Source organism: Amblyraja radiata, chromosome 7 (assembly GCF_010909765.2).
Source record: "Amblyraja radiata isolate CabotCenter1 chromosome 7, sAmbRad1.1.pri, whole genome shotgun sequence".
Lineage (NCBI taxonomy): Eukaryota > Metazoa > Chordata > Chondrichthyes > Rajiformes > Rajidae > Amblyraja > Amblyraja radiata.
Window position 1 is genome coordinate 10,722,513 of NC_045962.1, and position 72,089 is coordinate 10,794,601.

Here is a 72,089-nt window from a genome sequence, read left to right on the forward strand (position 1 = left end):
GAGTCTTTTAAGCTTCAATCAAGGGGGAGGCAAGATGGAACTGGAAAGAAACAATGAGGAAAAGCAGCTTCTGCCAGGAGTGCCTGTATATGTCGATCAATGCCTTGGCCTGTGGTTTTAGCAGCTTCATCTTTGGATGACTCGTTTTCCCACACATGGGCAATAGTTTTAGGTCAACAGAAGCAACTTTCACATGCGTTTTCTTGGTAGTGTACAGACCTATGTAAAATCGAACCATCTCCTAGCACACTTCGTTCATATTCAGCGTAAAAACCAATTCCCATATGCACACCTGCACATGAAAATGGAAATTAATGTTTCATCCCAAATTTTCCAGATGATTTCGGAGGACGTATTGAAACTGGGTGCAGTCACTGCAAGATGCTGTAGGAAAGGGCCACGGTCTAGAGCCCTCTCAGCAATGAACACTAATTAGTAGGAGTCAATGTTAAAACCATGTGAACTGGTTGCTCGAGGGTCCTCTATAAATAATAACTGTTAACGTTATGTAATTAGAATAGCATGGCTCATGATGAAGTTGTTGACATGAATGTTCTGGATTTAATGAATAAAGTATATACCGAAAGAAAATAAAACTAAAAGCACATTTGCACCATTTACTTTCCGAGGAAATTAATGCACAACTGATCTACACCAATTTCATGCTGAAAGGTAGCTGAGCACAAAAGTCCGTGATTGTTGGCACTATTTCTGGTGTATGTTTGCTGAAATCCCCTGTCAGCTAATAGCATGATCTCCGCTCTTATCCTAAACTCAACTCATGTAAGTTCCCTGGTAGACAAAAATGCTGGAGAAACTCAGCGTCTGAGGCAGCATCTATGGACCGAAGGAAATAGGCAACGTTTCGGATGGTCAGTCTCCTGAAATTAACATTGCTAAAGATAGAACTGATCCGAGGCCTAAAGTTTTAGTATTATTTGCAAAAGAGACATGTTCATTAACAAATTACATCCTTCATTCAAAAAATATTACGCTTGTTTCCTGTTACGTAGTCATTCATTTCCGTTGAAAGAAAACGGCAGTGTTTGCCTTAATTCAAATATATATTTTTAACCTTCTCTATTGCAACCTGCATCCATAGACTCAAACCTGACAAATTTTCTGTAGAACTATATGAGTGAACATGTATCAGAGGCTTCTATTTTTAGTTTAGTTTAGAGATACAGCGTGGAAACAAGCCACCGAGTCTGCGCCAACTAGCAATCTTCGCACATTAACGTTTACTGACACCCACTAGGGACAATTTACAATTATACCAAGCCACATAGCCTACAAACCTGTACATCTTTGGAGTGTGGGAGGAAAGTGGAGATCCTGGAGAAAACCCACACCGGTCACGGGGAGAAAGTACAAACTCTGTACAGACTGCACCCGTAATCAGGATCGGACCCGCGTCTCTGGAGCTGTAAGACAGCAACTCTACCACTGCGCCTCTGTGCTGCCCTATTCCATCACTGATACTTCGTAATGGCTGAAGTACAAATATAGGCACCTTGTGTTCTACATGTGTTTGATTCATGCATTTTTGGGATAGCACGCTTGTTTCATTCATATCAAAGCCTAAGTTACACGCTTGTATTTTTAAATAACGTGCTGAAATTTACGCCTGGCACAGTGGCCATGCATATGTTTAATTTACCTGTTTTTGATATTCGTGTTGCTTTTCAAGAACGTGACCTCACATAAAACGCTATGTGTCTGTACAGTATTAAAAAAAATACATATACATTATCGAGTGAGCAGATTAAATATAGATTGGGCGGCAGAAAATAGAAATAAAAATAAATAAAACTAGTTCAATTCAGATGTACAATTATAGAGGTGGTTGATGAACCAATGTGATTAAGTCCTGGCTACTATTTAAATATAATTTTCTATAAATTCATAATTAAGCTTCCTGACCTTAATTTATTTTTTTTAGTATGTTTTAAAGTATGTTTTTAATGTTTCTTTGTGTGTTTTGTGTGGGGGGTGGTGTGGGGGGGTGAGGGGGAAACCGTTTCGGCCACCTCCTCCATGGAGAGGCGACTTTTTCCAGGTCGCCTCCCCGTGGCCTAACAGCAAGGATCGGCGCGGCCTTTCCCGGAGACGCGCCCGGGGCTTCAGCGGCGGGCGCAGCGTGGACTCTCGGCATGGAGCGGGCGAGCCCTCGCTGGGGCTCGCTGGAGGGGAGCGCTCCGTTTCCCTGGCCCGGGGTAGCCGGCAGCCTGAAGCCGCGCGCGGTCTGCACAGCTCTAGCTGGCGCGGCGTCTACAGTCCGGGATCCCTCGTGGGGGACCAGGGGGAAGAAGAAGCCATCACTGCCGGCCCGCGGCCAACTTCTACCGCGGGCGCGGTGGTGACTTACCATCACCCCTGGAGGGGAGCTTCGACCGCCGGCCCTGCGGTCTGCGGTGCTTCTGGCTGCGACGTGGCGGAAACTTTAAACTTTAAATCTTCGACCGCCAGCCTGCGGCCTACACCAACTTAAAGCCGCGGTCTCCGGTGGGGAAGAGCCGACTCTGGACTTACCTGGACTTGTACCTTGTCCTTTTACCATCTGGAAGCCCGCAGCAACGGCTGCGGAGGATTGAGGTCCCAACCACGGGGGAAAATGGAGGAGGAATGGCCAAATTGTGTGCCTTCCACCACAGTGATGAATGTGGATGTTTATGTTAAATTTTTATTGTGTTTTGTGTGTGTTCTTTATCATTGTACCGCTGCTGACATATTCATTTCACTTGCACTTTATGTGCAATGTGACAAATAAACCGTATGGTATTGTATTGTATTGTATTGTATTGTATTGACCTAGTATTCAATGTCTAACACAGTGAAGAACAAGATTTAGTTCACTGGTAAGTTTGATTACCTGAAATATTTCAAAATGATGTAAAAATGTCAGTATATAGATGTGTCCCATAAAAGAAGATAATTCTAACATTATTTTCAGATTGGGAGATCTTAGAATAGTATGTTACAGTACGTATGTTATATGATCCAGTGTTAACCCTGACATGACTACTGACCGTTCTATCTCATGAAATTGCAAAAATCACTGAGAATCTTTTAAAATGGAAGCGAATTGTCAAAAGAATATTTTTGCCCTGCAGCTTGAAAGGCTGTGGATAATTCAGAAATTGCTTGGAGTTTAGGCGCGACTTTCAGTGTAGGTGTCTTGCTGTCAAGAGTCAAGAGTGTTTTATTGTCTTATGTCTCAGATAGAACAATGACATTCTTACTTACTGCAGAATATATACACATAGTACACTGTAAATAATATAATAAACAAGAAGAAAAGAAGAAAAAGAAAGTTCAGTGTGTGTGTATGCGCAGTATATAAATACATATATATACAGTATGTGTTTATGCACACACACACATATATATATTAGACTTCTGACCGACATCCACTATAAACCCACTGACTCCCATGGCTATCTGGACTACACTTCTTCCCACCCTGCTTCCTGTAAGGACTCCATCCCCTACTCCCAATTCCTCCGTCTACGCCGCATCTGCTCCAAGGATGAGGCGTTCCACACCAGGACATCTGAAATGTCCTCATTATTCAGGGAACGGGGGTTCACCTCCTCCACCATAGATGAGGCTCGCACCAGGGTCTCTTCCATACCCCGCAACACTGCTCTCTCTCCCCATCCCCCCACTCGCAACAAGGGCAGAGTCCCCCTAGTCCTCACCTTTCACCCCACCAGCCGTCACATACAACAAATAATACTCCGTCAGTTTCGCCACCTCCAACGTGACCCCACCACTCGCCACATCTTCACATCTCCCCCCATATCTGCCTTCTGCAAAGACCGCTCCCTCCATAACTCCCTTGTCAATTCTTCCCTTCCCTCTCGTACCACCCCCTCCCCGGGCACTTTCCCTTGCAACCGCAAGAGATGCAACACTTATCCCTTTACCTCCCCCCTCAACTCCATTCAAGGACCCAAGCAGTCGTTCCAGGTGCGACAGAGGTTTACCTGCATCTCCTCCAACCTCATCTATTGCATCCGCTGCTCTAGATGTCAGCAGATCTATATCGGTGAGACCAAGCGGAGGTTGGGCGATCGTTTCGCCGAACACCTCCGCTCGGTCCGCAATAACCAAGCTGACCTCCCGGTGGCTCAGCACTTCAACTCCCCCTCCCACTCCGTCTCCGACCTCTCTGTCCTGGGTCTCCTCCATGGCCACAGCGAGCAGCACCGGAAATTGGAGGAACAGCACCTCATATTCCGCTTGGGGAGTCTGCATCCTGGGGGCATGAACATCGAATTCTCCCAATTTTGTTAGTCCTTGCTGTCTCCTCCCCTTCCTCAGTCCCCCTGCTGTCTTCTCCCATCCCCCAGCCTTCGGGCTCCTCCTCCTTTTTCCTTTCTTGAACCCGCCCCCCCCCCGATCAGTCTGAAGAAGGGTTTCGGCCCGAAACGTTGCCTATTTCCTTCACTCCATAGATGCTGCTGCACCCACTGAGTTTCTCCAGCTTTTTTGTGTACCACGCATATATATATATGTGTAAGAAGTATGTATATCAGTCTGAAGAAGGGTCTCGACCCAAAACGTCGCTCATTTCTTCTCTCCAGAGATGCTGCCTCACCCGCTGAGTTGCACACACACATACACACACACATCTATGTATATATACACACACACACACACACACACACACCCACACACGTGCACACACATGTGCATAAAAACAAACAGACAATAATTGTGTAAAAAGACAAAACAAATGCCCCCAAGTCTGTGTAGTTGAGAGCTTATTTGATGGTTGTAGTGTTTAATAGCTTGACGGTTGTTGAGAAGAAGCTGTTCCTGAACCTGCACGTTACAGGCTTCGTATATCTTCTTCCTGATGGCAGGGGTGAAATTAGTGTGTGGCCATGCCAAGTGGCTCTGAAGCGGTCACAGGTCTTGCATATCCCAATCCACGTGGGGAATTCCCATAGCTTTTAAGGAGCAGGGAGATCGTGCATCCCTATGGGACATTGGATGTACAGAGAGCAGAGCACAAGCTGCAGGGCTGGGAGAAGCTGAGAAACAGAAAGGCAGGCTGAGCAGATTTTGATGTGCGTGAGTGTTTTTGGAGAGGTTGAAGGAGTAACTAATCCAAAGGGCAACAATAGATGAGAAAATTATTGCATCAGAGCAATTATGGAAAGTTAATCTGGAATCAACAGCCAAAAGAAAAGACAGGATTCTTCCAACTCTGGTTCCAGACCTCCCAGTTCAGACCCAACCCTGATTACAGATACCGACAATTTTACTGAATGTATACCTCGTTGTCACCTTCCTCTCAGCTAACAGTGAACCATTCTACATTTTCCTTGACTATCGTCCCCTTTGATCTGTCATTTTCACACTTTACCCATCCATATCTCTATGTCTCCCTCTCCCCTGATTCTCAGTCTGAAGAAGGGTCTCGACCCGAAACGTCACCCATTCCTTCTCTCCAGAGACGCTTCCTGTCCCGCTGAGTTACTCCAGCTTTTTGTGCCTATGGAAGATAATCAGGTTGGTAAGTATTGCGATATCATTTTGTGTGACAGCCCCTTTCATTGTCAGTGTAATGCTTGAATAATTAAAGATTTATTATTAGTGCAACTGATTGTAATTTAAAGAAAAAAGAGCTTGGTCATGAAATTGTAACTGCATTTAATGACATTAACGATGTATAAACAACTGAGTAATTAATTAATCAGAGTAAGTAATTACTAAGTTATTTAAAATCAAGAAAAATCTAGTCGTTTAACTAATGGTCATGGCTAATTAGTTTGAAGAGTAGACTATAGATGGATACTGCGTGAATAAATATGTTTTGTGTGGATGGCACCACAGGAGAGATAATGTAGGAGAATTTCCAGGGGCACTATGTCACAGCCACTCCGTTTTTGAGGAGCAATCTGTTTGTAGGTACAGGTTTTCTTGTGGTAGGGATGTGCGACCTCCTGCTGGAAGATCTGCAGGCCTGCCCCTGCATTTGGTCAGCTCTCTCCACTGAAGTCAAGGGCACGGCAACTCTCAACTTCCGAGTTGCTGGGATCATTGCAGGCAGCCACTGGAGAGCCAGCCCATGTTTCTCAGCACCACCTTAGAGAGGCCAAAAGGGCTCAGATCACAGAGGAATGACTTCACTTTCTTTCAGTTCTTAGTGAGGATAAATTGGCATTTCAGACATCGGGATTTGCCAACATTGTTGGCTTCCCACGAGTGTGGGCAGCTCCAGGAACTATCTTACATGGGCCATGTTGGTCAGCGTGGATGAGTTGGGAGAAAGGGCATGTTTCCATGCCATATTACTCCATGACAGCGGAAATATTGTGTGAATCATCGGTATTTGAAAGGAACACTCAGAACGGCCGATCTTTATTACTCGACATGACCACACGGTTGAGAGTACTAACAAAATACAGAAGCAGAGCTGGTGGATAAGGGTTCCAGGTGCAGCTGAAGCACTGGGATCTTGGACTTCTCTCCATGTTCAATCTCTCAGAAAAAGCTTGAAGACCTGTTTTAAAGGGCGACCAAGGGCTGCCGTGGTTTACTGAAACTTGGCTCACCCCTGACTTGCTTGACCCTGCCAAACAACCTGAGAGTTTCTCCATTTATCAAACGGACTGTATGGAATCTTTTGGCAATGGAAAGGTGGCAGCACCTTCTAGACAATGTTTCCCAGTGCACTGATGTGACTGTGTTAACTCAATTCTACTCCAATGTCCTGGAATACCCATCGATAAAGCCCCATCCCTTTTACTGACCTTAACATCAGCAAGATGAAAGATTTGGTTGTTGACATAACTAAGGAAGCAGGGCGTGGAGGTGAACACAAACCTGTCCTCGTTAGAGGTGTTGCTATAAAGAGGGTTAACAGTTTCTTGGCATCCATTTTTTCAGCAACCTAGCCTGGTCCCAGCACACTGATGCAGTGGTCAAGATGGGGCATCAGTGTATTTACTTTCTTAAGCATCTGAGAAGATTCGTCATGTCCATGAGGATTCTCTCAAACTTCTACAGATTTGCTAAAGGGAGTACTTTGATGGGATGCATCTCAGCCTGGTGTGGTGACTGCTCTGCTCTTGAATTCCCGAACCCGTTGAGAGTGGTGAACATACAGGCTCGTCGCTTCCTTCCATCCAGTCCGTCTTCATGGTGCGGTGGGTGCATCAGGAAAGTGGGGACGTTTGCTAATGGTTGCACGCCATTCTGTTCCATTTGCAACTCTCAGCAACCGCAGCATCCCACTCCCACAACCGCAAAATGAGACGACATTCAGACAGCGGCAGAAACCGTTCAAGTGATACTTACACCCTGAAAGTGCCTGGCAAGGACCCACCTATCCTCTAATGCAATAGCATTAACATCCCAGTACTTCACCAACATTGGACGAACCGAGCAAACAGGGGAAAGGAATCCCTAGATAGGAATCAACTCCACCTTTGAACACATTCATTTTCATAAGAACACGTCGACCATGGATTCAGTCTAATTATTTCATAGTCATCTGCTCTGCTCGTGTGCAAGGAGACACTCATTGTTATTGAAAACCACCACTTGCTGACCCACCTATCCCTGACACAATACCATTAACCACCAGTTATATCCTGTGGGGGTCACTGCAAATGAGATACTCAACTAAATCATACATACCGTGGATACAAGAGGCTGGGGACATTACAGGATGTGACTAAATTCATTCTGAAGAAGGGTCTCGACCCGAAATGTCACCCATTCCTTCCCTCCAGAGATGCTGCCTGTCCCGCTGAGTTACTCCAACATTTTGTGTCCACCTGTGACTTAATTGATGAAAGGTCATCTACAGGGCATGTGAGGAGGGTGTTGGAATGCTCTCTGCATGCCTGGGTGAGTGCTCCTCCAATGGCCACAGCAGCCCTCTCCTGCACTGGTCGGCATGGTGTGGGAAAGGACAGCGGTGGTGTCCTTGCAGAGAACCACGCAACACTCCACACATCACCCTGCGAGGATCTGGAGGTGAACTCCACCATGTCCTTGTCACCTCCTGCATTCAGCCAGGCAGCCCCGACCATCTCAACGTGCGCTCTCCTCAACCTTGCAATGATCATTCCATACACGGCCCACTTCCGAATCCTGTGGCCAGTGGAGATGGAACAGCTTTCCCCACCTCCTTCCAGAAGAATCACTCTGTTCCCCGTGACCTGTGACATGTGAGCATCACGGCTAATTTAGTTGTTTAAGAAGGAACTGCAGATGCTGGAAAATCGAAGGTAGACAAAAATGCTGGAGAAACCTAGCGGGTGCAGCAGCATCTATGGAGTGAAGGAAATAGGCAACGTTTCGGTCCTCTGAAGAAGGGTTTCAGCCCGAAATGTTGCCTATTTCCTTCGCTCCATAGATGCTGCCGCACCCGCTGAGTTTCTCCAGCATTTTTGTGTACCTACGGCTAATTTACTCATTGTTCAAGGTGCCGAACTATGACATGGCAGGACAATGGCGCACTTGTTTGTTCATCGTCATCCTTCTTCTCCTCCTCTCCCTACACTCTTGCTCCTGCTCCTCCCCCTGTTGCGTCTCCTCATGCTCTGCATCCTGCTGTCTGCTGAGGAGGAATCTTCTCATTCCCTGGAAGGATAGAACAGAAGCACGTTGCGTAGATAAGCTTCACTCAATGCACGTTACTGGTGATAGTACATCATATATTGTAATAACAATGCAGTCTGCTGATCAATACAAACAGCAACTACTCATCACAATGAAAAATTGTTAATAGAAACAGAAAATAGGTGCAGGAGGAGGCCATTCGGCCCTTCGAGCCAGCACCGCCATTCATTGTGATCATGGCTGGTCATCCACAATCAGTAGCCCGTGCCTGCCTTCTCCCCATATCCCTTGATTCCGCTAGCCCCGAGAACTCTATCCAACTCTCCTTTAAATTCATCCAGTGAATTGCCCTCTACTGCTTTCTGTGGCAGAGAATTCCAAATTCACAACTCTCTGGGTGAAAAAGTTTTTACTCATCTCAGTTTTAAATGGCCTCCCCTTTATTCATAGACTGTGGCCCCTGGTTCTGGACTCCCCCAACATTGAGAATTTTTTTCCTGTATCTAGCTTGCCCAGTCCTTTTAGCATTGTATATGTTTCTATAAGATATCGTCTCATCCTTCTAAACTACAGTGAATACAAGCCCAATCTATCCAATCTTTTGTCATATGACAGTCTCGCCATCCCGGGGATTGACCATCAGGCTCTGGGGATTTATCAGCCTTCAGTCCCAATACTATTTCTCGCTGAATGCAAATTCCTTTCAGTTCCTCTGTCTCCCTAGATCTTCTGTCCTCCAGTACATCTGCAACATTGTTTTTGTGTCTTCCTTAGTGAAGAGAGAACCAAAGTACCTGTTCAACTCTTCTGCCATTTCCTTGTTCCCCATAATAATTTCACCCGTGTCTGCCTTCAAGGGACCCACATTTGTCTTTACTAATCTTTTTCTCTTAACATACCTAAAGATGCTTTTATTCTCCTTCTTTATATTCTTGGCTAGCTTCCCCTCGTACATCATCTTTTCACCCTGTGTTGCTCTGTTTGTTACCTTCTGTTTCCCAATCCTCTGGCTTGCCGCTACTCTTTGCTATGTTATACACCTTTTCTTTTAGTTTCATTCCATCACTAACTTCCCTTGTAAGTCACGGTTACCATACATGAGATGGCGGATGTGCAGGAGTGGGCACCGTCTGTGTATGGCAGCCTGCCCGCAGTCCGTCTCTTCACCTTTTTTTAATTTTAAGTCCTGTCCAAAATGTTAGTGGAGGTCTTCTATGTGGGGGGTGGGGGTGGCGAAGGGGGAAACTTTATTTCTTAGTCCCCTACCTGGTCGGAGAGGCAGCATCCCTCCGAGCTGCTTCTTCGCCCCGTCCTCGCGGCCTACCATCGAGAATGGAGCGGCGTTTCCTGTCGGGACCGGCCGGGACTACAGCTTCGGCGGCGGTGGCGCAGCGCTGGGATACCAACATGGAGCGGGCGATGCCTTACCGGGTCGCCGTGCGGTAAGCTCCGGAGCGCTGTGGCCGCCGACTCCCGACATCGCGGAGCTGTGGCTGTGGGCGTCCGGCCGCGGGCGGCGCTGGATTTGGAACGCCGCAGAGCCAGGGATCGAGTTCGCCGGGGTCGGAGCTCCAACCGGCGCGTCCTGAGGACTACGAGTGCCCCGGTCTCCAGGGAGGAGGCAGCCGCTCCAGACTTTCCAAGCCGCTGAGGAATGTTTCACCCGACGCCGAAGTTCCATCTTCACGGCAAGAGGGCCCTGAAAACCATCAGACTGGCTGCAAGGCCACAAACGGGCCCCGACCTCGGGTGTTTCACAGAGGAAGAGGACTTAACTTTCTGGTGCCTTTCCCCACAGTGGAAATTTTTGATTCTGCTGTGGGGGGACGTTTGTGTTGAACTCTGTAATGTGTTGTGTCCATTTTCTTTATTTTTTTAACCTTTTTCTATGGTTTGTATGGAAACTTATTATCTATTTTATGTAAAGCACTTTGGTGTCAATGTGAGTTGACTTAAAACGTGCTATATAAATAAAATATACTTACTTACTTACTTACTTACTTACTTACTTACTTACTTACTTACTTACTTACTTACTTACTTACTTACTTACTTACTTACTTACTTACTTACTTACTTACTTACTTACTTACTCACTCACTCTTAGAATCTTTCTTCCTCTCTGGAATGAAATGATCCTGCATCTTCTGAATTATGCCCAGAAATTCCTGCCATTGCTGTTCCACCATCATTCCTGCTAGGATCCTTTTCCAGTCAACCTTGGCCAGCTCCTCTCTCATGCCTTCATAGTCTCCTTTATTCAACTGTAACACTGACACTTCTGATTTAACCTTCTCCCTCTCAAATTGCAGATTAAATCTTATCATATTATGGTCACTACCTCCTAGCGGTTCCTTTACCTTGAGTTCCCTTCATTATGGGGAACATCTGGTTCATTAGACAACATTAAATCCAAAATTGCTTTCTCTCTGGTAGGCTCCAGTACAAGCTCTAAGAATCCATCTCGGAGGCACTCTACAAACTCCCTTTCTTGGGGACCAGAACCAACCTGATTTTTGCAGTCCACCTGCATATTGAAATCTCCCATAACCACAGTGGCATTAACTTTGTTACATGCCAATTTTACTTCGGAGTCACGTGAGTGACTACGTGAAGAACCCGCTCAGTGCGCAGGCGGGCATTACGCCAGCAGTGCAACAGCGGCTTGCAACGGGAGCTAGGCACTCTCGTTACAGCATGAACCGGACCGTCAGGTGAGTACCCTGAGGTCGAGTTTTCTTTTACAGGTGAGCCTTTTTCTGCTTGTGTTTTACAGGCAGAGAAAAAGGCTCTGGAACAAAACTGTCCCCCGTTTTCCCGTTGGATAGGGGGGCAGCAACGGGCGGTAGGAGCGAACCGGTGTTCCGTAATACCCCGACACCGTGCCGAGGCCAGCCCGCTAGTACCTGAAGCAGCGGGCTGGACGCATAGCCACTCGAGAGGCATCCGGCAGGTGTTCCCGATGTCGGACGGGACGTCTCTCCACCCGCACGGGGGGAGAGAGAGCCGCCTGAGCCGCTGGAGCGGCTCACGGAGCAAGTGCCTGCGAGACGCGCTGCTTGAGGGGCGCTCTCGCTACTACAAGGCAAAAGCTCCAGAAGAACCTGTCCCCCACTCGACTCCAGCGGAGGAGCGTTCCATTGCAGGGGGGGCAGCAACAGGCGGTAGGAACAATAACCGGGCGCCCCGCTATCCCCATCACCGCGCCGAGCCCAGTCCCGCTAGTGCCTGAACTGCGGGCTGGATGTCTAGCCATCCGAACAGGCATCCGGCCGGTGGCGTCCGATTCGTCGGACGGGGACATGTCTCCACCTAAATGGAGGAGAGACAGCCGCCTGAGCTGCATCCAACAGCAATTGGAGCAGCTCCAGCGAGATGCGCAGAAAGAGCGCTCTCGCGGAGGGAGGTCAGGCACCCCCTCCACAGTGCCTCATGCACTGCCCTTTGCTCCCTCATTACTGGAGGCTAGCATTGGTGACCAGGGCTGGGCTGGTCTGGAACAGGGGCAGGCGGACGAATTCGGGAGTATGCCAGGGGTGCAGGAACATGAAGAGCTGTTGGGTGTGATGGACCGCTTGTAGCAACCCCACGGGCTGGAGCACCGCTGGAACCAAGAATGGCGGCCAGCATCAACCATTACTGGAAAAGGTGCTCGCTGAGGTGCTGAAACAACACAGCACCAGAAAACGGTGAGGCCCTCAAAGTAAAAAGTGTCAACAGCCAAATCTGGGGGCATGTGGGTCACACATCCAGACCCAAGAACTCAAGCCACAGCGGATCCTAAGGCTCCTGACGTCAGCCATCACAGCCTTTGCTCGTTCCGTGGAGACCACGGAGATGGATACCTGCCAGCAGGATGTGCTGGCATTAATGTGTACCACACAATTTGAGATCAACAATCTCCGGAGGGAAACATAAGACCTGCCCTCAATCCCAAATTTGCTGGCTTGTGTAAAGCCCCAGCTGCGGAGACGGACGCGCTGCCATTTGGGAAAGATTTCAATAACAACTGAAGGAGATGCAGGAAGCATCAAAAACCTTCGGCCTAATGAGGGCAGGCCCCGGGACGAGCAAACCAAGACCTCCGATACCCAAGTGGCAGCACCCCACGGCATCCACCAGTCGACGTCCGCAATATGGGACTGGTGAACGCTTGGGGTCCGCACATTATCCCCAAAGATCTTTCAGATCAGGGCCCGCAGCGGACCCTCTGGAAAATGCGCCTCCCCCCAACATCGCCAGCACGTCAGAACAAAATCTTCAGGAAAATGAAGAAACAGAATCGCCAATAACCATGGAGGTAGGTGGGTCTGGTCCCTACCAGCATATAGAGAATAAGGGTGCTTTATTAACAGGGGGGAGATTACACTTGTTTAAAGAAGCATGGGGTATGGTCACGAGTGACAAGTATATACTCAACAACATTACAGGATATAAAATACAATTCATGTCAGAAAAAACGCCGCCAGTTCAACAATGGCCCCAAAGGGTATTTTTCCCTCCGTCAAAGAGAAACGTGAGGGACAAGCTGAACTGGTGAGACTTATCACAAAGGGGGTCATCAAAAAGACCAAACATGAACCTTTGGAAATTGTATCGAATATATTCACTAAAACCAAAAAAGATGGTGTCTGTCGCATCATCATTGACTTAACATCACTAAACAAATTGTTAAGTATATACATTTCAAAATGGAGACATATGTTACTGCCAAACAACTGAATTCCAAAGGACACTTCATGGCAAGCATTTATCTTAAAGATGCTTACTATCTAGTACCCATATACAAGGATCATCGCAGATACCTAAAATTTATCTGGATGGTACAAAGCATTGCTCTATGGGCGAACTTCAGCCCAAGATTATTCACCAAAATATTGAACCCAGCCATGGCAATACTAAGAAAACAAAAACATATTGTCATGGCATATCTGGAGGATATTCTCATAGTAGGGAAAACGATGGAATTGGCTGTGGCAGCAGTATCAGCTACAAAACAGCTCCTCGTAACTCGGGTTCGTCCTACATCCAGATAAATCTAAGTTGAAGCCATCCACTATCATGGACTACCTGGGCTTCACAATTAACTCAGTCCATATGACTGTTACCTTGCCAAAGGCAAAAATGGTTGAATTAGCACAATCGTGCAACAAATTAATGGTCAACGAGCGACCAACTATTCGACAAGTAGCAAGAGTAATTGGGGAAATGGTAGCAGCATTTCCGGCTACACAATTCGGACCTTTGCACTATCAAAAAATTTTACAGAGAGCAAAGGTACGGGCAATAAAACGACATACAGGTCACTATGATCGTGTCATGAACTTACCCACTGAAGCAATATCAGAGCTACAGTGGTGGGCAGAAAACGTTTGGCATAGTTTCAGCCCTATCTTTATCACTAACCCTACTTTAGTTATTCAAACAGATGCCAGTGCTCAAGGCTGGGGAGCGACTAACTCCATATCCAGCACAAATGGTAGATGGACTAAACTAGAGTCATCATTACTACTTACACTGGGCATTAACTATCTAGAGATGTTGGGCGCCTTTTATGGTTTAAAAGCATATGTATCTAATATGCAGCACTTGCATGTTCGGTTACAAATTGATAAATACTACGGTGATGGCTTATATTAACCATATGGGTGGCATAAAATCATTATCATGCGACAAATTGGTCAACATGATTTGGCAATGGTATGTCGAAAGACATATTTGGCTATCAGCTACTTACCTACCAGGTAAGCTAAACACCCATGCCATGAGAAAATTAAACGCCAGGGTTGCAAGTTTGAACAGACCTTACCTGGAACTGGGATTGTCCAAACAAACCATCACCACCATGTCGGCATCCCTTCGAACATCCACCAAGAGGCAGTACTTAACCAGCATCAAAAAAGGGAGAAGTACTGCCAGGAAACATGGACAACATACGCAACAGCTACAGCCACCAACATACTGGAGTTCCTGGCCATCTACACCACGATGTAGGGATCAGCTACAGTGCCATCAACACAGCGCAGAGTGCTCTTTCTGCTTATCTCAAACCAGCGGCAGGACAACAGGCGATGGGATCCCATCCACTGGTGGTAAAACTGATGAAGGGCATTTACAATATCAAGCCCTAAGCCCAGGTATACCCATATTTGGGATATCAGTGTGGTCCTGACATATCTCAGGGAATGGCCACCAGCCAGATCCCCCGGCCTCGAGCAAGCTACACTAAAGACGCTTAGGTTGATGGCACTTGTATCCGCTCAGAGGGTCCAGTCACTACACCTATTGCGACTGGACAACATGATCACAGCTCCAGACCAGATCTGTCGTTATCCAGCGACTGGTCAAACAGAGCAGACCAGGAACACCTAATCCAGTCGTGGCTTACCCACCAGAACCACGGTTATGTGCCATGACCTACCTACTATCCTACATAGACACAACCAGAATATTCGAGGGAGATGAAAAGCCTTGTGGGTCAGTCACAAAAACCTTATGGTGGGGTACGAGCCAAACCATTGCGAGATGGCTCAAGCAGGTGCTAGAAACTGCTGGGATAAACACTAACATGTACACATTTTATTCCACCAGGGCAGCATCCATGTCGACGGCTAAAGAATGGACATGCCTATACACCACATCCTGGCTACAGCAGGATGGTGGGAAGGGAAAAGACCGTTCAGAAATGTTATAATAAGCCGTTGGCAAAACCTGGTTTATTTGCAGTAAAGATTTACGAACTGCAAATATTTAATTTAAGCCCAGGGGAGCAACTTAATTCTTTGTTGTTATTGTTTTAAAAAATACCATTGTGTTTTTCTACAAATAGACTCATTGGTTCATTACGATAACACTTCCTCCCTCAAGAACTTCGGCAGTGAGTGAAATGAAACTGTTACACGGTTTGAAATCACAGAGCTTTGAAATCTTCACGTAGTCACTCACGTGACTCCGAAGTAAAATAGTAAGATTAAACGAGAACTTACCAGTTTGAAGTTTGATCTGTATTTTATGAGGAGTTACGATGAGGGATTACGTGCCCTCCGCTCCCACCCTCATTATATGGATCAAACTAATAAATTGATGTCTCCTTATCTTTACTATGTTTACTTCAAAATAACTGTGTCTATCTGTGATTCCACACCGCTGCTTGGAAGTATGCCGCGCCTGCGTACTGAGCGGGTTCTTCACGTAATCCCTCATCGTAACTCCTCATAAAATACAGATCAAACTTCAAACTGGTAAGTTCTCGTTTAATCTTACTATTTTAACTCCTGGTGCAAACTTGCACCCTATATCCAGGTTGGGATTGGGATAATGATTGGGATTGAAAGATTTTATATATCCTCTACTTGTGAGGCTTGTGTCCCAGAGGGCCTTCTGCTTAAGAACAAGATTTTCTCCTCAAACTTTTTCATTGTTTCATTTTCCTGCACTTGAAGGCTTGACCACACAGAGTAGTTGACCCATACAACATGGAAACGGTTATTAATATTCCATGATAGACACTGCAAGATGGGTCTCGACCCGATCCGTCACCAATTCCTTCTCTCCAGAGATGCTGCCTGCCCCGCTGAGTTACTCCAGCTTTATGTGTCTATCTTCGGTGTAAACCAGCATCTGCAGTTCCTTCTTACACATTAATATTCCATCTTTCATGTATCAGCATCTCCCTGATATTTTGGGGTATAGTGAGTATTCATAACAGTTGCTCTATTAAACAGAAATTAAACAGGTTTGTAGGATATATTCAAATTATTCTCGAATATGCGTTTACAATATTAATTGTTCTTCTGAAAATGAGAATTCTTCATTTAATAAAATCTTCCCTGAGCATTATTATTCAAACCTTTACGTAAGCATAAATTGTAATGATGTCTTACAGATATATATTGTGTGCCGACCCATTTACATTAGTGCTACATGAAACTCATTTACATTAGCCATTTTCTTTTCCCTGTGCTCCCATCATCTCCCCCCAGTCTCGTCTACCGACTGGGGTCAACGTACAATGGCCACCACCAGCGGGTTTCCCACCAAATCGCATTTTACCCCGATTTGGAAATCTATCACCCTTCCTTCATCTTCACTGGATCTAAGTTTTGAAACTCCCTGCCTAGTAGCTCTGGGAGTATTTTCACCGAAGGAGTGCAGTGGCTTACAACGTTGTTAACCAATATCTCCTATCTTCTCATGAACAATCAGAGATGGGTAATGAATTCAAATCCATCCCGTAGGAGAAGCCTACATCCCAAAACTTGGAATACCAGAAGCAGTCACTTTTGATTCCAAATCCATCATTATAAAACTGTGATGATGAACAAACATGTGCGGCATTGCCCTGACACTCAGTACCATGTCAAAGTTTGGTACCTTGGACTTATAATTTTATATACTTGTAAGCCGCATTATAAAATTTTACTTTCATAAGTATATCAAAGAATGCTAATAAAGTGAAGAAAAAGAACAATCATATACTATTCGGTTGTCTAATTGTGCGAGTTCATGGAAGAGTTTACATTTGTAAGAATGCAAAAAGTTTGAAGGTGAAGTTGAAGTCTCAGTTTTTGCACAAACGCAACCACTGTCCCATGATACTCAAAAGATCACTGGCCTACGTTATACAACTAGTGTTAGAGAGTCTTTTCTACCTTAGTACCTTTATGAGCTACAAAAATGTCTGCAAGACATAATTACAATTTGTACTTAGGGCCATAAGATGAAACAGGTTTGCTTAATAATGCTCAGGGAAGATTTTATGAATTTGTATTTTCAAAAAGACCCATTAATATTGTAAATACAGATTCAAGAATACTCTGGGCCTGGAGTACTTCCACAACAAACCTGACCCGCTGAGTTACTCCAGCATTTTGTATTTTAACCAGCATCTGCAGTTCCTTCGCACACAAATGTGTGATAGATTCTACAAACCTGGTTTATGTCTGTTTAACAGAGCACCTGTTGTGAATATGGAGAGCTCATGGTGTAACAAAGTCTACGTTTCTCCCCTCACTATACACCCAAATATCAGAGAGATTCTGACACATGAAACATGAAATATCAATAACATAGGACTACCATAAGTGAATGCAGCGTTAATGAGCTTCGAATAACTACCTCTTGATTTAATGACTGATCTGGACCTTCCCATCTGGACCTTTGAGCACCATGGACAAGCCTTTTGAATTAGTCAGCTGTAGCATGTGATGAGATTATAACCAGGAATCTCTTGTGAGGAACATGAGGACATTTCTGTTCAAAAAAGGCAGATTCTTTTGTAGCCAAAGCATCTTGAGTAAAACATCCACAGAACATCCTTTTGCAATTACGTGCCCATATTTTTTTGCAACCTAACATTTGACCTCAAGATCCTTGAGGATAGCAGTGAACAGTGAACAGAGACTAAAGGGCCTGTCCCACTTTCCCGAGTTATTCACGAATTCTCCCGAGTTTTCCCCTTGATTCAAACCCGCAGAATGTTCGTAACGAGTCTGTAGGAGGCCGTAGGTGTCCGTAGATATATCGTAGCGCCTCGTTATGTCAGCTGTAGGTACTTGGGGCATCAGTTAAGTCGGGACGTTTTTTCCAGCCTGATAAAAAATGTCCACGAGTAAATAAATAGTCGGGAGCAGAAAAATTGCAACTTACCTGATGCTTCGAGTACCTACGGCTGGCAGAACGAGCCGCTACGATATATCAACAGAATCCTACAGCCTCCTACGGACTCCTTACGAACATTCTGCGAGTTTGAATCAAGGGGAAAACTCGGGAGAATTCGTGAATAAGTCGGGAAAGTGGGACAGGCCCTTAAGTTTGGGTCATAAATAAATGGCAAGCTGAAAAATGATTCCAGAGTGAACAGCCAGTTATAATCTGCACTCGTTGATAAATATTATCCACTGTACTTTTTTTTAAAGATGAATCTTTCAGAGTGTTGGTGAACTGCCATCAGCTCTCTGAGAGTTTTAATTCTTGTGATTTAATTCAACAATGTTGTTGTAAATTCCCCATTGACAGGTTAGGTGTTAGGCCGAGCAGTCGTTCATGGGCTGTGGAGTTGCCACATCCACTAGCAATGCACATAATGTACGCTGCACGTTCAAACATTTCCTCTCACCTTAAACATATGCCCTCTTGTTCTTGAAATCCCTACTATAGGTAACAGATTTTGACGATCTCCCTATCATGCCCTTCACGGTCTTACATACTTCAAGTTTTGTCATCTCAGCCTCCTTTACTCCAGGGAAAACAAGCCCAGCCTTTTCAATCTCTCCTCATCGTTAAAATCCTCCAATCCATGCCAAATCCTGGTGAATCTTCTCTAATCTCTCATCAGCACAATCCTTCCCTATATAATATCATCCCTCTACTTACAATACACAATACAAGTGTTATCATGGTTACAAATGACTTGATTTGTGAAAATCCGATTTATGCAAATTTCCCCATTTTTCCCCAGCATAATAATAATAATAATAATAATAATAATAATAATAATAATAATAATAATAATAATAATAATAATAATAATAATAATAATAATAATAATAATAATAATAATAATAATAATAATAATGACTGGATACAGTATTCATTCCATTAGTTTAATTTTGGGTAACCCTAGGTGATTATTCACTGAAATGAAAGAATAATAATGTGTGTGCGGAACAGAATGATATGACACTGTACAAACAGACTGTTCTGACATACGGAGACATTGATTTCCAGACAATTCTCAGGAATAGATCCCTTACAATCTGATAATGCCTGGGAAAGCAAGTGTCTTTTGACAGGAAGGCACAGTAGCGCAGCTCTCTGCCTCACGGCACCAGAAACCCTGGTTCGATCCTGACCTCGGGTCCTGTCTGTGTGGAGTTTGCATGTTCTCCCTGTGAATGAATGGGTTTCCCCCGGTGCTCCAGTTTCCTCCCACATCCTAAAGACATGTGTGTCTGTAGGTTAATTGGTCTCTGTAAATTAAATTGCCCCAAGTCTGTAGGGAGTGGATGAGTAAGCAGGATGACATAGAACTCTTGTGAACGGGTGGTCAACGGTAGGATGAACCCGGTGGGTCTGTTTCCACGCTGTATCTCGAAACTAAGATTATTTTTACATTCTTCTGATATAAAATTATTTTATCCCACTGAAGACATGATCAGTTTGTCCATTTTTCTTACCAAGAAGGATGCCAGCATCAAAACTTTTTGAATGTAAATGTTAGTATGATACACAGGATCAAGGGTTTTCTAAGAAACTGTGACAGTCAATTAAACAAATTGAGAGTTGCCTTGAGAAGATGTGGTCTACAGACATCACAGGATTCATGTGCAGCAGAGTCATTGCTGGTGGGGAATAAATGTTCACTTGCATGCTACTCAAACCCCAGATATAAAGCTCCATACATAGTTAATGCACTGACACCTGTGCAGTAGCAGTGGTGTCCATCTTCAAATCCACTGAGAACACACCAAGTGCCACAATTCTTTTGCCAGTTGACTGATTTTGATTGTTGAAGCCTTGGTGTATGAATGATCAAGGCAATGCACTTGGGCAGCTTACAACCCAGAGGTATAAATATCGACTTCTCTAACTTCAGGTAACCCTTGCTTTCCCTTTCTCTCCATTCTTCCCCATCCTAGTTCTCCGACCAGTCTGACTGTCTTCCTGATTTAATGTTATCTTTGTATGCTTTGTTGGCACCTTCCCCAGGCTAACAATGATCTACGTGTAAGGAAGAACTGCAGATGCTGGTAAAATCGAAGGTAGACACAAAATGCTGGAGTAATTCAACGGGTGAGGCAGCATCTATGGAGAGAAGGAATGGGCGACGTTTCGGGTCGAGACCCCAGCGGTATGAACATTGACCTCTAACTTCAGACAGCCCTTGCTTTCTCTCTCCTTCCCCTTCCCAGTTCTCCCACTAATCTTACTGTCTCCGACTGCATTCTATCTTTGTCCCTCCCCCTCCCCAGACATCAGTCTGAAGAAGGGACTCGACCCGAAACGTCGCCCATTCCTTCTCTCCATAGATGCTGCCTGTCCCGTTGAGTTACTCCAGCATTTTGTGCCTAAATGATCTATTCCACATTTCCCTTGACCTTTGTCCCATTTAATGTCTCGTTCTCACACCTTACCCTTCCATATCTCTGTGTCTCCCTCTCCAATGACTCTGAAGAAGGGTCTCGACCAGATATGCCATCCATTCCGAGATGCTGCCTGTCCCGTTGAGTTATTTTGTGTCTATCTACATATAATATAAATGGCATTCTCAAAGCAGGGGAACCTAGAGTAGAAATACCAACAAACTTCAATTTATCAAATAACAGAAGTTATTTTAGAAGGGAACAATTCTGAATAAGGTGATGTTTCGTGTCGAGACCCTTTAATCTGAAGAAGGGTCTTGACCCAAAACATTGCCTATCCGTGTTCTCCAGAGATGCTGCTTAGTTACTCCAGCACTTTGTGTTATTTTGTGTGTTAACCAGCATCTGCAGTTCTTTGTTTCATTATAATTATAAATGATCTTGGGAGATCCATTACTGAGGACTGCATTAATACAGGTCCTTCCATTTTGCATCCCTGGCTGCTGTTCTGATGCTGTTCCCACTTTGTCCCAGATTTCACATCTGGTGTTACTGCAGATGCCCCAGTCGCAGGAAGGCCATCTGGCCAGTGTAGACATGCTTCCTATGCCATTGATTGCCTCTGCAGCTCACCTCTCTCCTCCCTTGCCTCCATTCCTCTGGAAGATTTCCAGCATCAAGCCAATTCACGTAATGAACTTAAGATCATTCCTGAGGGAAATAATGTGGTATTGTTGAAAGGCGAAGAAGGCTCAAAGGCCTGTGCTGCTAATGTACTGACGAAAACTATTTGGTTTCCGTATTGGAACATTTTTACCTTTCTCTTGCGAATATTTTCATATTTACATCTGCATGACTATGTTTGAAAGAGTAGAGGTAAAGTAATCCAAGGTAGACAAAAATGCTGGAAAAACTCAGCGGGTGAGACAGCATCTATGGAGCGAAGGAATAGGTGATGTTTCGGGTCGAGACCCTTATTCAGAGCCTATTCGTTTGCTCCATAGATGCTGCCTCACCCACTGAGCATCTCCAGCGTTTTTGTCTACCTTCGATTTTTCCAGCATCTGCAGTTCTTTCTTAAACAGGTAAAGTAATCCAAATCACCCTGGAGTCAGGTATCAGGTAGACCTACAGAAAGTAAAACCGTGAAGGTATTAAATGAGCAATTAATGCCTAACACAGTAACTTCTTAACTGGCAAGTTAGGTTATAATCACACTGTTGTATCAGCTGTCCATCCATACCAGTTTGAGATGTGTAGGAAGGAACAGCAGATGCTAGTTTAAACCGAAAATAGACACAAAAAGCTGGAGTAATTCAGCGTGTCCGACAGCAATATCTGGAGAAAAGGAATAGGTGATGTTTGGGTGTGCGAGACCCTTCTTCAGACTTTCAGTTTGACGATGGATCTTGACCCGAAATATCACCTATTCCTTTTCTCCAGAGATGCTGTCTGACCCGCTGAGTTACTCCAGCTTTTTGTGCCATACTAGTTTGAGGTTCTCGGGTCTGGATTGAAGCTAGCTGTTATCCTTCGTATTTAGTTTTCATATCTGTTCCTGCCTCTCACCCACCAACCTCTGTCTCCTAATTCTGCCCATTACAGACAATAGACAATAGACAATAGACAATAGGTGCAGGAGTAGGTCATTCGGCCCTTCGAGCCAGCACCGCCATCCAATGTGATCATGGCTGATCATCCACAATCAGTACCCCGTTCCTGCCTTCTCCCCATATCCCTTGACTCTGCTATCTTTAAGAGCCCTATCTAGCTCTCTCTAGAAAGTATCCCGAGAACCAGCCTCCACCACCTTCTGAGGCAGAGAATTCCACAGACTCACAACTCTCTGTGAGAAAAAGTGTTTCCTCGTCTCCGTTCTAAATGGCTTACTCCTTATTCTTAAACTGTGGCCCCTGGTTCTGGACTCCCCCAACATCGGGAACATGTTTCCTGCCTCTAACGTGTCCAAATCCTTAATAATCTTATATGTTTCAATAAGATACCCTCTCATCCTTCTAAACACAGAGTATACAAGCTCAGCTGCTCCATTCTCTCAGCATATGACAGTCCCGCCATCCCGGGAATTAACCTTGTAAACCTACGCTGCACAATTCCTCAAATTAGGGGACCAAAACTGTACACAATACTCCAGGTGTGGTCTCACTAGGGTTCTATACAACTGCAGAAGGACCTCTTTGCTCCTATACTCAACTCCTCTTATTATATAGGCCAAAATGGAACAATGAAATTCTTACTTACAACAGCACAATAGATATGTAAATAAAGTACTCTGTAAACACCATTTTATATATACATTTATATATATATTTATATAATTAAAAGTCTCATCTTGACCACTACCTGTCTGCGCAGTATATTGATTTTTGAAAAAACGCTACCCCATATCGCAATAATTTTGGCCATCTTATTCACAGTCCTCCTCCGCTGAGGCAACCCTAAGGATTTTTCCAATCGATGAAAAAAAAAAAAGTTATGAGTGTTTAAAAAATCTTGAGATCAGCTGATTGGTCCTCTTGCCTGTCAATCACCATGATGAAGGTATCGCCCCTTCTGGGGGGGGGGGGGGGGGGGTAGGACTATAAAACCTCGGATGCCTTGATTTGAGTCAGTCACTCTGGAACATCGCGAGGGAGAGGCCACAACTGTGATTCTAAGCTGTGAATCAACTGAACTGTGAGTCTGCAATGTACTGGAAATAAATGGTTTGTTAGCCCTTAATTTCAATGCCATGAGTTGTTTGACCTACCCTGTGCTTGAAACGGAAATGCAAAATAAAAATGGAGATGAAATGAGTTATTTGGCCTGCCTGAAGCCACTAATTTCGGCCCACAAGGCCCCTTTTAGCCGTGAAACCAGTCCCTTTTGCCCAAAATGCCCGTATTAGCCCGGGAGGAGCATTTTGGCCCAAAAGGCCCGTGCCAGCCCAGGAAAAGTCCAGAAAAGGTGCCTTTCACTGAGATTCCACTCAGATTTTTTTAAAGTCCCTTCGGCCCATCAGGCCAGTACTAGCACAGGAGGAGTCCCTTCGTCTCATCAGTAAGTATTCCCCCTGCAAGTATTAAACCTCACCCCAGTATTTTTCTCCCTCCCTTCATTGGCTCCCTGCGAGATCTAGGCCAGGATAGACTTTCCTCCTTCATTGCTGTGATCTGTAGAAAATGATGAACAATGACTAAAATTGATTCTCCATCCTCTTCCCTATTGGGCAGAATTTCTGGCAGTTTCTGAGCTGCCAGTCCGTCAGGCCTGAGTGACTGAGCTACCAGCCCACCAGGCCTAGCTGCCGGCCCACCAGGCCTGAGTGCCCCCCCCCCCCCCCCCCCCCCCACTGGCCAGCAATATTGGAATTGGTGGAGAGGTGGAATATTGCGTTGGGGGACCAGCCCTCCCGTGTGAACATGGGACGCAACGGGTCCCACTTAGTCGTGTGTGTGTGTGTGTGTGCGTGCGTGTGTGCGTGTGTGTGTGTGTGTGTGTGTGTGTGTGTGTGTGTGTGTGTGTGTGTGTGTGTGTGTGTGCGCATATGTGTGTGTGCACATATGTGTGTGCGTGCGCATATGTGTGTGTGTGTGCGCGTGCATACTGTACGTGTGCGCATGGGCATTACTGTGTGCGTGAGTGTTTTTGTATCTACTCTTTGAGTTTTGAATTGCCTTATAACCCCTCTCTAAAAGCAGTGAAAACCTCCAGTATCTCACATCAGCAACATGTGCAGTCTTTGTATCCGGCAGTTATTCTGCACTAGTGCTTAAATGGTGCACTGATGCATTACTGAACATCCCAGTGGAAAAATGCATAATATATGTAAATTTTGCACAAATCATTGAATTCAACCTTAATGGGAGCATTTTTAATCTTCTGCTGCGCATAGAGTAATCTTCCGTTTATCTGATGACATTCTCATCTTCTTCTCTTCTCAGCTACATTTGACCTAACCTGTACATATTGATTACAAACTAACATTAAAATGTCAATAAGCTGCTGGTGAGTCAGCTTTTCACAGTCCTGATTTTTAATTTTTCTATGGATGTACGGAAACTTTATTATTTATTTTATTATTTATTTTATGCAAAGCACTTTGGTTTCAACGCAAGTTGATTTAAATGTGCTATATAAATAAAATGTACTTACTTACTTACTGTGCATATTTTCTATTTTCTCTTATAAAACTAGTCTGCTTATCAAAACAAAGGAAGGTTAATCACTCTTAGCACCAAACTTTATAATTCCAGATATTATGCCCAGTTGGTAAATGAATGATCATCAGAGTAAATAAACTCATGTGATTCAGTAGCATAATGAACCTGAATTCAGTAGCATAATGTTACAAATGTGTGGTATTCATAGGCAGCTGAGTTACTCCAGCATTGTGTGCCTATCTTAGAGATACACAATGCATCACATGTGTGCATCTTTAATGATATTATGCTTTGACTTGACCCCCAGACCAGATAAATGTCTGCTGACTAAAGGATCACACATTGATAAGATTAGTGAAGCAGAGAGATTTGGACTTCAAAATTTTACCCTTGCATAACTTATAAGGTCTAAGCATTAGACCTACTGAAGTAGTACGTTAAGGAAATGTGATGCACTGGTATGCCATTCTTTAGCATCTATCAATGAATTCTTTCTATCACAAAATAGTATTTATATTTTTTTCCAAATGTCAGCACTGCTACTTCATAACAGTCCCCATTTTTCTTCTGTTGAGTCAATAAGAAGATACTTTAAATGTTGAAGAAAAACATCCTGATTTCCTACTTGTGAGTTCTCCAGTTTGATTGATTGAAAGATGCAACTTAGAAACAGGCACTTCGACTCATAGAGTCCACGCCGACCATCAACACTAGTTGACACTAGTTCCATGCTGTCCCATTTTCACATCCCCTCCCTACACACTAGGGGCAGTTTACAGACACCAGTTTACCTACAAATCCACATGTCTCTGGGATGTGGGTGGAAACTGAGGCAACCGGAGAAAACCCACATGGTCACAGGCAGAATGTGCAAACTCCACACAGACAGTACCTGAGGTCAAGTACGAACCCAGGTCTCTGGTGATGTGAGGTAGTTGCTCTACCAGATCCGCCACTGTTTCCTGCCCTGTCGCAAAGACATGCTGGCTGATGATGAGTGGACTGGCTACAATAAATTGCCCTGAGTGTAGGTGGGTGGCAGAGGAGCCAGGGTGGAGATGATAGTCATGTAGGAGGATAATAGGTTAATGGCAAAACATTGTGGAATGGCATAGATGGAATTGCACTGAGAACCTGCATAGAAAATATGATAAATAATGTTATAAATTGTTCGTGAAAAAGTTTATCTCAGAGATTAAAATGTTTCCTATTCATTACTTAAGTTTTTAAAACTGTCTTCGTCAGCCATTGAAAAACATTGAACTACCTCAGCTAACAATGAACCATTCTACATTTCCTTGATCATCGTCTGCTTTGATCTATCAATTTCACACCTTACCCTTCCACATATCTTTAGTCTCCCTGTCCCCTGCAGAGTTTTATGTCCACTGTTGGCAAAACTGATCCTTTTCCTGATTATCGAAGACAATTGCATGTTTAGTGAGATATTTGAGTTTTGTAACAATGGGTGCAATTGTTTGAAGCATTATCACACAACTAAAAGGCCAAATGCATCAGCAATTCTTACAAAGTAAACAAAATAACCGGAAATCATGGCATTTCACTGACCACCAATTCTGGCGAAAGGCAATGTTTCTAGAAAAATAGATGCACGATGACGGGCTCGACTTGCTTTTGGGAAAGCAAACTGCAATGTAATTTCATATCTGTATGAACCATTTGGTTGCAATGATTCATCATGGTGGTTGGATATGAAACCACAAGACTGTTTTAAAATTGAACATCTGACAGGAAGGGGACAACGAAAGGTTTAAATATGCTCAAGAGAAGACATGGTGATCAGCACTACACGTCATCGTATATCACATTTAAATCTTCAACCAAAAACAGTGTTTTCTCATTTCTTTAACTCTTCCTTGTGTGGATCTGACCTTTCTTGCTGGGCATGACCCGCCTTGCCATCTGTTACATGACTCTTATTCATTTGTGAGACTTGATAGAGTCAGAGAGTCATTGAGCTATGAGGACAGAAACAGGCCATTTGGCCCATCTTGTCCATACCAAACCAAGTTGGCATACTGGGCTAGTTCTATTTTCCTTCATTTGGCCCACAGCTCTTTAAACCCTTCCCATCCCTTTATCTGTCCAAATGGCTTTTAAAAGTTGCAATCTTATCTGTTTCTATAGCTTCCTCTGATAGCTCATTCCAGATACAGATCACCCTTTGAGTGAAAATGTTTCCCTTAGGTTCCTCTTAATTCTCTCATCTTAAGACAATGCAGTCTAGTTTTAGAATCCTCTACCCTGGTAAAAAGGCTGCGAGCATTCACTTTCTCCATGGCCTTCATGATCTTATACTCCTTCATAAGGTCATCTCTCATCTTCCAATGATCGAAGAAAAAATTGCTGCCTATCCAACCTTTTCCTAAAAGTCCAGCCTGTGAGACCAAAAATGGCATCCTTCCAATAGCTGGGCAATCAGAAATACACACAGTACTCCAAATGTGGTCACACCAACGACTTGGACAGCTATCTCATGATGTCAACGTACTTTTGTAGCAAATACACTTTGTAATGAAGACAAACATGCCACATACCTTCTTGACCATAATGTCCATCTCAATCGCCTCTTTCCATGCAGCTGAACTCTTAAATCTCTTTGTTCTTCACCCCTCTCCAGGGCTCTAGCATTTATTGTGTACGTCCCGCCATGGTTTGACATACCCATGTGCAACATTCCAAACTTGTCAGAATTAAATTCTGTTTGTCGTTCCTTGGCCCAAGTTCCCAATTGATTTTTAGATCCTGTTGTAGACTTAGACATCCTTCTCCACTGTCCACCATACCACCACTGTTGGTGCCATCTGCAAATTTACTAACATTGCTAACTATATTATCATCCAAATTGTTAATGTATGTATCAGGCAATAGCTGACCCAACACTGAGCCCTTGTGTATATTGGTCATATTTCTCCAATCAGAAAAAATAACCATCCACAACTACCCTTAAATTCCTTCTTCCAAGACAATTTTAAATCCAACTGGCCAGCTCACCTTGGATTCTACATCATAAGGTTATTATAAGTAATATGAGCAGATATAGGCCCTTCAGCCTATCAAGTCTACTCCGCCATTCAATCATGGCTGATCTATCTCTCCCTCCTAACGCCATTCTCTTGCCTTCTCCCCATAACCCCTGACATGTTCTCTAACCTTCCAGACTAGCCTATCTTGGGAGACGTTTCCAAAGCAAATACATAGGTGACATCCACTGCCCTGGCCTCATCGATTGACAATGATCTCTGATCCTGCCTACCCCTTCAAACTCACTTACACACACTCTTGGTTATATTGCACCCCTGGTGTACGAGTAGGCAATTCCTGGTCTGATCACAGAGCTTCTCTGCCCCGCAGCTATCATTTATACTTCTACCGTAACACCAACGAACAACTACCATTGCTTTTCCTGCATTTTGTTGCATTCTCCCATTGAATTTGGTGTGGGCATCTGCCATTGAAGTCAAACATTCTTAGACTCAGATACCAAGCTTCTTATCTTCTTGTGTATGGCGTGCACGGCCTAAAGTTGTAGATCCAGGCCAGGACAGCATCAGTTACTGGGTGGATGGCTTTGATGCCCCCAGGGAAAAGCCTCAGTGAGCAGTCATTCATGATGTGTGGGATGGTCTGGTCTGGATGTCCGCAGTCGCAAGCAGGGCCGTCTGTCATCCCCCACTTATGCAGGTGATGGGCTGTTCTTGCATGGAGGGTGGGGATTCTGTTCAGGGTCGGCCGTTGCTTGCGATGGAGGTCAAAACCCAGTGGTTTCACTGTGGGGTTTGTGATGACCTCTCCGTTGTTGGTGTTGGCATCTTGCCAGGCTCCGCACCACTCAGTCTTGGAGCCAAAGTCCACGATGCCAAGCGTGGACTGAGTTTTATTTCAACAGTGTAGGAGGCCCGTGATAGAAAGACAAGAGTGAAAATGGAACAGCTGAAAACTCTGGGTGTGGAATTGAGGATTCAGGATTCAGGATTCGTAGCCAGGTGCTTGGGTAGGAATGCCCCATCATACAGTTATAGTGAGGCGATCTGCACCCTTGGGCCCCACCAGCCTTTCTTCTCCCATTTTACGTTCTTACAAGCTTCCTCTTTATTTTATAGTTTCATTGTTTCTCTTCACAATTGATCATCTTTTGGTCCCGTCTTGCCACATTGTCAACTCCATTTGTTCTGTTCAATCTCCCTTGTAATCACATCACATCTGCCCGACTACCCTCCGAACAAATCCCACTCTGCCCATCCCCCCCTTACATCCTCTTTCCCCCCCCCCCCCCCCCCCCCCTTCACAGCTGTATTGCCTAAAGATTTCAGATTCAGATGATTCAGATTCAATCTTTATTGTCATTGTGCAGTGTACAGTACAGAGACAACAAAATGCAGTTAGCATCTCACCCAGAAGAGCGAACATAGAATAATGGAACTGTAAAATATATAACCATATAACAATTACAGCACGGAAACAGGCCATCTCGGCCCTACAAGTCCGTGCCGAACAACTTTTTTCCCTTAGTCCCACCTGCCTGCACTCATACCATAACCCTCCATTCCCTTCTCATCCATATGCCTATCCAATTTATTTTTAAATGATACCAACGAACCTGCCGCCACCACTTCCACTGGAAGCTCATTCCACACCGCTACCACTCTCTGAGTAAAGAAGTTCCCCCTCATGTTACCCCTAAACTTCTGTCCCTTAATTCTGAAGTCATGTCCTCTTGTTTGAATCTTCCCTATTCTCAAAGGGAAAAGCTTGATCACATCAACTCTGTATATCCCTCTCATCATTTTAAAGACCTCTATCAAGTCCCTCCTTAACCTTCTGCGCTCCAGAGAATAAAGACCTAACTTATTCAACCTATCTCTGTAATTTAGTTGTTGAAACCCAGGCAACATTCTAGTAAATCTCCTCTGTACTCTCTCTATTTTGTTGACTATCTATGTACATACATAGAAAATAGGTGCAGGAGGAGGCCATTCGGCCCTTCGAGCCAGCACCGCCGTTCATTGTGATACAGTAGCAGTAGTACAATTCTTCTGGGGGAAGGGGTGTCCGGGGTGGGGGGGGGGGGGAGGGGTGACTGGCAATCACCAAGGTGCAGAGTTAAGTTGTGTAACAGCCGCAGGGAAGAAGCTGTTCCTGAACCTGCTGGTCCGGCAACGGAGAGACCTGTAGCGCCTCCCTGATGGGAGGAGGGTAAACAGTCTGTGGCTGGGGTGAGAGCAGTCCTTGACGATGCTGCGCGCCCTTCGCAGACAACGCTTGCTCTGGACAGACTCAATGGAGGGGAGTGAGGAACTGGTGATGCGTTGGGCAGTTTTCACCACTCATTTATCCCCAATAAGTAGCAATGAAACCAAATTTCAGAAACAATGAACAATGGATAGCAGCCACAATATTTAGCCCTACCAACCAAAAGGAATTACTCCGAATTTCCAGTTTAAAAAGTTAAAAAGTCAGCTGATCCTTTTTCACATGCTACAAATGTCGCCCAATCAGCTGAGATTTGTGTAATGTTATGCCTTTGCTTCAGATTTTCAGTGTCTGCGGTATTCTCCGGCTGTTTTTCCATGAGAACGGGCATTTCCCTGAGGGTTGTCCTGAGAGATTGTGCAAATTGCTCATCTCAACAAAAACACTTCCAAACTAAGTCAAGCGAGGGGAGTCAATGATAGATGCCAATAAAATGTAGGGTTGTTGATAATGGCCACAGAGAGAGTTTGCAGGAATGCTTCTGTAACTTGTGACCCACATTAGCAAGTGAATAACATGTTGTAGAATACAGTAGGAGAATTAACAGGAGTTTTATGCCTTGGAATGAAACTTTGTCTACTTGCATCTGATCAAAATTAAACGTCGCTTTCTGCATAGCAAGAGGTTGATAAAAGGATTATAAATGAACAGAAGTGCTTTGTGGTGCATTGGAAATTTCAGTTTTATTAAAGATGTTTTCCCACACGCAGATCCAACTAAAATGTTATTTGTTCGGGGAAAAACAGAATTTAATTCATTATGGAAATATATTCTGACGCACAATGACAATAAATGTACTTATCTGCTGCTAATCTGAGATGGTTGCAAGAGTAATTTAAGGTGGCATTGTGTACTTTTAAGTTGACATGTTAGTAAGCAGAAACTTCCCCCCTCCGCACTTATATTTGTGCATCAGTTAAAAACAACTTGTTCTCGGATATTTTTATGATGCTCTAAAGAAGAAAGGTGTAGTGAGAATAATGAGGAAAAAATGCAGGTGACATATTAGCAGAAGAATTAACGTCTTGTTTCTGTGCTCTGTTGGAAAATGCCTATTTATTTTAGTCTGGCAACTAGCTGGAAGCAGCACATGGAGCGGTTGGTAGCTGGGGCTCAGGGCCAAAGGAGGTGATGAATCACAACCTTTAAGAGACCTTTAGACAGGCACTTGAATAGGCCAGGCATAGAAGTATGTGAAGCTAATGCTGACAAATGCAATTAGTCTGGTGGTCGGCGAAAAGTGGTAAGGTTTGTTTCTGTACTGTGGAACTCGGTGACTGTATGAAAGCCAAAATAAAACCTGAGGACTTCTGCTTATGTTTCATCTAATCATGCCACAGAGCCTCTTGCATTAAGGAGGATTATCAACGTTTCCCCTAACCAAAATTGCCTGTTCCTCCTCTCAGCCATGGGAAAAGACAGATTTGCAGCTGCTCGTCAGTCACCTGTCCTTATGTTGGTTTGAGCTGCAATTATTAGAAAGTTTAGAATGGCTGATCATTACTGGCACATCACACCATCTGACGAGAACTCTGTGGGACCATTCAACCACGTTAACCATTTGGGGAGCGGGACAAGCGCAAAATGAAATGTCTGCCAGCAGTGTGAAACCTTCCAATTATAGACGACAGCTATTGCTCTTTCATAAACTAAATGAAATTAAATCTTCAATCTGTATGTTAGTCGCAAATTTTCCTTCAAAAACATGACATTTCCTTTCTATCCTCCGTTTAAATATTCCCGAGCAGAGAATTTGTCCTTCAATTCATTTGGCTCTACAAAACAAAATTTAACGACTGCTGGCCTGCAGATCAATCTTAGATTTTATTCAAGCACCTAATAATGATTACATCTAAGTTATGTACAGGAAGTTGGGAAAGAACGTTAATAAAATCCTTCTGTGGTGTTTATGAAGTATCAAATGAGGGTCGTTAAAGCAGAATACATAGCAGCCCTTGTAATTATTGACTAGGAATATGTTTTTAAGACTTCAATATGACAGTAATGCAACAAGACACAATGTCTCCTGTCATTTAACTGAACATCAGCAACATCTGTTCTAATTCATACAACTTTCTTTTGGCCTAATTTGCCTGGCAAAGTCCCGTGTACAACTACTTTCATGTCCTTCTACCAAAGCCTTATGACACACGAGGAACCAATCAAATGAGCTTAGGAAAAACCAGTGGGTCTACTGAATAAGAATTGCTTCCATAGGGTATCACCTGCTTACTGGATTGCGGAAATTTATATTAATTTATTGGGATTATTAAAGCTTATGTAGCAACTGAGTGAATGTTATTCAGTGGAAAACTTGTGGTGATTTCATATTTTCATATTAATAATAATAAATTTTATTTATGGGCGCCTTTCAAGAGTCTCAAGGACACCTAAATTAGTGCATTATTATTAAGGGAAAGACCATAAGATAGTTCACTTCTATTTTTGATTTTGAAGTGCAGGTCAGGAATGCTAAATTTGTGACTAGATAAATGCATTGAATTTTTATTGTGAGTGCATGAATTTTGTACAAAATTTACTGTGTGCGAAATCTGAATGAATAAATTGAAATTGACTAGGTTGAATTTGGAGAAAAGAAAAGAAATAATAACTAGAGATCTGAAAGTGTTAATGATTGGTCATCTAGCAATTCATTGAAACCACAGTTGCTCCACCCAAAGGATATTTGTCTCATGACTCGACTTTTAGTGGTGAAAAAGGATGATGGTTTTTGCATGATTCATTTTGTGCATTATTAAATGAATAGACCCAATGAGTTAAGTAACTACAGAAAAGGAGCTGGTCTGATGAGAACTGGGGGGATTTCTATCAAAAGGCTATGATCCGGTAATCATTGTGCTGCAATAACCAACCCACTCCTGCCAGATTATAGTGATTAGTATTATTCAGCATTACCCCTCGTATTCTCAGGGGTATTTAGTCTCAAGAAGTGGTCATTTTGCATTTGTCATTATTAAGTTTGCGCATAAGGTGGGAATGGCTACAAACAAATTAATTCTCAGCTAATCAAATGTAAGGTGGGAATGGCTACAAACAAATTAATTCTCAGCTAATCAAATGTAAGGTGGGAATGGCTACAAACAAATTAATTCTCAGCTAATCAAATGTAATCATTGGGCATGGAAAATGTATTTACAACTGAAGTGCACAACAAGCCTCTGGATCCTTTTGTTAAGGAATGTTAAAAAATAAATACATCAAATGGATACATGTGGGCTACAGAAAGTAAAGATGGGTAGATTGCCTTTGCAGTGGCTCGGTGAGGGAGCTGGCACTTCACAAGACTTATCTAAACACGGATCTGACAGTGAGACCGATTAACAAGCCCCTAATAATGCTTTATCTTCAAAGCAATTAGCCTTGCACCCATACTGCTCATGCACAAAGTACTTGCAAAATCATTCCACCCAAGATGTCTCTTCTGATATTTCTCATCCTCATCATTCTCGCACGGTAATTCAACATTAAGATTTATGGAGAAATTTGTGGTTACAAGCAGAAAATAAACACTCTACATAAACTGTACTCTTTCTACACCACAAGACTTAAAAATAATTGTATTGCAGCAAGCAAAAATCCTCTTTTTAATTACTCCAATTCCAACTGCGCTGGCATTAGTTGGAGAAAAAAATGTCATAATTTGGTTGTTATAGTAATATATAGATGAAACATAAAAGGACACAACCCAACATGCCCATCTATATTTCTGCAATTCCTGCTGTGATCATTAAATACTCACTTATGAAATGTCGTAATGAATCATCAGTAAAATATTTTAGAAAACCATTTTAATTTTAAACATTCAACCATTTTAAACATAATAAACCCTCTGTATAATTATGTCTTTTGCAACGACAATGTTTTACAATAAGGGCTGTTTGTTGCTGGGAGGGTGCTTATAGATCATGTCTATCATATGTTTAACATAATGTGAGCGTTTATCGGCACTGGGCCTGTACTCGCTGGAGTTTAGAAGAATGAGGGGGGACCTCACTGAAATGTACAGAATAGTGAAAGGCTTGGATAGAGTGGATGAGGAAAAGAGGTTTCCCCTAGTGGGAGAGTTGAGGACGAAAGGTAATAGCCTCAGAATTAAAGGACGTACTATTAGGAAAGAGATGAGGAGGAATTTATTTGGTCAGAGGGTGGTGAATCTGTGGAATTCTTTGCCACAGAAGGCTGTGGAGGCAAAGTCAGTGGATATATTTAAGGTGGAGATAGATAGATTCTTGATTAGTATGGGTGTCAGAGGTTATGGGGCGAAGGCAGGAGAATGGGGTTAGCAGGAAGATAGATCAGCCATGATTGAATGGCAGAGTAGACTTGATGGGCCGAATGGCCTAATTCTACCACTATCACATGATCTGATGATCTATCATCCAAGTGACAGTATCGAAGGTGGAGGTTTATTAAGAAATGTACAGTGAGGGATATTGAATGTGCACCTTCACAGCCGTCGATCTATACAGCTGCTTTTGCTACCCCCAATGCTCTCAGCTGGTGGAAAATAATAGGCTTCAACTATTACTCGATCTGTTCAATGGGATTTATTAAACTGAGGGGACTTTGAGCGGTGTTCGTTAACTCATCTTGCTTCAGACACAATATGTGGTCATTGTTACATATTTTGAAACAAACTAAGGTCACCTGTAGCCCAAGGAAACCTCTGAAGATAGACACATAATGCTGGAGTAACTCAGCGGGACAGGCAGCCCTACTGGATAGAAGGAATGGTTGACGTTTCGGGTCGAGACCCTTCTTCCTGCTTAATGTTGACGAATGTGCAACCAACAGCAATGATAGGCGGTCAGTCATTTACTGTGCCTCACCTGCTTAACATTCCAGATTAATGAATGTTGTAGTCATACATATTATTGGGCATAAAATTACTTTCGTCATACTTGCCACATGGGATGTACAAAGTACAAATTCCATTACAGAAATTCATTATTTACGACTTAAATCGATAACAAACATATCCACTATTAAATCAATCTTGCAATTCCCACAGGACGAAACGTTCTGGAAATTGGTGAATGTTAAGAATAAGTAAAGTAGATGAGGTTTTCCATCAGTGGCTTTCTTTGATTAGTCCTGGTCACACACACTACACAAATGCCATTGAGTGTTTAGGGTCCCGCCTGCAGTCTTTGTACTCTTCCTCTTCCCCTTCCCCTTCTTCTTCTTCTTCTTCTTCTTCTTCTTCTTCTTCTTCTTCTTCTTCTTCTTCTTCTTCTTCTTCTTCTCCTCCTTCTCCTCCTCCTCCTCCTCCTCCTCCTCCTCCTCCTCCTCCTCCTCCTCCTCCTCCTCCTCCCCCCCTCCCCCTCTCCCCCTCCTCCCCCTCCTCCCCCTCCTCCCCCTCCTCTCCCTCCTCCCCCTCCTCCCCCTCCTCCCCCTCCTCTCCCTCTCCTCCCTCCTCCCTCCTCCCTCCTCCCTCCTCCTCCCTCCTCCTCCCTCCTCCTCCTCCCTCCTCCTCCCTCCTCCCTCCTCCTCCCTCCTCCTCTTCTTCTTCTTCTCCTCTTCTATCTTCTTCTTCTTCTTCTTCTCTTCTTCTTCTTCTTTCTCTCTTCTTCTTCTTCTTTCTTCTTCTTCTTCTTCTTTCTTCTATCTTTCTTCTCTTCTTCTTCTTCTCTTCTTCTTCTCTTCTTCTTTTCTTCTTTCTTATCATCTTCTTCCTTCCCTTCTCCTTCTCCGTCGCCTGTCTCCTTCGCCGGCTCCTTCGTCGTTCTTCTTCTTCTTCTTCTTCTTCTTCTTCTTCCTCCTTCCCCTCCCCTTGGGATTGAGGGCGATTTACTTTCAAATTGGTTTAGGTTCTGTGCCAGCTCCTGAGGCCAATGTGGGAGCCACAGACACTTCCTCTGATGGGGCAGGAGCTGGATTATAGGGAGGGTGCATAGTTTTCTTGCGGGTGGGTGCACTCATCCCACTGTTTACTGAAGTCCCTGTGTGCACCCGGTGAAAGCCCTCAAAGGCTCTCAATATCATCCCAAATGCTCAACTCCACTCATGGAACAGAGACTTCCAGCAGTGATTGGGCACTAGGACACTTCTTCAAGGAAGCTTTGAGCACATCTTTGAAAGATTTCCTCTGTTCAATTGGTAATCTCCTCCTTTGACAAGATAGAATAGAATGGTTGGTATAGGAGTCTTTTATATGTCAGCCACAAACGGAGTAATCAATCTCTGAATCATACAGCACATCACAATGAGACTGCCTCTACTTAGTAAAGCAACTGAACATCAATTATAGAATCACAGTCACAATGAGATACGACACTGAAACAGGTCCTTCATCCCGCCCATTAATCCCTGAACATCGAGCACATTTTCTTCTTACGCTAATCCTACCCTCGTCAATTTTGTTATCCACATATTTCCGTCATCTCTTCCTCTGATCCAACCACTCATCTGCTCACTGTACAGCGGCCAATTAACCTATCAACTTGCACATTTTTCGAGATGTGGGAGGAATCTGGAGCACATGAGAGGGGAACCCACCAGCCACAGAGAAAATGGGCAAACTCCACCCAAATAGCACCAGAGGTCAGGATTGAACCAGGGTCTCTGGAACTGTGGCATAACTATGTGTTGTTGGTATCTTTCTGCCGCACCAAGGCTTCAGAGTGTGCATGGAGCCTGTCGAGAGCTGTGGATGAACGTGGAAATATGAAACAATGTTTTACATTCTACGGAGCAAGAAGCTGAGAGACTTCCAGCTTATAGATGTTATGTTGGCTGCTAAACAATGCACATTTTATATCCACTTCCCCGTGAACAGAACCAAGGTGTTGATATACTTAAGTTTGTACACAGTATAACTGGAGCTAAGCCAAGTAAAACCAGACATTTTGGCCAGCACCAAGCTTCCTGCTACACCATCCAGCTGGAGCTCATCAGCTTCTAGCAATATCTAGAGCCTTGCTGACAAGCCTGAATGTTAAGCGAGTGAACAAGACTGGCTATAAGATCATCAATTAGTTGCTGGACATCTGAGGACACAATTGAATCAGCAAACAGTCTTTAGTTCGGATTAGCTAAGTGATAAGGCGCGGAAACAGACGCTTCGGCCCACCGAGTCCGCGCCGACCAACAATCCCCGTACACTAGCACTATCCTACACACTCTAGCGACAATTTTCAATTATACCAAGCCAATTAACCTCCAAACTGTACGTCTTTGGAGTGTGGGAGGAAACTGACGCAGGTCACTGGGAGAGAGTACAAAACCCGTACAGGCAGCACCCGTAGTCAGGATCAAACCCAGGCCTCTGGCTCTGTAAGGCAGCAACTCTACTGCTGTGCCACACATTCCCAAACATCTTTAGCATATTTTTCAACACCTGTGATTTTTTTGGAGTCGGGACAAGCCAGATATGCTCTATATTTCAAGGAGGTTAGCCACCTCTGGCTCACTGAAAGACTGTGAAGACTGGTTTTAGAAGGTGTCGTGTGCCAAATGGTCACAGAGACCATTAATCCTCAGGGCATAAGTGATTATCATCATCTTCCTGCTGAGCTCCTCCAGCAGATTGTTTGTTGATCCTCACATGATATTGAGGTGGCAATAGTTGCAGGTTCAGAGCTTTAGCAACAGGTAGCTGTCTTCCTGCGACCCTGACAACCTGGATCAGAAGTTCATACGTTCATAAGTTCTAGAAGCAGAATTTAAGTCATTTGGCCCATCAAGTCTACTCCGCCATTCAATCATAACTGATCTATCTTTCCCTCTCAACCCCATTCTCCGGCCTTCTCCCATAACCCCAAAACACCCATCATGAGCAAAGCCCCATCACCATGGGAGCAGCGTTCATCTACTGGGGTCACACTTGATTGCATTTCCAACTCTGCACAATGAGCCCTGGAATTCTGGCCACTCTCTAAACATACACAATAGTGAGAGGCTTGGATAGAGTGGATGTGGAGAGGATGTTTCCATTAGTGGGAGAGTCTAGGACCACAGGTCATAGCCTCAGAATTAAAGAGCTGAATTCAAGAGATGAGGACAAATTAGTCAGAGGGTTGTGAATCTGTGGAATTCTTTGCCACAGAAGACTGTGGAGGCCGTCAGTGGATATATTTAAGGCAGAGATAGATTCTTGATCAGTATGGGTGTCAGAGTTTATGGGGAGAAGGCAGGAGAATGGGGTTAGGAGGGAGAGATAGATCAGCCATGATTGAATGGTGGAATAGACTTGATGGGCCGAATGGCCTAATTCTGCTCCACTCATTTATGATCTTATCATCTAAACAGATTGCAAGACGTTATACAGCTTTACACGTCGTTGGTGAGAACACGTTTGGAATATTGTGTGCAATTCCAGTTGTCCGGGTACAGGATAGGAAGATACCATTAAGCGGGTAACAGTTCAGGGACCATTAACCAGAATGTTACCAAGGAGCGAAAGCTTGCGTTTTAAGGAGATTTTTTGAATAAGCAAACCCTTTTCTCCCTGGAGTGTGGAGTGACAGAAGGTTGGCCTCTTATCAGGAATACAAGATTGGAGAATAGCAAATCCAAGTGGTAGGGAATACTCATTTTATTCATCAGTTCACAAAACTTATTCGCGAATTGACTATTTTTTATTGGACACAAAATTAATCCCGTATACGAATAAACCATCATATCATAATAGTATTATTTCTGATCATTCACCATTGACTTTTATACTTAAAATTGAGGGAATGCCGAGTATAAAACCTTTTTGGAGATTCAATGTACATATATTAAATAATCCGCAGGGTTATATATAAAAGAACAAATAAAACTTTTTTTCGAAATAAATGACACGCCGGGTATTTCTGCACCGCTATTATGGGAAACCTTCAAGGCATATATTCGCGGTGTCATAATTTCTTACCAAAGTTTTCAAAATAAGGAAAATAAAAGAGAACTTCAGCGGATAGAACAGAAAATAAAATTACTAGAACTGGACAATGCAACTGACCCAACCATAAATAAACATAATAAGATAACTTTATTGAAATATAAAGTCAATAGAATACTATCGGCTAGAGTAATAAGATTATTCCAAATTACAAAACAAGCACACTTCGAATTTGGGGATAAGCCACATAAACTACTTGCGAGGCAACTGAAGCAACGAGAAAAGGAAAAAACTATTACTAAAATTAAATCCGATAAGGGTGAGTTTTTAACGCTGCCTAAGGATATTAATAAGAGGTTTGCCCAATTTTATCACAATTTATATACATCTAAAATAAATACAGATGTAAGTAAAATTACAAATGTTTTAGATAATTGCAAGCTCCCAAAATTGGATAGTTTAGAACAATAGCAATTAGGAGCACGGATTACTAATGAAGAAATAAAACAAATAATAAACTCACTGAAAAATGGGAAGACCCCAGGACCAGACGGTTTTAGTAATGAATTTTATAAAAGATTTCAGGAGTCAATTGTACCAAGATTATTCAATTTATACATGCAGGCTTATACTGAAAATAAACTACCAGAAACCCTAGCAGAAGCAACAATAACACTTATACCAAAAAAAGATAAAGATTTAGATGAACCGGGTTCTTATAGAGCTATTTCACTTCTAAATACGGATCAGAAAATTTTAGCAAAGATTCTAGCTAGAAGGCTAAATAATTATATTAACAATTTAATAAATACGGATCAAACGGGATTTATACCCGAAAGACAATCATTTAATAATTTGAGAAGGCTTTTCAATATAATGTACTCTCATAATGAGGACAATGAAGATATTTCAGTTGTCACGCTGGATGCAGGGAAGGCATTTGATCAAGTAGAATGGCAGTATTTATACAAGGTACTCCAAAAATTCAATATGGGAGAGAATTTTATTAGATGGGTTAAACTACTTTACGATAGACCTACGGCAAGAATACTAACTAACAATACGCTATCTTCAAAATTTTACTTATCAAGGGGTAATAGGCAAGGGTGTGCCTTATCACCATTGCTATTTGCCCTTATGATAGAACCGTTGGCCGAAAGGATTAGAAATCACCCGAATATTCACGGATATAACACTAAGGACTCAAAGAATAAAATTTCACTATATGCTGATGATATCCTTTTATATATTACTAATACACAAACGAGTATACCCACCTTATTAACACTAATTGAGGAATTCGGCTATTTTTCAGGATATAGAATAAATTGAAATAAAAGCGAAATTATGTCTTTAAAACCGCAGGATTCGAGACACTTACTAAAATTCCCCTTCAAAATTGCAACAGAAAAATTCAAGTATCTGGGTATTCAAATTACGAGAAGACACAAATCATTATTTAGTGCCAATTTTATACCACTATTAAATAAACTGAATGATATGATTAAATTTTGGAAAACGCTTCCGCTCTCATTGATAGGTAGAATTAACGCTATAAAAATGACTTTCTTACCACAATTAATATATTTGTTTCAAGCGATCCCAATATATTTTCCAAAATATTTTTAAAAAAAACTAGATTCCACTATCACTAATTTTACATGGGATTACAGAACACATAGAATTCAGCGAAAGCATTTGTGCAAATCTAAAGAAGTTGGGGGTTTATCATTACCTAACTTTATGTATTACTACTGGGCAGTGCATATTAAGAACATAATGTACTGGCTGGATAGTTCCACTCAGCAGTTGGAGTGGATAAGAATGGAGAAAGAGGAGTGCTATCCGCACGATATAGGAACGATCCTGCTCTCACCGATAAAATTGAATAGTATAATATATAATAAGAACCCAATTATTCACAATATAATAAGAATTTGGAAACAAATAAAATTATCCTTGAAATTAAATAATTTATCAGTACTAACCCCACTATTGAACAACCCCGCATTCAAACCTTCTCTCATCGACAACACATATCAACAATGGGATAGACTGGGGATTAGGAAAGTAGGGGATATGTATGAATTGGGTAAACTGTTATCATTTCAACAATTAAAATTTAAATTAAAATTGAAGGATAATCAATATTTTAAATATATACAGGTATGTGACTTTATGAAGAAATATACACATAGATTTCAAACTATATTTTTAGACCCTTTAGAAGAAGCAATGAATATTCACAAAAATTATCATACTTTTATAATAATATATTAAATAGAGAATCACCCTCAACAGAAGCACTAAGGGAAGATTGGGAACATGAGCTAATGATAAAGATCTCGAAGGATAGATGGGAAAAGTATTTGATGAATACACATAACTGTTCTATTAATGCAAGACATAATTTAATTCAATTCAAATTATTACATAGACTATATTATTCAAAAACGAGGTTGAATAAATTTTATCCAAACGTCTCTCCCAGATGCGATAAATGTTTGTTTCAAAACGCTAATATAACACATTCATTTGTAGGATGTACAAAGTTGAATACATTTTGGAGCGATATATTTGATATATTTACAAAGCTTTTCAAGTCAAGAATAGAACCCAAAATGGAATGGATTATATTTGGAATAATAGGAGAAGATACCAATTTAAATAAAGACCAAAATGTTTTTTTTAATTATGGGTTAATAATTGGAAAGAAATTGATACTTAAATTTTGGAAAAATACAACCATACCAACTGTTAAAATGTGGATTAGGAATATGATGGACATAGCACGCCTTGAAGAAATGAGAATCCGACTAATAGATAAATATGACCAATTCTTAAGGAGTTGGTCTCCTTTCATCGACTTTTTGGAATCATGTGATGCAGCGGTACCATAAGGATTGCTGATTTCAGTTCATGACGTGGATAGATCTACATCTCCGAATACAGATTTGAAAAATTCTCTTTTAAGGGGCCTTCTCTTCTATTTCTACTTTCCACTTTTTCTTTTTTTTATTTTTTTTTATTTTCTATATACACACTTCACGTTTTTCTACTCTCTACCATCTATTTTTCCACTTTTTCCCCCTTCCTAATGTTTTCTTTTTCTTGTCTTGCCTACTTCTTTCTCATAACATAAAACTAGAGGTTGTACATAGAATGGATTACGGTATGACATAGTTGGCACCTAAAATTAGGTTCCACTGTACTGTTTTGTACTGTATAAACTTCTAATAAAATAAACAAATTAAAAAATAAATAAATAAAAAGGAATACAAGATCACGAGAGGCAAAGAAAAGCGATTAGTCACAGTCTTTTTCCCAGTGTAGAGGAATTCAGAATCAGAGGGCATGGATTTACGGTGAGAGGGAAGGGGTTTAAATGAGATCTGAGGAGGAATTTCTACACATAGAGGGTTGTGCATATATAGAACGAGCTGCCAGAGAAAGTTGTAGATATGGCTACAATGTCTCTATTTATAAGACACTTGGACAGGTACGTGGACTGGAAAGGCTTCGATGGAAAGAGGAGCAGGTTGCTGGGTTTAATTGACCATTGTGAAGGATTAGTCGGGGGGGAGGGGGGGAGAGAGGAGAAACAGTGGGGAGCTGATGGGGATTTGAGAGTGTTTTCGTTGCAAAGGAAGGTGCAGGGAAGTGAGACTTGGAATGTTTTGAGAGCAGCATAGATTTGAGGAGCCAAACAGCCCCTTCCGCCATGTACAAAAATATGAAATGATTTGAAACACATTACATTATCAATATTACAATAATGCAACAATTATTCAATGTTAATTGATAAAACTAAACGTATCCTCATTCAAAGTGTGAAATGTTTGTCTTGCCAACAGTCTGCCGGTCCTTTCTTCTTTTTGTTATTTTTGGTATGTGTTAAAAAGTATGTTTTAGTGTTCCTTGATTTGTTTTATGTGGGGAGTGGGGGGGGTGTGTTGGGGGAAACGTTTTTTCAATCTCTTATCTTGATGGAGATGCGATTCTTTTCCGTATCGTATCTCCATCCCCACTACAGGCTAACATCGTGGAGTTGGCGGCCTTTCTTGGAGACCGACCAAACGCTCCAAGCCGCAGGAGTCTGCGGGGCTTTAACATCGCGGAGCTTGCGATCCCTTTGCCAGAGATTGAAGCTCCAACCACGTGGGCCTGTGGATTTTAACATCGTGAAGCCCGCGGTCTCTGGTAAGATGAGGCCGACTCGGGAGCTCCATGCCGCGGAGAGAATTTCAACCGCCTCGACGCGGGAGGTTCGATCACCTTGACGGGGGCTTCGATCGTCGGCTTCAGCGGGCTTTGATGGCCCCGATTGCGAATGGTTTGACTGCCCCGACTGCGGGAGAACAAAGCGGAAGAAGTTTGAAATGTATTGACTTCCATCACAGTGAGGAATGTGGAATCCACTGTGGTGGATGTTTATGTTAACTTTTATGTGACTGTGTGTCTTGTTGCTTTTCACTTTATTATGGCTGTATGGTAACTCAAATTTCACCTTAATTGGTACGTGACAATAAAATGACCTCGACCTTAAAACCTTGAGTGTTTTTGCTGTGATCTCATTAAGATCATCTGGAGGACAAAGTTGATGAACCCTGCCAATGATTGTGATGTGGCCATGCCAAATAGGGATTAGAACTGTCCACAAATTCCCACTCTTGCTTCTTCCACAAGGAATGTTTACCCTACATGTTGAGTGTAATTCATTCTGAAGGATAATCCCTTGGCATTACTGGGAATGGGAAAATGTTAGTGCCATTAATCCTGGTAGAAAGATGGTAAACGTAAAGAGATACGATTTGCAAATGATGAGATGAGATTATTTGAACGCAAGTGCATAGAAAATGTTGATCCCCTTCCCTTGTTGACTGTATTTGCTTAATCAACTGCACACGTGGCATGGTGCAAGAGTGATGCCAGCAACTGTACTCTACCCATTGTGTGGCACAGAGCCCTAAGATGTACACATGTTGCTGCTGCCGTACATTTCAATACACTGATAATGGCGCACAGAAATGTCGGTCAGCTTCAGGTGATAACTGACCGGCACACCAAGGACATTACTACCAGCTTTGGAAAGTATGAAGATGGAAATGATGAAAATCTCTTCAGAAGCCGGTTCTCATGCATTCTTCTGCAAAATACTGTGCTTAACTGCCAAAACGTGGCTATCATAGAATAGAAACATTGTAATTGTAGTAAAATTATAGATTGCTGTTTTTGCTAATGTTCTACAATTAGCCTGTAGCAACTCTGATCGTGGATCTGAAATAGACAAGTATGTCACTTGGAAGGAAACCAAACATGAGGTTACTTTACTAGTCCTTCAGCAATTAACCACATTGCGCTTTCTGTAATACATTAGAGTCCATTGACTTCAATTGCTTCATCTTGTACTAATACACATATTCACTTGCGGGAGACTTTCCCAAATTTGAGGGAGCCCACGCATTGCTGACAATTTATAGAAAATTGTCAAAGTCTACTCCCGCAAACACGATTACCATTTATTTATTGAAAGGATCTAGAAACCAAACCAAAGAGTTGGTAGACAGAGGCTGAAGTTCCCTGCTTCACTTTGAATGCTGAACATGTACAGATTGAGTCAATGCAGATGTAAGGGATGATTACAGATTCCCTGAGAGTTCGGAGAAGACTGTGCGGCTCTCGTTATGCTGCGCCCAGAAATCTGTCTGGAAATATTTGTACAGTACTCAGAGCAGGAGGGTAAGGTGGACAGTGATGGCTTCACTAATTAATGTATAGTTCTGAAATTGGTGGAGATGCGGACAGTGAGGAAGGCTGTCAAAGATTACAGCGAGATATAGATCAGCTGGTGTACATAAACAGGCGTAGAAGTGGTAATTGGAGTTTAATCCAAGCAAGTGCACTTTGGGAAGTTGAATGTAATGGCAAGACACTCGACAGCACTGGTGTACAGAAAGATATTGGCATCCAGGTCCATAGCTCCCCATAAAAGTGGTAACAGAAAAAGATAGTGGTAAATATGTGAATGGTATGATGTCTTCACTGGTCAGAGAATCGAGTTTATAAGTCAGGATTTCAACTGTATTGGACTTTGGTTATGCCGCATCTGGAGTAGAATCATAGGATCATAGTCACACAGCGTGAAAATAGGTGCTTCAGCTTAACTTGCCCATGCCAATGAACATGTCCCCATCTACACTAGTCCCACCGGTCTGCATTTGGCTCATATCCTTCTAAACCTATCCTATCCATGTACCTGTCCAAATGTTTTTTTAAATGTTGTGATAGTGTTTGCATCAACTACCATCTCCATCAGCTCATTACATATACCCACCACCCTTTGTGGAAAATTGTTGCCCCTCATGTTCCTAGTAAATCTTTTCCCCCCCATCTTAAACGTATGTCCCCTGGTTCTTGATTCCCCTACTTTGGGTAAAAGACTTTGTGCATTGTCTCTATTTATTCCAGTCGTGATCTTATACTCTTATACACATCTATAAGATCGCCCCTCAGCCTCATGCGCTCCAAGGAATAAAGCCCTAGCCTACTTAACTTCTCCCCATAGTTCCGAGTCATCGGAAATCTTCTCTGCGCCCTCTCCAGTTTAACAACATCTTTCCTACAACAGTGTGATCAAAATTCAACATAATACTGCAAATGTGGCCTCACTATTGACTTTTACAACTGTAACATAGCCTCCCAACCTCTACACAATACTCTGATTGATGAGGGCCAATGTGCGGAAAGCCTTCTTGGCCACACTATCTACCTGTGACATTGCTTTCAAGGGACGATGCACCTGCACTCCTAAATCCCTCTTCTCCACACACTCCCCAGAGCCCGGCCTTTCATAGTCCTGCCCTTGTTGGACTTCGCAAAGTGCAACACCTTCCACTTCCACTGTATGAAACTCTGAAATAAATATTCTGAAGATGCTAAATCTTTTGAATTTGCCAGGTCATTGAAGAAAGGGTCTACAGTCATTGAGAATATTCAAGGTTGAAATGGACAGATCTCTCGACATGAAGGGTTAAGGGGGTTAAACCAGAAGATGGATTTATTGCACAGATCACCCATGATCTTCCTGAAGGATGGAACAGGCAAGAGAGGTCGTCTCACTTTCTCCTGCCTCCAATTCGTATCTCCTTTTTAGGCCAAACTTTTGATTCCCTGTCCTAAGACCCCGTTCTATGGCTCAGTGTCAATGTTTGAATGATTATGTTCCCGTGAAGGACATTGTGATCATTTTAATGCATTAAAAGCACAATATAAAGACAATGTCGTTATTCTTGTTGATTTATGATCACAGTCAAAACGAAACAATGCATCACTATACTAAACAAATATGCATAAGCATAATAACAACTGAAGTATACTTCGTCTCTAAATGATAAAGCGCTTAAACATAACCATAGAGTGAAGTATAATTATTTTAAACATGCTTCAGATCAAATAGCGAGGATGGAATGTTTCTCAAAGTCACTAGAATTAAGACGGCAGCAGCATAGATTTAAGACATAGGGACTGGCAACTGGATCTATGTGCATATGTTTTTCATGAGCAAACTGTGTGGGTAAATTTACCTGGGTTAGAACATACTTACATTTTTTAAATTCTTAGTTTAGTTTAGTTTAGAGACAGCGCGGAAACATGCCCTGTCGGCCCACTGGGTCCGCGCCGGCCAGCGATCCCCGCACACTAACACTATCGTACACCCACCAGGGACAATGTTTACATTTACCAAGCCAATTAACCTCCACACCTGTACGTCTTTGGAGTGTGAGAGGAAACCGAAGATCTCGGAGAAAACCCACGCAGGTCACGGGGAGAACGTACAAACTCCGTACAGACAGCACCCGTAGTCAGGATCGAACCCGGGTCTCCAACGCTGCATTCGCTGTAAGGCAGCAACTCTACCGCTGCGCCACCATGACCGCCATTCATTTACCGTTGGACCGATATCACTCTCCCAACCTCGACTGCAAACCAATCAAAACTATAGGCCACACGCTAACATTTCTTCCATTACCATCATGAATTGGAACTTTGTGATTAAAAGTTAGGAGCACTTTGCAGACGGATCCAGGAATGAAAGGGTGTATATACACCACAACATCAATGTCTTTCATGCAGCTTCAGTCTTCAATGAAGATAGACACAAAAAGCTGGAGTAACACAGCGGGTCAGACAGCATCTCTGGAGAGAAGAAAAATACCTATTCCTTTTCTCCAGTAATGCTGTCTGACCCGCTGAGTTACTCCAGCTTTTTGTGTCTCTCTTTGGTTTAAACCAGCACCTGCAGTTCCTTCCTACACATTCAGTCTTTGGTGGTCAGGGTAATCGACTTTGCATCACTGAATCAGACCCTTCTTACAGTCAAGGGATATGGGGAAAAAGCAGGAACTGATTTTAGATGATCAGCCATGATCGTATTGAATGGCGGTGCTGGCTTGAAGGGCTGAATGGCCTACTCCTGCACCTATTTTCTATGTCTCTATGTTTTCTATCTGTACTGCGCCTTGGGGCTGGATTTGATGGGACAGGCTATCAAATGGAGGGGGCCCAGATAAGATGAGACCCCTGCCTTACCCTACATAAGTTCATAAATTCATAAGTTATAGAAGCAGAATTATGCCATTCGTCCCACCAAGTCTACTCCATCATTCACTCATGGTTGCTCTATCTTTCCCTCTCAACCCCATTCTCCTGCCTTCTCTCCATAACCCCTGGCACCAATACTAGTCGTCAAGAATGTATCCATCTCCGACTTTAAAATATCCATTGACTTGGCCTCCACAGCCATTTGTGGCAAAGAATTCCAGAGATTCACCACCCTCTGACTAAAGACATTCTTCCTCATCACCTTTCCAAAGGTATGTCCTATTATTCTGAGGCTATGCCCTCTGGTCCTGGACTCTCCCATTAGTGGAAACATCCTCTCCACACCCCGCTATCCAGGCCTTTTACTATGCCGTAAATTTCAATGAGGCCCCCCCCCCCCCCCTCACCCTTCTAAACTCCAGCGAGTATAGGCCCAGTGCCATCAAACGCTCATATGTTAACCTAATAATTCCTGGGATAATTCTCGTAAACCTCCTCTGAACCCTCTCCAGAGCCTGCACATCTTCCCTCAGATATGGGGCCCAAAACTGTTCACAATGCTCCAAATGCAGTCTGACCAGTGTCTTATAAAGCTTCATCATTACATCCCCATTTTTATATTCTAGCCCTCTTGAAATAAATGCTGGCATTGCATTTACCTTCCTTATCACCGATTCAACTTGCGAATTAACTGTTTGGGAATCCTGTGCCAGCTCTCCCAAGTCCCTTTGCACCTCCGATTTCTGAATTTTCTCCAAATTTAGAAAGTAGTCTTATGCCTTCATTCGTAATACCAAAATGCATGACTCCACACTTTGCTACACTGTATTCCATCTGCCACTTCTTTGCCCACTCTCCCAACCTGTTCAAGTCCTTCTGCAGATTTCCTGCTTTCTCTTCACCAACTCCACCTCCACCTATCTTCATATCATCAGCAAACCTGGCCACAAAGCCTTCAATCCCCCCCATCCAAATTATTGATATACATTTCATTCCCCTCCCTGGAAGCCTCGAGTTTAGTTTAGTTGAGTTTAGTTTAGTTTAGTTTAGTTTATTTTAGTTTAGTATTGACACATGAGCCGAAATGCAGTGAAAATCTTTTGATTGCGTGCTATCCAGTCAAAGAAAAGACCATACATACATGATTACAATCAAGCCGTCCACATTACACAAATAAAGGATAAAGCATTCAACATTTAGTGCAAGATAAAGTCTGATAAAGTCCAATTAAAGACAGTTCAAAAGCCTCCAATGAGGTAGTTGGGAGGTCAGGATCGCATTGGGGATGTGCAAAGATTGGGGAGGGGGGGAGGGGGGAGGGGAGTCAGTCTACCCCACGACAGAAGGGGAAGGAGTTGTACAGTTTGATGGCCGCAGGGAAACGCGATCTCCTGTGGCGTTCTGTGCTGCATCTTGGTGGAACCAGTCTGTTGCTGAAGGTGCTCCTCAGGTTGACCATGTCATGGAGGGGGTGAGCTGTATTGTCCAAGATGCTCGGCTCCAAGGCCACCTCCCATGAATCCAACTATGAATGATGTAGTTATTCTGTGACTGTCCAAGAGTGGGTATCCCCAAGATCTGGTACACTTCCCAAATACACTTCGTACAAATGGCAAGATCCCTGAGAACCTTTCACACAGCTCCCAAGGGGAATGCCACAGATAATAGAATATGAAGGAACTGCAAATGCTGGTTTAAACCAAAGGTAGACACAAATGCTGGAGTAACTCAGTGGGACAGGCAGCATCTCTGGAGAAAACGAATGGGTGACCTTTCGGATCGAGACTCTTCTTCAGACTGAAGAAGGGTCTTGACCCAAAACGTCACCCATTCCTTCTCTCCAGAGATGCTGCCTGTCCCGCTGAGTTACTCCAGCATTTTGTGTCTACCTTCGGCACAGATCATGGTTTAACACACCATTCGGTGTGAAAACATCTCATCACTATTTTGAGCCTATTCTTAACCAGTTTCACAATTTTTCGTGGAGAAGACTATTGGGTGTTGCCGCTATAAGCACCAAACGAGGGAGAAATACAATTTCTGGCCAGTGGAGGCTCCAAATCTGCAATCCGGCGAGGACAGTAATATTCTACACCTCAGGCTGAAATGGAGTGAAGCAGAATTAACATCTCACATCAATGACTTTTCATCAGAATTCAAAACGGGAAAATGGAGAAAGAATGAGTGCAATGAACGAGGAAGGAAAACGGATGAAAAGGTAATGTTACAAAGGATTAAGCAATGACTCCTGTCAATGAATACTCTATGGAGCCTCTATGATGGTATAGTGGAGAGTATACTGACTGCACCTGACCTGGTTCGGAAATTCGAACGCTCAAGAACAAATGCGGCTGCGGAGAGTGGTTGAGGATGCCCGATCCATCACAGATAAAAGAGCGGCACAGTGGCGCAGCGGGAGAGTTGCTACTTTACAGCGCCAGACAACCGGGTTCGATCCTGACTACGGGTGCCGTCTGAATGGAGTTTGTACATTCGCCCAGTGACCCGCGTGGGTCTAACCGTGTTCGTGTGCGGGATCGCAGGTCAGGGCCTGTTTCTGTGCTGTATCTCTAAAACATAAAAACTAAACTAAACTATAGAATGAAACTCTAAATAGTTATCATCGGAAACTATTATTTGAATAATTGGGAACAGTGTTCATGATCTGAAACTTGTGAACATGATATCGAGTGTGGAAACTTGTATCATGTCTAATTGAAAGATGAGGTGTTCCTTAAATTCTTACTGAAATATACTGGAAAATGTAGGCGGCTTGGGGCAGTGAAGATGGCACTGTAAACTAAAGGAGTAAGCTCCAGACCATGGAGACACTGGAACTGTAGATGCTGTAATCTTGTGCAAAATACAAGGTGCTGGAGTAACTCAGCGGGTCAGCTAGCACCTATGGAGGAAATGGAGAGGTGACGTTTTGGGTTGGGACCCTTCTTCAGACTACTCCAGTCCATGGAGTGAATGGAGATGCCTGCTAACACAATAACTCTTCTGCAATTAGCACCCCCAGGAGATGAAAGGGAAGATGTATAATTGGCATGATGTACTTGGCTGTGTTACAATGACGTGGAATATGCAAGGAGATCCAAATCCCTCAAGAAATATCTATTCTGGACAATTGGGGCACAACATATTTGTTACATTGGTTTTCACAATTAAATCTATGGACTGATTCCAAATCCAATCAAAATGGCATCCCAATTTATTACATATGCAGGTCAGGAAACATTTGTTGTAAAAAGCTCCCAAGGAATTAAAATTACTTAAGATAAACACAAAAAGCTGGAGTAATTCAGCGGGACAGGCAGCATCTCTGGAGAGAAGGAATGGGTGACATTTCGAGTCGAGACCCTTCTTAGGAACCTAGCTTAAATAAAATACTCAAAGAAAAGCAGAAGGAATTAGGAAAGGTCCTTTTATCTTTGAAATTATATCATATAATAGAAACTTACAAAATTCTTAAGGGGTTGGACAGGCTAGATGCAGGAAAATTGTTCCCGATGTTGGGGAAGTCCAGAACAAGGGGTCACAGTTTAAGGATAAGGGGGAAGCCTTTTAGGACCGAGATAAGAAAAACATTTTTCACACGGAGAGTGGTGAATCTGTGGAATTCTCTGCCACAGAAGGTAGTTGAGGCCAGTTCATTGGCTATATTTAAGAGGGAGTTAGATGTGGCCCTTGTGGCTAAAGGGATCAGGGGGTATGGAGAGAAGGCAGGTACAGGATACTGTGTTGGATGATCAGCCATGTTCATATTGAATGGCAGTGCAGGCTCGAAGGGCCAAATGGCCTACTCCTGCACCTATTTTCTATGTTTCTATGTTACTTCATTCCTAACACTTACCAATTTAAAAAAATTATTTGATTCCCCTATTCGGTGTTTGAACTTCACCAAATAATGTACATAATGGCAAACTCACTGATATGTTCTCATAAAACAGGTCTGGGCCTAAAGAGTGATGAAACTGAGACAGAATAAAAGGTGTATAAACCAAGCAATTATGAACCAGTTTGACAAACACACTAATTATGTACAGGAAGGAACTGCAGGTGCTGGTTTATACCGAAGATAGACACAAAATGCTGGAGTAACTCAGTGAGACAGACAGCAACTCTGGATAGAAGCAATGGGTGATGTTTCGGGGCGAGACCCTTCTTTGGTTTCGACCTGAAATGTCACCCATTCCTTCTATCCAGAGATGCTGCCTGTCCTGCTGAGTTACTCCAGCATTTTGTGTCTATTACTGATTATGCACACCCTTACGAGGATTCACAAGTAGTTACACAGCACAACCAAAGAGTCCAGAAGACAAACTGAGTGCGCATCATCAGTTTAGGGTTAACAGTAATTCTCAGTCATCTGTTGCAATTTTTATTGGTGAAACTAAATTAGAGTGTGCGTTTTTGATGATGTATTTGGCAAAGTTCTGCAAGAAATGCTTTCAATGAAGAATAAGGCTCATCGAACGAATGCCAAATTAGCTGGCTGGAATGAAAAATGGCTTGACAGCACATGCAGGAGGTAATGATAAATGGAAAATATTTTGACCGGGTCAAGAGAGGAACAAACTGCAGGAGCAGCTGAATGATTTGTTGTTTCCAGTTTTAGTAAACAATATATTTGGAAAGGCCCCTACTCTTATTCTGATAGCACCAAATTATGTGGCCTGCAGAAATGAACGGGTGAAATTCGAATGCATCTAAGCTAATTACGCAAATGGAATAAGAATTCCAGTGTAAATCACAATGCAGAGAAATGCAATGCAAAGCAAACAGAACATTTGCACAGTGAGTTCATCAGCAGTGGAAACTGCAGAGTATGTAGAGCTGAGAGGACTTGATGTTTCATTCCCTGGAGTAAGTCGGCACTCTTGATATTGGCAGTGAGATTGGAGTGGTGAAAGGTAAGTCATCGGGGTCATCAGGTGGGCACCCTCCTTCTTTGACGTTTCATTGATAAGCCCACGACGTCTCCAGAGGGCTCAACGGTGATACCTGGTGTCCCAGTTACACCCCCCTCAGTTCCATATCCCCCTGTCTTCACCTTGCAGCCCAATTGTTATCTTTCCATATAATCCAAAGCCAATTGCTGCTTTTTTTCTGCTGAATTTGACAGTGACTTGATTGCTTGTTGGAGGGAGCGACCCCTCACCCCCAAAAGAGCAAGGGTTAGAAATGTTATATATTTGTTCAAGTTCAAGTTCACATTTATTTGCCATTATGTGCCCAACAAGACTAAATGTTTAAGAATACTGACCTATCATCGGAATCAGGGACCTACCTGTAGCTTATGGAGCATTGTGATAGGAACAAAATTTTTGCCACCAGAACGATGCCTGGATTACAGGGTATTAGGCAGAGGTTGGACAGAGAATGGTTGGACAGACTTGGATTGTTTTCTCTGGCATGCCAGAGGTTGTGGGGAGACCTGATAGAAGTATATAAAATTATGAGAGGCATAGATAGGATAGACAGTTAGAACGTTTTACCCGTAATGTAAAAATCAAATACAAGAGGGCATATATTTAAGGTGAAAGGGTAGCAATGTTATAACATTTTGAGATTTTAAAAATCAAGTCTGTAATTTATCACATCAGATAAAGCATAAAAAGAAGTTTAATTTGACACCTAATTCACTTTCATATCTTCAGTATTAAAAAAGTTATGGCCATTTTCATACTTGGAAATTAGCATCTTGTTCCCTATTGCTTTTCCATTGACTTAACACAAAAGCTGTGATCGAGGACAGTCAAATGGCCATAACTTTCTTAAAAATTAAGAAAACTGAAAGAAATGTTCAATTATAGATTGAAGCATTCTGAAACAAATATGAAACAATCTTACTTAGATGACGAAATTAAAGCATATAATTAGTTAGTTACCTAATTGTAGCTAATTACAAAATTCAATTACGAGATCTAAACATCTATCAATTTCTTAAGAATAGATTAACATTTTTAAATAGCCTAAGTGTCCAAATAACATTCACACAAGAATTCACAATATAACATAATTTTTTAATCTAATTGTCATGGATTTATAGGCCAAATGGAAGGAATTTAATGTTTAATACCTGTAAATTAATGGCCATTTAAATCAACTTGCGAGTGGGTTTTTCTGGAACGCGATCATTTGGAACATTGCGGTTTGCGGTGATTTAGTCCCCATATCGGCATGAAAAACAATGCCGGTTCGTATGGGGACTAAATCACCGTTTCGCAACTTAAAATGTGAACTAAAGGCATCTTAAGGACCACTTTTATACATAAAATAAACGGCTTTCCTTTACCTGTCCCCTACCTGAAATCCATCCCCGTTGTCGGCGTTGACGGCTTTGGAAGCTAATTTTAAAATGACTCCAGCGCTGAACTAGTCGGGCGATTAAAAAAAAAAAATACACAGAACGCCCGTCGGAATGATTCTTCAGCAAAAAGCTTGCACTCCAACCAAATATAATCCAGGACAAGGTAAGGAAAAAATGCGTTTTAACCCTGCCCCACCCCCCAAAGGCGCCAAAATCGCGCACACGGCCTGTGGCAGAATTGCAGTGCCGCTGAAGGTAAGTATTGTAACATACCTAGAAAGGGGCAATGTTTTTTTGTTTTTTTTTTAATGTTATTTATTGGAAGCAATTGTACAAAAAAAACGACAATTTTACAGCTTTGTGAACAGCTTCGATTTTAACATTTTCCAAACAGGAACATTAAATTAAAAAGAGAAGAAAGAGAAGAGAGAAAAAAAGAAAGAAAGAAGAAAAGAGAGGAGATAAATCCGTCGATCCACCCATGCGCCCGCTCACCCAGCCCTGTGATTAATTTCGAATTTGTGTTCAACTATTGTGTTGCTCAAGAAATTCAATAAAAGGAGACCATATTTTTAAAAATTGTTCCGGTTTATCATTCAAGACAAGCCTAATTCTCTCTAGATGTTGTGTGTCTGTCATTTCTGTAATCCACATCTTCACTGGAGGGACTGCAGTCTTTTTCCAGAATTTAAGTATGAGTTTTTTTGCTGATATTAGACCATAATCGAGAAAGTGGCGTTGAAAGACCGTTAGATTGCTACATGCCTCTGATATTCCCAGTATTATCAATTTTAATAATGGTTCTAATGGGATTTTCAGCGTTTTGGAGATGACGCTGAATGCTTCAGTCCAAAAACTTTCTATTTTTGTACACAGTGCAAAAATGTGGGTTAAGGTGGCTTCTTGAGACTGACATTTATCGCAAAGAGGGGAAGCACTGGGGAAAATCTTGCTCAGTTTGGTTTTTGAATAGTATAGCCTTGTGCAGCACTTTGAACTGTATCAGGCAGTGTCTGGCATTTAAGGAGCAATAATGGATGTATTGTAAGCTTTTGTCCCATATATCATTGGAGATTTGTTGACCCATCTCATCCTCCCATGCACACCTGTAAACCTCTGATGATGCGATGTTGATGTTCTGAAGGACATTGTAAATGTAGGATATCAACTTCTCTGTATCTACATATTGCTTCTAATTGTATATAATGTGGAAAAGGAAATGAAATTAAATCTCAATACCAAGGCCAAGTTAAATTTTAGATTTACCTTTGGAAATGATATAATTGCCTTGGTGCAACAGGCTGTGGGCAGAGTGCTGGGAGATGTGTTTAATACAGGTGGGTGTCCACTGGTCAGCCTGGATGTGATGGGATAAAAGGTCTCTCCTTGCCATTTTACACTATGACACTTTGACAAGGTCTCTAAGCTACCTTCTGGCCATCTGAAGGAAGGAGAGGGCTTTAATGAGGACCACGATCCAATGCTATGGTCAACATTAGATGCATTCCTGCACTCGGTTTGCCAGTCATTATTTACAACATCTTGTGCCAATTTCATTAACATTCACTAGAATGCATAAATGGGTGTAAACAAATAGAAATCAGTGCAAAGAATCAGGCCCCAAGGAAAGAACTGAGCAGCATATATCCCTCCTCTAAGAATGCAAATTAATGTTGCAAGTTGATATTCATGCTCCTTAGAACATGCGGTCAGAAAGCTTGTCAAAGTTCAACGTGACTTACACTGATGCCATAAAAAAATGTTTTAAAAAAAGCAGAAAATACAGAGAAGGATGCACTAAGAATAAAGTTAAGCATGGCTCCAAAATTATAATAAAACACCAAATAAACGACTATTTCTGACTTTTCGATTGGTGGGCTTACTTTTGTACTTACTTAGAAGAGGAAAAGTGAGTGAAAGAGCCTTTCTCCTGGGGAAAAGGAAGGGGTGCTTCTGGATGAAAGGGTCTGAAGGAAAGGCACACACACCACAGTAAGGAAATAGCAGCTAGGTACATAGCTTGGTACATAACCCACTTACTCCCGAGTAGCCCCAATGTCTTGCTCATTGGCACCATATCCTATTCACATGTGCTTCTGGCACAACCGGACAGGAAGGTTCAGACCCAGTGAATAGATACAGAGGGAGACAGCAGCTCTTCCAAACTTGAAGTTTAAGGTAGTAATCTAAGTTGAAGTGGCAGCTGGTGCTGAAACACTTCACCGTTTCTCTGAAAAACCTAATTAGAGTGCCGCCTTTTAATTATTGTTATGTTATTTATTATTCTGCTTCCTCAAAGCTGTTTATTCCACCTTTCATCCCAGGAGAGTAATTCTGTGCATTAATTTGATTCTGTAAATGGTAAATATCTCATTCAGGTTTAAAGTAGCAATGTACCAGATTTATTCCCACTACTTCCACTTTATAAGGCTTTACAAGGCACAGGTCAGACGACATTTGGAGTATTGTGAGCGGTTTGGGGTCCCATATCTGAGGAAGGATGACACAAATGCTGGAGAAACTCAGTGGGTGCGGCAGCTCTATGGAGTGAAGGAAATAGGCAATGTTTCGGGCCAAAGCCCTTCTACAGACTGATGTAGGGTGGGGGGGGGAGAAGAAAGGAGAAAGGAAGAGGAGGAGCCCGAGGGCTGAGGGAGAGCTGAGAAGGGGAGGAGACAGCAAGGGCTATCGGAAATTGGAGAAGTCAATGTTCATGCCGCTAGGGTGCAGACTGCCCAAGAATATGAGGTGCTGCTCCTCCAATTTCTGGTGGTGCTCACTCTGGCCATGGAGGAGGCCCAGGACAGAAAGGTCGGATTCGGAATGGGAGGGGGAGTTGAAGTGCTGAGCCACAAGGAGATCAGGTTGGTTAATGCGGACCAAGCGGCGGTGTTTGGCGAAACGATCGCCAAGCCTACGCTTGGTCTCACCGATGTAGGAAGGATGTGCTGGCATTGAAGAAGGTCCAGATGAGGTTTACGAGAATGATCCCAGGTATGATTGGGTTAACATAAGATGAGCGTTTGAAGGCGCTGGGCCTGTACTCGCTGGAGTTTAGAAGTGATCTCATTGAAGTGAACCGAATAGTGAAAGGCCTGGATAGAGTGAGTGTAGAGAGGACGTTTCCACTAGTGGGAGAGTCTAGGACCAGAGGCCATTGCCTCACAATAAAAGGACGTACCTTTAGAAAGGAGATGAGGAGGAATTTCTTTAGTCAGAGGGTGGTGAATCTGTGGAATTCATTGCCACAGAAGGCTGTGGAGGCCAAATCAATGGATATTATTAAGGCAGAGATTGGCAGATTCTTGATTAGTAAGGGTGTCAGGGGTTATGGAGCAAAGGCAGGAGAATGGGGTTGAGAGGGTAAAATAGATCAGCCATGATTGAATGGCGGAGTAGATTTGATGGGCCGAATTGCTTAACTCTGCTCCTAGAACACATGAACTTCTTCCCCCCTCTTCTGAATACGCCTGCCCAATCATCTTACAGATCTTTCAGTGTGAGTCTTTTTTTTCTTTTTTTCTTTTTTTCTAGGCATGTTTAGTTTTGCCAATCTAAATTGTTACTTCCTGGAGACACAAGGAACTGCAGATGTTGGTGTATTTTAGCAAAACACAAAGTGCTGGAGTATCTCAGCATATGAGGCAGCATCCATGGAGGGAATGGACAGGTGACGTTTCACACTGAAGAAGAGTCCTGGCCTAAAACATCACCTATCCATTCCCTCCACAGGTGCTGCTTGACCCGCTGAGTTACTCCAGCACTTTGTGTATTGCATGTATTACTTCCTGCTTAGTTGGTCAGATAAAGTGGTTGAGGTAGGTATCATAACAACATTTAAAAAACATTTAGACTAGTACAAGCATAGGAGGTTACTAGTCAAGCATGGGCAAATGGGATTAGCATGGATGGGCATCTTGGTCAACATGGAAGAGTTGAATCGAAGGGCCTATTCCTATGTGCATGAGTCCATGACTCAATAACTGTGTGTAAGGTACTTTGTTTGTGTCCAAGATGGCTGTCGGAAGAGAGAGTGGACGCTGGCGCGCTTTAGCTGCCGCTGCTCTCTCTTCACATTGTGTTTTTTTTGATTTTTTGATTTTGTGTCTTTGGAGCGATTTCTATCTTTAATTTGTGTATTGATGATGTCCTTATTATTTATTTTTCTCCGACTATATGTTATTTTTTCTCTTCTGTTTAATCTTGAGATTTGAAAGGCGCCCGAAAATAAAATTTATTATTATTATTATTATTATTATTAATAACTGCTCCATAACATTGCATCCACTGAACACCATTCACCAAATTGGAAGATGTGGTTGTAGATGGCTCGAATGTGTTCGGGTTTTGTATGGTGAAGGGAACAAGAGATAAGAAGGTCCCGTTGGAAGAGACTTTGGTGGAGATGGAAGAATGTACCAGGGTATCTCGGGATAGTACCTTCAGGATACTGATGGGGAATGGGTGAGGAAGATGTAGTGTTACAAACAATTCTGTGACTCATGGGACTACCTATATCTGGAAGGGATGTTTACTGTCCTGTGCGACAATGATAAAGATGCCCAATTTCAAATAAATCCACCAAGAGGCCATGCGGGCAAGGCCATAAATTCCAAGGACAGTCACGACTCTTTAAAATGGGTGCCAAGTGACATCATCACCTTGTTGACCTTGATGACCAGGACAAACACTGTGTAAGCAGGGCTGAAGTATGTGCTGTAGGGACCCTTCCTCTAACATTGCCTGGACCCCAGAGCTCAATCAGTGACAGGACCTGTTCTTAAGGATCACTGGACCAGCAAGCCTGGATCCCATTGGCTCTTGCACTAAACGTAATTCCCTTATCATGTATCTGTGCACTGTGAATGGCTCGATGGTAATCATGTATCGTCTTTCCGCTGAATGGTTAGCATGGAACAAAAGCTTTTCACCGTATCTAGGTACACATGACAATAAACAAAACTAAATAATCTAAACTAAACTAAGCTAAAGGCAGGGCCACATCCTTGAGATCTATAGAATGTTGATGTTGCATCATGTGTGTTGATGGGATCTGGGCACCAGGGATTAACTGCACACAGTTGTACTAAAGAGTCGACATGGTAAAATGTTGGTTTCGGTAAATAAGTGAGCCTGCTCTAGCCTCTCATCCTGACTCTACCACAAATATAGCTGAGCACATGCATTTGAACGAGGGATGCCCAGATAAAACTTAGTAAAGAAGAGTAATTTCTGCAAACAGGAACGAAAGGAATATTAACATCACGGTGGCGCAGCGGTAGAGTTGCTGCCTTTCAGCGCTTGCAGCACCGAAGACCCGGGTTCGATCCCGACCATGGGTGCTGTCTGTACGGAGTTTGTACGTTCTCCCCGTGACCTGCGTGGGTTTTCTCCGAGATCTTCGGTTTCCTCCCGCACTCCAAAGACGTACAGGTTTGTAGGTAAATTGGCTTGGTAAATGTAAAAATTGTCCCCAGTGTGTGAAGGATAGCATTAACATGCGGGGATCGCTGGTCGGTGCGGACCCGGTGGGCCAAAGGGTCTGTTTTCGCGCTTTATCTCTAAACTAAACTAAACAAACTAAACTGGTAAAAGTTTTCCTTCTGAAGTCAATGTTAACAGCTAACCATTTGAAATAAAACATAGCTATTATTAACGTAGCTATTTTTTTCCAAATGGTCTAGACTGATATCTTCAGAGTTTCAGTAGTCAGATTTCATGAATGGGTTACTGTTATATATTATAAAATATATACATTTTATCCCTTTGAATTAAATTAATATAATTTCAGATAAGGTCCACACTTACATCAAGCCTTGGAATATGCCTGGTGGTGGTATCATATCCATGAAATAATGTGGGATATCCTGTTGAACAAGGAGGCTACTGGAGTTGATGGTGTTGAACCATGGAATCACTATACTGATTCTGTGAAACATTGAGAGAAAAGTGCAGGACAAGAGCCATCCAAACAGATCGGTTGTTAGAGTTTTCTGTTTACTCACCTTTGTCTTTACTTTTCATTATTCAATGAAAGCCTTTGCCAAGTCACTTGATCCAGCACCAATAACTCGATTGACACCAGCGGCACTGTTAATAGAGCTGCTGCCTCACACCTCCGATGGCTCAGGTTCTATCCAGACCTCTGCTGCTGTGAAGATAGACACAAAATGCTGGAGTAACTCAGCGGGACAGGCAGCATCACTGGAGAGAAGGAATGGGTGATGTTTCTGGTCGAGAGCCTTTTCCAGACTGAAGTCAGGGGAGTGGCCCATGCATAGATAAGGAAGTGTATAGATCAGGAAGTGTAAGGTGTGATAACGGGACAAAGGGAATGGAGATCAAGGAACATGTAGAATAGATCATTGTTAGTTGGGAGAAGGTAACAACAAAGCAAACGGAGACAAAATGTAGTAGGTGACAGTAAGACTGGTCGGTGAACTGGGAAGGGGGAGGGGATGGAGGAAGAGGGAAATTAAGGGCTACTTGAAGGCAGAGAAGTCAATGTTCATACCACTGGGGTGTAAGCTACACAAGCGAAATATGAGGTGCTGTTCCTCCAATTTGCGCTGGGCCTCACTCATCCATTGTCAGACTGAGGCCCAGTGCAAATCTCCACAGATGCTGCCTCTCCCGTTGAGTTACTCCAGCATTTTGTGTCTAACTTTAAACCAGAATTTGTAGTCGCTTCCTGTACAAAATCATGAAAGGAATAGATATGGTAGATGTACAGAGTCTCTTGCCCAGAGTAGGGGAATCGAGGATCAGAGGACTTAGGTTCAAGGTGAAGGGGAAAGGATTTAGTAGGAATCCGAGGAGTAACTTTTTCACACAGAGGGTGAGTGTATAGAACAAGTTTAAGTTCAAGTTCAAGTGAGTTTATTGTCATGTGTCCCACAATGAAATTCTTGCTTTGCTTAAGCACACAGAAAATAGTAGGCATTTACTACAAAACAGATAAATGTGTCCATATACCATGATATAAATATATACACACATGAATAAATAAACTGGTAGTGCAAATAACAGAAAGTGGTTGCTAATAATCAGAGTTTTGTCCGAGCCAGGTTTAATAGCCTGATGGCTGAGGGGAAGTAGCTATTCCTGAACCTGGTTGTTGCAGTCTTCAGGCTCCTGTACCTTCTACCTGAAGGTAGCAGGGAGATGAGTGTGTGGCCAGGATGGTGTGGGTCTTTGATGATACTGCCAGCCTTTTTGAGGCAGCGACTGCGATAAATCCCCTCGATGGAAGGAAGGTCAGAGCCGATGATGGACTGGGCAGTGTTTACTACTTTTTGTAGTCTTTTCCCCTCCTGGGCGCTCAAATTGCCGAACCAAGCCACGATGCAACCGGTCAGCATGCTCTCTACTGTGCACCTGTAGAAGTTAGAGAGAGTCTTCCTTGACAATCCGACTCTCCGTAATCTTCTCAGGAAGTAGAGGCGCTGATGAGCTTTTTTGATAATTGCGTTAGTGTTCTCGGACCAGGAAAGATCTTCAGAGATGTGCATGCCCAGGAATTTGAAGTTCTTGACCCTTTCAACCATCGACCGTTGATATAAATGGGGCTGTGGGTCCCCCTCCTACTCCTTCCAAAGTCCACAATCAGTTCCTTGGTTTTGCTGGTGTTGAGGGCCAGGTTATTGCGCTGGCACCATATGAACAAGCTGCCAGAGGAGGTAGTTGAGGCTGGGACTATCCCATCATTTAAGAAACAGTTGAACAGGTACGTGGATAGGACAGGTTTGGAGGGATATGGACCAGGCGCAGGCAGGTTGGGCTAGTGTAGCTGGGACATGTTGGCAGGTGTGGGCAAGTTGGGCCGAAGGGGCTGTTTCCACACTGTATCACTCTATGACTCTGGGACTCTATTTCCTCTGTTGCTGTGTATGTGCAGCTTTCTCATTCTTTCTGTGGCCACATGGGTTTCCTCTGGTTGTTCTGGTTTCCTCCCACGTCTCCAAAAACCCTGCAGGTTGGTAGATCAATAGGCCACTGTAAATTGCCCCATGTGTGTAAACAAATGGGAGAATATAGAGAGGTGATGGGAATGTGTGGTGAATAAAGTGAATTAGATTGGGATTAGTGTACAAATAGGAGCTTGATATTGCACACATACCAAATGAATGCTTTGGTCATGACATATCTGCTTTCCCCTCAGTTCAGGAGTAACTTCTTCCCAACAACCATCAGGCTATTGGACATTACCAACTCCAAACTAAACTTCGAACTACAAACTGTCTGGATTACACAAGGGACTTTGAGCTTTGTTTTGATTTTTGCACTTTAAAAAAAAAATTATTTACAACTTTTATTAAATTGTTTATTATATTATCTACTGAGTATGGTGTTTATAAACCTGTTGTGCTGCTGCTGCTGCTGCTGCTGCTGCTGCTGCAAGTAAGAATTTCATTGTTTCATTTCGGGACATATGACAATCAAACACTCTTGATTCTTGTGTAAGAAGGAACTGCAGATGCTGGTTTAAACCGACGATAGACACAAAAAGCTGGAGTAACTCAGCGGGACAGGCAGCATCTCTGGAGAGAAGGAATGGGTGACGTTTCAGGTCGAGACCCTTCTTCAGTGTTTAGGGATAAGGGAAACGAGAGATATAGACGGTGATGTGGAGAGATAAAGAACAATGAATGAAAGATATGCAAAAAAGTTACAATGATTAAGGAATCAGGCCATTGTTAGCTGTTTGTAGGCTGAAAATGAGAAGCTAGTGCGACTTGGGTGGGGGAGGAATAGAGAGAGAGGGAATGCCGGGGCCACCTGAATTTTAGGAATCAATATTCATACCACTGGGGTCTCTTACTCTTGACTGTTAATCTACCTTCTCATGAATTAAACTTCCTCCTCGCTCTTTCCTTTCCTCTCCGCAACTTATTATTTGTTTCTCCCAAAGAGTTTTGACGAAAAGTCATCAGCTTGAAATAACCTGGTTATTTCTCACCACAGATGCTGCCTGGTCTGCTGAGTATTTCTAACACCTTGTATTTCCCATCTCCGTTATTTGCTGGATTCTGCTTCTGTAAATTTCATTTTAATAGCGTTTTCTTCAATATTTTTTAAGATGAAATTGCACTCCTACATCAACAACTGTCGGAAACACAACAATTGTCGGAAAGAACTAGATAGATTTGCAACAATGATTGGCAAATGGGTGATTCATAGGGAATAATAAATAGGGATTCATACATTTTAGTGAATCAAAGATATAAAATTACACAAAATGCTGGAGTAATTCAGCGGGACGGGCAGCATCTCTGTAGAGAAGGAATGGGTGACGTTTCGGATCAGGTCTGAAGAAGGATCTCGACCCGAAACATCACCCATTCCTTCTCTCTAGAGATGCTGACTGTCCCGCTGAGTTACTCCAGCATTTTTTGACTATCTTCAGTATGAACCAGTATCTGCAGTTCCTTCCTACATATAAAGTTTCACCTTTCCTATGAAAGATATTCAGGATATTAGATCAAAAACCTTTCGAGCAGATAACATATTTACGCACAATTGGGTGGTGTGTTTTACAAATGATTCAATGGTGGTAGCTCTGTTGGAATAGGGTACGATAGGTGAGAGTGGACAAGTTCCCATGCCTTGGCGAAAGCACAGACTTCGGGGGGGAAATGAGCAAACAGCAGCAGTCTGAAGCATGCTACCTGCACTTATTAATCGACAGCAGCTGGGATTTCATTGCCGGAGAAGATTTACTGCACCCACTTGCCACTGCACGTTTTTACAAACAGCTTGTTGGAGACTGTATGAATGTCATTGCTTTAATAATTAATAATTTTCATACCTACTCCGGGAAAGTTGGCATTCTGTGGGAGGGTGGAGGAGACGTGGCGTTAGGAACACGAGGCATCATTTTATTGCTCGACTTTTTTTGAAGCAATATCAAACCAAATAATTGCATTCCTCTAATTCTATTATAGTACAAGGCTGCATCAGGCTTGAGTATGCACAGGAGACCCATTGCGAATAAAATGGTACGTCTCAATTAGTTGCCCTGGTAAAGTGCTTTAAATAAAAAATAATCTGTGATGCATGTAAATTTTATGGACCTGCTGAATATTTGTCTAGGAAAACTACACACAAAATGCAGGAACAATTTCCTTTAAATCAGAAGTATAAAAATGATTTTTGCATTTTTAATACATAATATTATGGCCTTTTTTTTTTGCAATTACAGAATTTCCCACTACATACTAATTCCTTTTCTGCTCAATAAAGAGGTAATTGAGAACCTCATGGAACCCTTTCTTGCGCTGCTTTTTAAAAGCTATGACCTAGGATGCTGATATATTATTAAAAATACCCAACAAAAGGTGTATGGTTATTTGGAAAACTCGGCACAATTCTGGTTAGGCTCCCAAGTCATCATCAGTCCAGGTTCAATCCCAGTTTTTGCTTTGGGTAAGTCTCAAATGAGAGGGACAGATATTCCTAAATAGGTTATTGAAAGCAGGCTGAGATGATTCTTGTTTAAACTCAAACTAAAGGCAGGATACACCTACAGTGTACAGATGCCTTCCAGATACTCCATCTCTCACCCACCTGCTATCAAGTCTGCATTTAGATGCAAGAATTGTTTAAATCATCTCCGAACTTCAATTAGGAACAAGGCACTTTACTTTTTGTAAAATCTGAGACCAAACGCAAGCTTGCCGATCGCTTCGTCCAACACCTCCGCTCAGTTCGCAATAACCAAACTGATCTCCCGGTGGCTCAGCACTTCAACTCCCCCTCCCATTCCGAATCCGACCTTTCTGTCCTGGGCCTCCTCCATGGCCAGAGTGAGTCCCACCACAAATTGGAGGAGCAGCACCTCATATTTCGCTTGGTTAGTTCACACCCCAGCGGTATGAACATTGACCTCCAATTTCAGGTAGTCCTTGCTTTCTCCCTTCTTCCCCACCCCTTCCCAGCTCTCCCACAACCCACTGTCTCCGCCACTTCCTTCCATTTTCCAGCCCCCATCCCACATCAGTCTGAAGAAGGGTCTCGGCCTGAAACGTCGCCTATTCTTTCGCTCCATAGATGCTGCCTCACTCGTTGAGTTTCTCCAGCATTTTTGCCTACCTTACTTTTTGTAAATATACATTTCTCATTGATATACGGGGGATTGGACAGGTTGGACTTTGCCACTGATGAAATAGGCAAACAAACTGGGAGATCCATACATTCCCCAAGCTCTATGTCCCAAATGATTTGAAATTAGATCATAATTATAAGTAACAGGCATAGAAGTAAACTCTTCCAGATTCAGGGACAGTTTCTGTCAGACCGAGTCTGAAGAAGGGTCTTGACCCGAAAAGTCATCCATTCCTTCTCTCCAGAGATACTGCCTGTCCCACTGAGTTAGTTACTCCAGCAATTTGTGTCTATCTTTAGTTTCTTCTCAGCTGTTATCAGACAATTGAACCATCCTACCACAACTAGAGAGCAGTCCTGCACTACTGTCCACCTCATTTGGAGACCCTTGGACTATCTTTGATCGGACTTTGCTGGCTGTATCTTGCACTAAACATTATTTCCTTATCATGTATCTGTACACTGTGAATGGCTCGATTGTAATCATGTATTGTCATTCCATTGACTGGTGAGAATGCAACAATAGTTTTTCACTGTACCTGCTCTACACCTGACAATAAACTAGCTAAACTGATTAATTAATAACGTCGACATGTTTATCTTCGATTTTATTGCATAAACTTGACAACTGTGTAAGCAGAATATCATAGAATCATGGAACGTGAAGGAGAACAGTATATGTAATGGAATACTTCATTGTCACATGTGACAAGTCACAATTAAATTATTTGCTTGCATACCCAAGGTATAGAAATAGTCGCCACGTAAACAGTACTGACAAAATTACAAAGTACCCCACGCTGGGTCTGCCTTTGTTCTCCCCCCCCCCCACTCACAGTGGTCCCCCCACAGCAGGTCGTCCATTGTCCTTCCCCCTCCCCCCCCCCATCGGCCGCCGCACCACAAGTCGACCGGCAAGGCTCCATCGACCGGCGAGGCTCCACCAACCGACGAGGCTCCACCAACCGACGAGGCTCCACCGACCAGCGAGGCTCCACCAACCAGCGAGGCTCCACCGACCCATGAGGCCTCCCCGCCGCCATGAGGCTCTGTCGGACTAAACTAGGATTTTAGAAACTGGTGTAGGAAGCCTTGTATACACATAGAAGTAATTGAGCAAAATACCATGCACTTGCACTCTGAATCCAATGCTATATTATAAAAGGTGAACTATGCTTGGTTTTGATACTATCAAGATAAACAAGAGCAGCAGACTGAAGGGAATATCATAACCTATTGGTTCCCCTTCAAGTCAGACACTCATCTGACCTGGAAATATATCAACAGAGCTTCTTCACTGCAGAGTCAACATCCTGGAATTCCATCGCCAACAGCAACGGCAGGTCAAGACGGCAGCTCACCACCTGCCCCAGGCAAGTAGGAATTGGCATCAATTGTCAGCAATGTCCACTTCCTGTAAATAAATGTAAAAGGAAAATGAACCGAAGCTAAATTCAAAAGCTTTTCACAGTACCTTGGTCAACGTGACAATAAATTAAACTGAATTGAACTAAATATTGTGAACAGAAAACATAATGTATACCCACAAAGGCAAAGATGTATCGAGAAAGGATTTTATATGTCTGTGTCCAGACCTCTTGGACTACCTCAATGGAGTGCAGATCTGAAAATTGGAGTGCACACTGCAGAGAGACACACCCTAGTTTCCACCACAAATTAGCTCGAAAACCATAATATCCCTTTGTTAAGTTATGTCATTATTTTCTCATTATCCTTTGCTTCAAAAATGAAATAGTTCTATTTACTGATAATTCCACTGCTTTATGAGAGAGCATTTTGAGATCCCTGGTGGCTTAAATCTAAATTCTGAAAATGGCAAATAGTCTGTAGGAAAAAGGAATATTCCAGTTGTAAATGCTTATTACTTGAAATGTTCCTATTTTATCCATCTGACTGATGATGCCTCTGCCAATGGCTCTCTCTGTATAGATCAAACAATGCAGAATTGCTTCAGTCCCTTAGTTCTCAAAATAAATGTATTCCCCCATCCAGCAAAACTGAATATATTATTTTAACGGAATTCTCTGGTTTAGGGAGATCAGGGACTAAAGGAGGAGGAATTTCTTTAGTCAGAGGATGGTGAATCTGTGGAATTCATTGCCACAGACAGAATGGTGGCACGGTGGCACAAGGCTAGAGCTAACAGCGCCAGGGACACAGGTTCGATCCTGTGACCTGCGTGGGTTTTTCCGAGATCTTTAATTTCCTCCCACACTCCAAAGACGTACAGGTTTGTAGGCTTGATATAAATATAAAATTGACCTGAACGTGTGTAGGATAGTGTTAGTGTGCAGGGATCGCTGATCGATGCGGGCTCGGTAGGCTGGATGGCCTGTCTCCGTGCTGTATCTCTAAACTAAACTAAACTGGACAGCTGTGGAGACCAAGTCAATGGATATTTTTAAGGCGGAGATTGACAGATTCTTGATTAGTAAGGGTGTCAGGGGTTATGAGGAGAAGGCAGGAGAATGGGATTGATAGGGAAAGATAGATCAGCCATGATTGACTGGCGGAGTAGACTTGATGGGCCGAATGGCCTAATTCTGCTCTTATAACCTATGAACTTGAATGGGAAAAGCTAAATGGCCCCAGTCCTCAAAAGTGATTTTCTCTTCTTGCAATGCAGGCATTGACTCTTGCTGGGATAAAGATCCTCAGAACCTCACACAAATAAATCATTCTTCAGACGTGGACTTGGACCAAATGCATTGCCAGACTATTTAGTTGTGAGTGAGTGGAGTCTGTGGGAAGGTTTAAGGGCCTGTCCCACTGCGGCGAACCTAATTGGCCAGTTTAGAAGAGTTTGCCCTCGACTCGTACTCGCAGCATGGTCGACACGAGGTCCTAGGAGGTTTTTTCAACTCTCCTTCATGCTCGAGACTAGTCCCCGCGTACCGAGGCCTCGGCTAGGTCACGGCGTATTTTGCAACATGCTGAAAAATGCCCGCGAGGAAAAAAAGGTCGCCTTGGAAAAAATGGATATTTCCTTTACTCATAGGTTTAGTCAAAGTAGCTCGTAGTAGGTCGGCGTGTTATTCGTAGGTAATCGAGGGTAGTCGAAGTTAATCGAAGGTAGTTGAAGGTAGTCGTAGATGGTCTTCAACATAGTCGAAGGGAGGTCAAAGGAGATCAAAGGAGATTGAAGGATGTTGTCTTCACTCTCTACTATTCGGTGTCCAATTTTCCAGAAGCTAGCTGAAGCTAGTCTTCAACATAGTCGAAGGAGCTCGAAGGAGGTTTTCCACATAGTCGGAGGTCTTCAACATGACACTTTTTCAAACTCTACTAAACTCGTCTAAACTCGCCAATTAGGTTGCCGCAGTGGGACTGCCCCTTAAGTAACACTAAAGCCAATCTCACTGTCCCAAAAGTTCTTCACCAGCACAGTGAAGGAGACTGAACCACAATCAGGGAAGGAACATGGCTTGAAGTTCTCCCTCTCACATGTTCCAAGATCAGGTCCCTAAAACAAATACAATTGCAACGGTTGTCCTGATAAATTAAGCCATGCAATACCAAAAATGATCAAAAGATTATGCCTTAAAATTCTAAAACGACAGACACCATCGCCTTAACCTACATCATCTTTCGGAAACAGTATTGGAGCACAGTTGAGAATAGAAAGAACAATTACACTGAATTTGGGGGAAGGGAATTTTACTTTAAGATCATAAAATCAAAAGTGATGGGAGCAGAATTAGGCCATTCGGCCCATCAAGTCTACTCCGCCATTCAATCATGGCTGATCTATCTCTCCCTCCTAACCCAATTCTCATGCCTTCTCCCCATAACCTCTGACACCCGTACTAATCAAGAATGTATCTATCTCTGCCCTAAATATATCCACTGACAAATGATTGAATCCAACAATGGATGCGATGTGGGTTCTGCACAATCTGGCCTGCTACATATATCCACCACCAACATCACCATACCATTCTGAAGAAAATTAGGGTGATCACACTATTTATGTTAGCCATGCCTGGTATTTAGCTGAGAGGCCTGATGCAGCCCTTTAGCTCAGTAGATTGATGTTCTGCAGGAGGATTCAGTGGTGGATGGGATGCATCACAGCTTGGTTTGGGAACAGCTCCATCCAAGATCGCAAGAAATTCCAGCGAACTGCAGATGCAGCCCAGGCCATCACACAAACCAATCTCCTTTCCATTGACTCCACTTATACCTCACGCTGCCTCGGCAAGGCCAGCAGCATAATCAAGGATGAGTCTGACCCTGGCTACTCCCTCTTCTCCCCTCTCCCATCGGGCAAAAGATATAGAAGTGTGAAAACGCACACCTCCAGATTCAGGGACAGTTTCTTCCCAGCTGTTTTCAAGCAACTGAATCATAGAAACATAGAAAATAGGTGCAGGAGTAGGCCATTCGGCCCTTCGAGCCTGCACCGCCATTCAATATGATCATGGTTGATCATCCAACTCAGTATCCTGTACCTGCCTTTTCTCCATACCCCCTGATCCCTTTAGCCACAAAGGCCACATCTAACTCCCTCTTAAATATAGCCAATGAACTGGCCTCAACTACCTTCTGTGGCAGAGAGTTCCAGAGATTTATCACTCTCTGTGTGAAAAATGTTTTTCTCATCTCGGTCCTAAAGGATTTCCCCTTTATCCTTAAACTGTGACCCCTTGTCCTGGACTTCCCCAACATCGGGAACAATCTTCCTGCATCTAGCCTGTCCAACCCCTTAAGAATTTTGTAAGTTTCTATAAGATCCCCCCTCAATCTTCTAAATTCTAGCGAGTACAAGCGGAGTCTATCCAGTCTTTCTTCATATGAAAGTCCTGACATCCCAGGAATCAGTCTAGTGAACCTTCTCTGTACTCCCTCTATGGCAAGAATGTCTTTCCTCAGATTTGGAGACCAAAACAGTACACATTACTCCAGAACCTCCCTGCTCCTATACTCAAATCCTTTTGCTATGAATGCTAACATACCATTCGCTTTCTTCACTGCCTGCTGCACCTGCATGCCTACTTTCAATGACTGGTGTACCATGACACTCAGGTCTCGCTGCATCTCCCCGTTTCCTAATCGGCCACCATTTAGATAATAGTCTACTTTCCTGTTTTTGCCACCAAAGTGGATAACCTCACATTTATCCACATTATACTGCATCTGCCATGCATTTGCCCACTCACCCAGCCTATCCAAGTCACCTTACAGCCTCCTAGCATCCTCCTCACAGCTAACACTGCCCCTCAGCTTCGTGTCATCCGCAAACTTGGAGATGTTGCATTCAATTCCCTCGTCCAAATCATTAATATATATTGTAAATAGCTGGGGTCCCAGCACTGAGCCTTGCGGTACCCCACTAGTCACTGCATGCCATTCTGAAAAGGACCCGTTTACTCCTACTCTTTGCTTCCTGTTTGCCAGACAGTTCTCTATCCACATCAATACTGAACCCCCAATACCGTGTGCTTTAAGTTTGTATACTAATCTCTTATGTGGGACCTTGTCGAAAGCCTTCTGAAAGTCCAGATATAACGCATCCACTGGTTCTCCCTTATCCATTTACATCCTCGAAAAATTCTATATGATTCGTCAGACATGATTTACCTTTCGTAAATCCATGCTGACTTTGTCCAATGATTTCACCACTTTCCAAATGTGCTGCTATCCCATCTTTAATAACTGACTCTAGAAGTTTCCCCACTACCGATGTTAGACTAACTGGTCTGTACTTCCCCGTTTTCTCTCTCCCTCCCTTTTTATAAAGTGGGGTTACATTAGCTACCCTCCAATCCTCAGGAACTACTCCAGAATCTAAAGAGTTTTGAAAAATTATCACTAATGCATCCACTATTTCTGGGGCTACTTCCTTAAGTACTCTGGGATGCAGCCTATCTGGCCCTGGAAATTTATCGGTCTTTAATCCATTCAATTTACCCAACACCACTTCCCGGCTAACCTGGATTTCACTCAGTTCCTCCATCTCATTTGACCCGCGGTCCCCTGCGATTTCCGGCAGATTATTTATGTCTTCCTTAGTGAAGACGGAACCAAAGTAGTTATTCAATTGGTCTGCCATGTTCTTGTTCCCCATGATCAATTCACCTGTTTCTGACTGCAAGGGACCTACATTTGTTTTAACTAATCTCTTTCTCTTCACATATCTATAAAAACTTTTGCAGTAAGTTTTTATGTTCCCTGCCAGTTTTCTTTCATAATCTATTTTCCCTTTACTAATTAAGCCCTTTGTCCTTCTCTGCAGGACTCTGAATTTCTCCCAGTCCTCTGGTCAGCTGCTTTTTCCGGCTAATTTGGACGCTTCATCTTTTGTTTTGATACTATCCCTGATTTCCCTTGTTATCCACGGATGCACTACCTTCCCTGATTTATTCTTTTGCCAAACTGGGATGAATAATTGTTGTAGTTCATCCATGCAGTCTTTAAATCCCTTCCATTGCATATCCACCGTCAACCCTTTAAGAATCAATTGCCAGTCAATCTTGGCCAATTCACGTCTCATACCCTCAAAGTTACCTTTCTTTAAGTTCAGAACCCTTGAATCATCCTACCACGACCAGAGAGCAGTCCTGAACTATTATCTACCTCATCGGGGACCCTTGGTCTATCTTTAATCGGACTATGCTGGCTTTATCTTGCAGTAGTCATGTACAGTGGCTTGCAAAAGTTTTCATACCCCTTGAACTTTTCCACATTTTGTCACGTTACAACCACAAATGTAAATGTATTTTATTGGGATTTTATGTGATAGACCAACACAAAGTGGTGCATAATTGTGAAGTGGAAGGAAAATGATACATGGTTTTCAAATTTTTTTACAAATAAAAAACTGAAAAGTGTGGCGTGCAAAAGTATTCAGCCCCCTTTACTCTGATACCCCTAAATAAAATCCAGTGCAACCAATTGCCTTCAGAAGTCATCTAATTAGTAAATAGAGTCCACTTGTGTGTAATCTAATCTCAGTATAAATACAGCTGTTCTGTGAAGGCCTCAGAGGTTTGTTAGAGAACATTAGTGAACAAACAGCATCATGAAGCCCAAGGAACACACCAGACAGGTCAGGGATAAAGTTGTGGAGAAGTTTAAAGCAGGGTTAGGTTATAAAAAAA

At 42.9% G+C, this 72,089-nt stretch overlaps 1 long non-coding RNA gene across 1 annotated transcript; it reads left to right on the plus strand.

The window, feature by feature from the left end:
* The first annotated feature begins 28,704 nt into the window (after positions 1 to 28,704).
* Positions 28,705 to 47,808, plus strand: LOC116974828. The gene is made up of 3 exons (XR_004412446.1): positions 28,705 to 28,715; positions 40,368 to 40,374; positions 47,691 to 47,808. It is a non-coding gene; the product is annotated as an uncharacterized LOC116974828 (long non-coding RNA).
* The last annotated feature ends 24,281 nt before the right edge of the window (positions 47,809 to 72,089 follow it).